Source organism: Lissotriton helveticus, chromosome 2_1 (genome assembly GCF_964261635.1).
Source record: "Lissotriton helveticus chromosome 2_1, aLisHel1.1, whole genome shotgun sequence".
NCBI classification, from domain to species: domain Eukaryota; kingdom Metazoa; phylum Chordata; class Amphibia; order Caudata; family Salamandridae; genus Lissotriton; species Lissotriton helveticus.
This window is the reverse complement of record NC_136059.1, coordinates 387,970,074-388,042,162: the sequence shown is the minus strand read 5'-3', so window position 1 is coordinate 388,042,162 and position 72,089 is coordinate 387,970,074.

Sequence of the window (72,089 nt, the reverse complement as noted above, 5' to 3'; positions counted from 1 at the left end):
TAGCGCAGTCGCAATAACTGCTCTATTTTAAAGCCCTAATATATCTCATAATAAAGGCAAGGTGCAATTGCAACAATCTTGCATTTAATTGCTCTTTTTATATGTACCATATATCACCATGTTTCAGATGAACCTGTTCAAAATAGTTTGCTTCGTACCTAATTCTCGAGGGTCTAGGAAGTAAGACGTAGCAGAAAGGGTCTGACAGAGCATGACATGTAATTGCTGAGTCATTACAAGGTTATTCACTAATTTATGTTAGTGTAAGTTTCCAAAAAGCAACCATGGAAGTGCACGTATCACATACTCCAAACAATGGGAGCAACTGTACAACTCCATCACAAAATAACTTATAATCAATTTGTGCAGCAGCATCCCACATGAATTGACTACTCTAAAAACATTACCCCGAAGCCCAGCAGAAGCCACTAACCAGTGTAATATCAGTTAATACACAATATAACTGCACACTGTAAAGGCACTACCGTACTGGATCGTTGCTGGTAGTGGGAATAAAAGGGGAAATAGCATAACGGTATGGGAGCGTTGCAGGCGTGCGTGGTGAGGGAAGAGAAGTGCGGGATCGTCGTGCTGAGCGAGATAGCAAAAGAAGGGGGACAGGACAAGAGGACACTGGAGATCAATGAGTGTACATTAAAGTACAACTTACCGATGTTGGTTTCCACAACTACAGTTACCCACACACTGCCACTCAACAGAAATAGGAACGTGCATTAGCACGCAGACGCAGTACTTCTTCCTTGGAATTTGAATTCAGGAAGAGAACTAACAAATCTAACCAATCGTGGAGCTTCTCTCAAGCATGTTTCAGCATGAGTAGCTCCATGATTGTCCAGAGCAGATTGAGGCAGTGCTCCTTTTCAGACTAGAAGCCTATTTCTACAGTCCGTCCGCTGTTAATACAGCTAGCACTTACTGCAGTGGGAATGAGCATGTCTGGCTTGCCGGTGCAAGTCTGTCAGCCAATCTGACATGAGCACTTTAGACAACTGTGACCTGTCAAAATGGTTACGTCCCCACCCACACCCACATACTTGAGCAAGACGTGCACTATAAAATGGTAATGCCCATTGCCATTTTTTGTTTTCTGCAGCCGCTCTACTCACAGGAGGCGGAGCGACGCTCCTCTGCCCACACCCCTGCTTCATGGTTGTCACTTATCACCAAGCATTACCCACCATTTTGGGAAATCCTAAAGCCAAGATGCCTCCTCGCATTGAGAGGTGGGGGGTGCAACTGTAGGAGTATGATTATACCGAAAACCCTGCTGACCATTTCTCATGTGTACCAATACCGTGTCATGACACCACTTATAAATAGGCTGATGTGCATGTTAACTTCATCAGCAAATTCAGAACCTAAGCTGCCACATCATGAAATATATCGTTACTGCCACGAGCACTAACAGAGATTTGCTAACACTCAAAGACAATATTGCACATCAATTTTGGAGAAAGCATACTCAACCTCTTCATGATGATCTTGAATACCAGATATTCAAAAATGTGCAGAAAGAACTTTCAGTTTCGCCAGAAGGCAATATATTACGAAGGTTGAGAATAATTATACCTGAGAGCCTGAGACAATAAGTTATTGAACTAACACATAAGGGACATCATGGAGTTCTTGCTACCAAATGAGTTGCACGTGGCTGAGTGTGGTTCCCTTGACTTAATGAAAGAGTTGAAAAGGAATTAAGGGCATGTCATTTGTGTAACAGTTTGTCAGCCAAAACAACCCTGCATCCATTAAACATGTCTACCGAAAGCATGCAGGGTGAAGATTGCAATTGATTTCTTTAGACTCCTTGACAATGGTCATCATCTGCTAGTAATAATTGATGAATATTCCTGTTTTTCCCTTGTGAAAGATCTATCATCAACCACGTACGATAAAGTCATTGAGAGATTAGAAAGTATTTTCACAACTTGGGGTGTTCCTTCAATTTTAAAATCCGATAATGACTACCTTTCAATAGTCAAGAATTTAACGGTTTTCTCACTCACCTAAGTGTCAAGCATCAGAAAACCATACCTCTCTCTGGCCCCAGGTGAATGGTGTTGTTGAACTATTTATGAGTCACCTCATGAAGACCGTAAAGCACTGTGCTGGAACGACTTGAACTCAAATCAGTTCTTCACTCTATATGCATATAGGTCAACTACCCAATCTGTAATAGGTGAACGCCCTGCTACCTTAATGTGTGTTACAGCCATAGGAACCAAAGTGCTACAACGGACCACTGAAAGATCTATTGACATTGTTAAACTTCACCCTACTGATTTGTCTCACAAACACAAAATGAAAACCTATGTGGGTAGATGTCACTGTGCTCGGAGTACTGTGTACAAACGAGGAGACCAAGTCATTGTCAGTCAGTAATGTGTCATGGTTACGGGCTGCTAGCCTGACCTCCGCACACATGCATATTGTCACTGCCGCTGCTCAAGGGGAAATCGGGATAGCAGTCTATGCCTCGGAACTGAAAGCTGACGTCACCATGCCTCATCACTTCCGGGCAATGCGCTTAACAGACAGGGATTCAGCTGCCTCGGTGCTTTGGATTAACGCTGATGCCATCGCTGAAGAAACGCTGAGTCTGAGACCGTCCTCCATCAGGTATCGTGATTTAAGTAGCAGTTCCTTTAACTGGTGCCGGTTTTGACTCCCTAACTGGAGCGCTGTACTCCTGAAATCTGCTGCCTGCCAAGTACTGTTGTCCTTGTAAGCTGTGCTTACGAGACTGCCTTCACGTGCAGGCATTTTCCTTGTCAATGCTGTTATTTCATGCCACCTACGCACAGGAGTGTGTTAGGTGTAGTGCATCTTGTTTCTTCTTTATTATTTGCGCAGGGGTGCTGGTTTTTCATTTTGGTTCTCATGTGCAGGAGCACTGACTGTTCTAGACTGTCGTTACGTGCAGGCGTCCTACTTGCCTGTTCATCCCAGTAGAAGCCTCGTTCCTTTGTCCCTTGCCACTTACGCACAGGAGTGTGTTAGGTGGGCTACTGTGCAGTACTTCTTTATTATTTGCGCAGGAGCGCTGGTTTTACATTTTGGTTCTCACAGGCAGGAGCAAATTCCCCTGCCGATTAAGTGCACTGAAGTACTCATTGTTTCCTGATACTGGCGCAGGTGTGAGGGTTGGCTGTTTGCCACTGATGATTTCACGGGTCTTACATAAGAGGTAATCGCATAGTCAATAGGGTTTGACAGTCCTTACACAAGTTCCCCCACAATAATGGCATGTTCTGGTGGCTATCCCTAAAATTGGAGCGAGCTGGGCATGAGATGCTGAGGACAGTGTCATATCTAGAAGTTGTAGTCCTATATATGTTGACATGTTACCTTTGCAGAGGGCTGCTGTGGTGAGATTCTATTGTAAGGCATTACAGATGCTCCCTTGGGGGTGCGTGCCTGGAGGCATGACTTACTTTATAGTTTCAGATGTGTTGATGTCCACTGTAGGTCCTTGACACAGGATCACGTGCTCATATCCATTGTAGACTTGTGACACAGGATGACGACTTCCACTTCAGACTTGTGACACAGAATGATGCGCTGATGTACTCTGAAAGCTTGTGATCTAAGATCCACTAGATGCCATTGTCATGAAGTCCAATGGTGACTGAAGCTGCTCTGAAGATACGACTGAGGCCACACAGATTCCTGAATACCTGGCAACCGGGTGCGGGCAGGGAATGCCTTTATATTCCCGGTCCAATTAAAAAAGATGCCAAATGGGTGACTTATTTCTGATTATATAATTGCCAGGTTCATACTATGATCTGTTCTGGGTGACTCATTTCCTAATTGTATAATCATCAGGTCCAGTCTAGGTGTCTTATTTCCTGATTGTATTATCACCAGGCTCATACTTTGAGTGTTCTGAATGGCGCAATTCCTGACTGTATAATCATCAGGCCCAGTATGGGTTACTAATTTCCAGATTGGATAATCATCAGGCGCAGACCATATCAAAATGGTGTCAAAACAACAACTACACACAAACTATTTGGAATGGAGCACACATTCAATCAGAGGCACACATGGAAAGCACACAGTTATGCCAGACAAATACATATAGGTTATAAATGTGCGTTTATGTATAGTGCATCCTCAAATATCGCTCAGCACCTGTGCAGGGCTGCACACCGCGACAAGTGTCATATATGGTGATGTATGTCCCCGTGATAGCAAGTCTGATGCTCCTTTTAATGCTGACCCACTGAGGGTTGTGACTAGCAAAGAAAACATGATGACTGATCAACGTCCTTGGAAGTCCTTCACAAGAGATTCTTCTTAGTTCAAACACCTGCCTCAAAGTTTATTGACCTCAGACATTCAGAGTGAGACTCTTCCATCTGGGAGTCCGGAGAGCCCAAAGACTGCACTGGTGTCTGTGTCACTTGTGCTTACTGCGGATACCTCACCTATGTCTCCTCTACCTCACGCAATGAGATCTTGAAGACTGCTTTGAGCACCTCGATGACTCATTGAGGAGTTATAATGCATATTTTATTTAGCATGGGGAAAGATGAAGTGTCATGTATGTTAGAGATAGTGGGACTCCTCCGGTCCCTGGTGGACAATGTAGAATAGTGATGTAAGTAATTGGGTGTGGTCAAGAAAAGTCATGATTCAGTACGGGCAGTTAACGATTCTTCTCTGAAGAATAAAGACACGTCATACCGAGCTTTATGTGTGGTGTGATCATTTTACATGTTCCCGAGCTGGGGAGGACGCTAAAAGCACTAGATGGGGGAAATGTTTTCGGATGTACTGCATAACCACCCCCGTTTTAATTTTACAACCTAACCCATTGCCGATCCACGAGAAGACCGCCAGTGACGGGGCCATCTAGTGCGTAAATATACTCCCCTTGTTCTATGGGCAGAGGGGGGCCCACTCGAGTCTCCCCCTCCGGCACCCACCAAGGTGGAATTGTGTGATTGTGTGACTTACTAAACTAAACTCTAACAACCTGAATAAAAAAAACACACTAGTTACCATCCTAAATGCCAGAAGGATGGTATTCCTTTTAGTCAATTTTTGCGTATTAGATGCAATTGTAGTGACAGAAAAGATTTTGTATTTCATGAATTGACTTTACAGCAGAAGTTACTACAACAAGGTTACCCTAAAAGGTTGGTGAAAGACTCCTATGAGAAGGCAAAATATTACAATCGAGAAAGCCTCTTTGAGAATAAAGAAAAGACTAACAAGGTAGAACAGGGAATAGTTATGGTAACAAATTTTAATAGTATGAGTAATAAATTAAAGAATTTGATTAATAGGATTTTGTTCCTTCTAAACAGACCAGGGACAATTCCTCTCTGTAAACCAACGTACTCATATAGAAGAAACAAAACTATTCGTAAGCATCTGCTGAAAACGGTTAGAGAACCAAAGCTGACTAGTCAAACAAATATTCAGGATGGCACTAAACTAAAAGGCAATTTTCTGTGTAGTACATGCACACGTTGTAAGACAATAATTAAAGAACATAAAGTTGAACTAATTGGCATTTCGCACTGGATGAAAGAAATGGTCGACTTGTTTGCCCATGTCAGAAGGGATGTATAGATGAAACAAGTTGAGAAATGCGACTGCGTTTAACTGAACATAGATCAGCAATGAAAAATAAAAATAAAAATGCCCCTCTGGTAGATCATTGGATTGAGAAGAACCACATGGAGGAAGATCTCAAGTGGTTTATTTGGGAAAAAAATGAAAGTATGGGCACGAGGTGGAGACACTGACAAAAGAAGGAAACAAAGAGAACAGTTCTTTATGTCCAAATTTAAGACATACTACCAGGGCCTAAACAACAGAGGGGAGTGGGAAAGACTCATTAGATGACTGGATCTAAGAAGTATAGAAGATTTGAGAACTTGAATTAAGGATAACCATATAGATGTTTTTGCCCACGTTTTCATCTCTATTCATCTCTCTTCTTAACCACATGCGCGCCGTGGGTTTTCCCGCTGCGCGCTGAAGTTTTTAAAACCCCGCGGTTCATGACGAGCTCAGCTCTTCATGAGTGTAGGACAGGTAAACCTCATGATGAGCTGAGCTCGTCATGAGCGCAGAAGGGGTTCATATATTAGGCATTTAAGAGATGCACAATAACAATACATGTATATAGTTCCTGTCTTAACATAATAATAATGAGTTTATCGTTTAATCAGGCTATACAATACCTAGAACGGGTCTATAACATGAGAATTATAATTAGGATTGGTCTGAGTAAGGCAAGGGTAGTGAAAAGAGGCATATACAATATAAGCATACATTGAGTGTAGGCTCTTGTATCTATAATGTGAATTTCAAGTGATAACTGTAAACGTTAGGTCCGTTGTTCCATTCAGAAATTGTATATAACCGGACCAATAGAGTGGTCGGTCATATTTAATGATTCAGACATGAAAAACAAAAAAATAATTATGTACAAATATTGATAACACCATGCGGTGGTACCGCGTATAAGTAAAGTTAGTCCTTATATCGGTAACATACAATTATTCAAGGTACACAAATTGTAATAAAGAACAATGTTATCTTGTGTGATTGCCGGCACAATAAAGTTCATACAAATAGAAGTAAACCCGTGAAAACTTCAAAACTTCAAAAACTTCTAAAACGACTAAAATGACTGCACTATCGTCATCGTGCGCGACGACGTATCAGTAAAGTATTTAAGTGCGATTATAATGGCGGACCGTCTTTCTACCTCAAAATAGAACCCCCATATCAGAGACGCTTTGCGTCACATAAGGTAAGGAGACTGCAATGCCTTTAATAGTTGATGAGTGGCTGGGACCAAGAGGGATACGCAGTAAGAATATCGTGGGTAAAATGGGACCCAGGGGGACCTCGGCGCGAGCCGGTGTTTCCCTGGGAGGGTTCGCACGATGGAACAATCCACTTAGCGCTAATGGTTAAGGGATAGGAAGGGGCGGATATTAGAAGAGGGGTTGGTGTTAGCCATGGGGTGGGAATTATGTCACTTGGGAGGTCGTTGGGAGAGCCTGCTGCGTTGTTTGTGGTGACGGAGAAAATTCCTGTCAGAGGAGGCGTTTCCAACTGGTCTCCATGGAGGGTGACGTAAGGAACGCCGTCAGAGCACTGGTGGAGGCGGGGTGAGGTGACCTGCTCCATCCTGGTGCTCCCATGGAGATTGAGGCGGGCTCCAAGCGCCCGAGGCAGTCGGCTGCTTTGGGGGTGAGTCAGTCGGTGGCGGCGTGTCTGCCTTCGTTGAGCCACGCACCGCCGCCGTCTTTTGATGTCAGCAGCTTGCCAGCGGTAACGCGCAGAGCACGCCCCTCCGGGCAGAGCACTCGCGCGAAGCAGGCAAAACCTCGCTACTCTTCTTTGCCTGCCCCGACACAGAAGCGGCTGGGGGCCTTAGTTTCCCATCGTTTGGGGCGGTCCAGTAAGCGGGCAGCAGGAGAGGCAGTGGTGGCTTCCATAGTGTACCGGCTCCCCTCACTCGAGTTAGTAGTGTGGTAGGGGGAGCCATGTGGGGGACATGCAGCATGTTAATGATACAGAGGCTGTTTCCCTACAAAAAGCTGCACATTTTTACGGGCAATTTTCATCAGAACTGCTTTAATTTTCAAAAAGATTCATCTGTTATAGACATAGCCCCTCCTGCCTTGATGTTGGACGCTGTGCTTCTCTGGTGGACTACTCTACGGACAGTGAAGGGGAGGAGGGGGGCCATTTTGAGGTGGCAGAGGGTTTGTCTACATACCATGCTGAGGCTGATTTTCACATGGGGGGCCACAAGGTGTGCGGCTAGGTTTGAGTCTGTATTGACTCCCAGGCCCAGAGGCACCCCAGGTCCAAAGCTTCTTTAGAGCATACTCAAGTGGCTTTCACTGCGGAAATGGTTTTTCCAAACGCTGTTGCGGAGGGTGACGTTATTTTGGGGCAGGATGTGGAGGTATGGCCTATAAGGGAACATGTTCAGGAGCATGTAGAAGATCGTGGACCTTGTGCAGACATTGTTTCTATTTTCCCAGACTCTCGCCCCCCACCCTGTCACCCTCAGGTTGACTTTGATTCTTCGTTTGGGCTTCAACGTGGACAATGGGTATAGGTTGAGCATTCAGATATTTCGGCGGCAGAGGCTGCAGGTTCCATCCGGAATCCTGGTTTGGGTAAGTTTTTAGCGACTTCTGGCAGGAGCGGTAAGAAGTTTGTAGCTGACCCATCACCTAGGTCAGGGACTAGTGGCTCCAGTTCAGCTTATGCGAAGCAAAGTGCGGCTTTTGGTAGGTCTTTTTCGTCATGAGGCGGAACCAGTGCGGATTTTGAGTCATCGGCCGGGCTCTCTCAGCGGAGACCTGTGACCTCTTGGACAGATTATGATGGTGGGGTTGGGGATGGTGAAATACCGAGCACGAGTACTAATATTCGGAATTTATCCATGGTTCATGGTGATCCAGTTTATGGGAATGATAATGAATATGTAGAGGTTTTTATGGATGGTTTGGTCAATAATGCGACTCCTTCGGTTTCTGCTCAGGAGTTGGATAGTGTGGGTCGGGGTACAATCAATTCTTCTAGTCTTTTACAGAGATCAAGAGCGGATTTCTCGTCGGATCAAGATCAGCGCGGCGGACATCGTGGTCGCGATGATCCTCAGGAATTTCAGAAGCATTCTGCTCAGCTAGCGTCAGGTAAGCCTAATTGGTGGGCTGCTTGGTCACGACCTTTGGCGAGCGACAATACTGTCATCTCGGGGGGAGTCGGTGTTGGGATCACGAATCAACCAACGGGGGTAGAGTCTGTTACTGATTTGACACCTTTTTCACGTAATGTTACAAGGGTAAATAATTTGTTTAAATCCAGTCAAACGTCTGCTACGAACGTCCCTATTACTAGTCAGGTTTCAGGTCCTAGCAATATTCGGGCAAAACATCCTTATATGGGTTTGGCTATGCCTCTGGGTATGCATATCTCTGAGAAAACTAAACAAAAGATTTGGAAACATGAATTTGTCGGTGTGTTCAAATTGCTGCATAGAGATATTCAAGCCAGAGAGGGTTCCAAGGAGGAAGAATGGAAATTATCTAGACGCCCCAGAGTACCCAAGAATATTGAAAATTGGGCTGCTGCCTTTCTAATTTATGCTAGCGTGTACTGCGAGAAACATCCGGAAAGGGCAGTGGCCATGTTTAGATATATAGATATTATTCGTAGAGCACACTTACAATTTGGCGGTTACGCTTGGCTCAATTATGATGAGGAATTTCAGGCCAGAGTCAGCATTTTTAATGACAAACCTTGGGGGGGAGGTGGACCAAGAACTTTGGTTACAGTGGATGTCCTCTAATCAGACGCCGGCAACGATACATACTGCCAGCGGTTTGCCCATAACTTATCAGCCCTTTCTGCAGCGTCCCGCCCAAATGGGGGTGGGTGTATTTTACGCTTGGTACATTTGGCTGGAACTGGTGCAGAGCTTGCGAAATGTGATGTGCAGTCTGCCTTTCGTTTGTTGCTTATTCACCCATCAGACTTTGAGCTCTTAGGCATGTTTTTTGATGGTGTATTTTATGTTGATAGAGTGCTACCTATGGGATGTTCGATTTCATGTGCCCTTTTTGAAACCGTTAGCACTTTTTTACAGTGGTGTTTAGTGCAGAAAAGTGGGCACACTTCTGTTTGTCATTATCTTGATGATTTCATGTTCATTGAACAGGCAAAGTCGAATCAATGTCGCAGAGTTTTAGGTTGTTTCCAGGATATGGCGAAAGATTTTGGTGTGCCATTAGCTCCTGAAAAGACAGAGGGTCCATCTACCAAGCTTTCATTTTTGGGTATTGAGATCCACACTGAAGTTATGATGGCCCGTTTACCAGCTGCTAAGGTGGAGGAAATCAGTTTTTTTTACTGGAAGTTCTGGGCAAACAGAAAATCGAACTCAGACAGGTGCAACGTTTGCTGGGTTATTTGAATTTCACTTATATGGTTGTTAGGGCTGACAGAACATTTTGCAGGAGATTGGGCATGGTAATGTCAGGAGCTTCCCTTCCTCACCATAGGATAGGACTTACTAAAGCTGTCAAAGATGATCTTTTGATTTGGCTACAGTTTCTGGAAGAATTTAATGGTGTTTCCATCTTTTTTGTTGAAGATAATACAATATGGCAGATCCAAATATTTTCAGATGCGTCTGGGGCTCATGGTTTTGGCCTCTTTTGGGAAGGACGCTGGTGTGCAGAGCGATGGCCTCAGCAGTGGATTCAACAAGGGCGCAGTATTGCTTTCCTTGAGTTCTTTCCTCTCATTGTGGCTTTACAGGTTTGGGGTGAGGATTTCAGAGACAGGTGTGTTTTATTTCATATCGACAATATGTCAGTGGTGGATCTGGTCAATAAACAACGAGCGAGAGATGTAAGTGTTTTGCATCTGTTGAGATATTTCATGTTGCAGAGTCTCAGATTAAATATTGTCTTTAGAGCTAGACACATTCCTGGTGTTAATATTACAATCGCAGATGCTTTATCTCACTTTAATTGGTAGAAATTTCTCTCTTTGGCGCCAGGGGCGGACAGCTGCAAAACTGCGATTCCTCAAGACATCTGGGTACTGGGGAATTGAGGATCATCAAGCTGGTTGAACAATCTTTTGCTCCTTCCACCAGACGCAGTTATCTCCAGGCTTGGTCTGAGTTTTTAAGTTATGCTACATCCCAGAATCTGTCCGGTTTATCTGTTGGTAACAAAGAGTTCATCTTACAGTTTGTTTTGTCCTTGATGGACAAGGGTTTATCACATACTACCTTGCGGGCAAACTTCTGGTATTTCTTTTTATGGTCAGTTGTTTTTTGGGCTAGACTTAGGGGGTGAGGTTTTGTTACGTCGTATGTTAAAAAGTTTCAGTAGAGAGAGGGCTCATTCCTTGCTTTTGCGTGAGCCAATTACTTTTACTCTTTTGCAGCAGTTTTTGGTACAGTTGCCACGTTGTTGTTATAATGGGTGGGAGGTTGTACGTTTTAGGCTTTGTATGATATGGCTGTTTTTTGGGGCATGTAGAGTGTCCGAATTACTGGGTTTACGGGGGCAATTAGGCATACAGACTAGTGACATTTATTTTCAACAGGGGTCTTTGAGGATTTAGTTGCGTAAGTCGAAAACTGATCAAATGGGTAAGGGGGTATGGATTCATTTGAGTGGGAGTGGTGTTCCGGGTTGTTAACCTCTGGGCGAATGGGAGTCTTTCCTGCATTCTCCTGATTTTCGCCATGGGGAGATATTCTGTTATAACAATGGGGACAGTATTACCTGTTTTCAGTTGTTAGCTGTGTTGAGGAAGGCTTTGTCTTTGGTGGGAAAAAACCCCTTGTTGTTTGGGACCCACTCTTTCAGAATTGGAGCTGCTACTGCGGCGTCCAGGTTGGGTTGAGGGTGGGAAGATATCCAAAGAATCGGTAGATGGAAATCAGATTGTTGCTCTCGTTAAGTCCGGAAATGACTGCATATGTTATTTTGGTAAGCATGCATGCCTAATTTAGTTTTTTCTTGCCTTAGGTCGAGTTAATTCTCTGCCAAGGAAAATGCGGACCTGGATTATAGGGCATTCATTTGTCAAATGGTCAGCTACATTTGCAGAGCAGCAGATTTGTGGCAGAGCTCTAGGCCTTCACAGCAAGGGTCATGAAGTATTTTGGAAGGGAGTTGGTGGGATGAAATGGGGGATTTATTTCCTTTGCTTTCAAAGTTGTCACGGGAGAGGGGTTTTCCAGATTTATTGATTATTCATTTAGGTGAAAACGATCTTGTTCAGTTATCTGGTTTAACGCTTATAAAACGGATGAAATTGGATCTAGCAGTCATAAAGGACAACTGGGCGAATAATCGGTGGTTTGGACAGAATTTATTTATCGTCACCACTGGAGGGGGGCTCGCAGCCATACTGCTATGGAGAAAGCGCGCAGAAAACTCAATCGGGTGATGAAAATGTTTTGTCCTGCTATGGGTATCAAAGTATTGTCTCACAAACACATTACTGGTATTGAACATCATCTATTTCGAGAAGATGGGGTACATCTTTCTCAGATGGGTCAAGCATACTATTTGATGGAATTGAGAGATTTGCTGGCGGGTTTTTAGGGCGAAAACTTATGGTGTGATAGCAATCTTAAATAGCTTTAATTTTTCACATTTTGGGTGGGGCCAGGAAAAAACTTTGGTTTACCTGGGTGGCGCTTTTTGGGGGGTCTGGATAGTCTAGAGCGGGCTTATCCTTTCCCTCTGGGGTGGGGGGAGGGTAGACGGAAAGATGGTTATGGAAATATAATGAGGAGAGAAAGAAAAATGTTGGAATTGTACAGTATTGGGGGTTTTATTGATAAGTATTGTTGGGAATGTTGTTGAATATGTATTCATGATGAAATTGTTGGGGGAAAAATGTTGTCAATGTGTTTCTTTCTCTCGTAACAAGTTTTTCTTAAAGGATTATCTGTTTTGCCTGTCTTAATAAAGTGACCTTTTTTGCTAAGTATATTAAGGTGTGGATTGTTCTTATTGTGCGAGGGGACCCGGGGGACCTTGGCGCAAGCTGGTGTTCCCCTGGGAGGGTTTGCGCGGTGGAACAATCCACTTAGCGCTATTGGTTAAGGGATAGGAAGGGGCGGGATTAGGGAAGGGGTTGGTGTTAGCCCTGGGGCGGGAATTACGTCACTTGGGAGGGCGTTGGGAGAGTCTCCTGCGTTGTTTGTCCTACCCATCCTTCCCCTTTTTTCATTTAATTTTTTGTTTATTTTGTTTATTATATATATATATATATATATATATATATATATATATATATATATTACCTACTGGCGGTCGCCAGTAGGTATATATAGTTAGGATTTTTTCTCTATGGGATTTTTGAAAATTCTATGTCTAATAACTTTGCCGTTTGTGGACGGAATTGGCTGAAATTTTCAGGAAAATGGCACATTTTGTTTCTGAGCAGCCTTTGAAAATTTGGGGGGGGTTCGTCAAGGGGGGGCCGAGAAAAAAGGGGGGTCCCAAAACGCGTTTTTCCCATGTTAATTTCCATAGGGCGGTTGGCCTCACTTTTAGCCCGAACGGCTGAATGGATTTGCACGAAACTTGGCAAAATTGTAGGGACTGGTAGCCCGATGTGCCTTTTGTAGGTCTCAATATATGTGCTCCAGTGGATTTTGAGAAATTAACGTTTAAAAAAAGATATATATCTGTAAGCGCGGACCGGGCAGCGGCCTAGGACGCGTACTTTTCGCGCAACGGAGCTTTGTGAAGCGAAGCTGATTGGTTCTCCGGCGTCTGTCAACATTCCAAACAGTCCGTAGTGGCCGCAAACAGTCCGTAGTGGCCGCCATCTTGTCTCTCGGTAGGATCGAGAGACAAGAGGAGGCCAAAGCGAAGGGGCAAATGACCATAAGGGGGAATAGTAGATCCTCGCTGACCCCCTAGGTTTGATGTGGAGGTTTTAAAAGGGCCCCGCGGGGCAAAAAAAAAAAATTATAATAATAATCTTACGGCTGAATGGATTTGCACGAAACTTGGCAAAATTGTAGGGACTGGTAGCCCGATGTGCCTTTGCTAGGTCTCAATATATGTGCTTCAGTGGATTTTGAGAAATTAACGTTCAAAAAAAGATATATATCTGTAACAGCGCACCGCTTCGCGTACTTTTCGCGTTACGGAGCTTTGCGAAGCGAAGCTGATTGGCTCTCCGGTGTCTGTAAACATTCCAAACAGTCCGTAGCGGCCGCCATCTTGTCTCTCGGTAGGATCGAGAGACAAGAGGAGGCCAAAGCGAAGGGGCAAATGACCATAAGGGGGCATAGTAGATCCTCGCTGATCCCCTAGGTTTGATGTGGAGGTTTTAAAAGGGCCCCGCGGGGCAAAAAAAATAAATAATAATAATAATCGAACGGCTGAATGGATTTGCACGAAACTTGGTAAAATATTAGGGACTGGTAGCCCGATGTGCCTTTGCTAGGTCTCAATATATGTGCTTCAGTGCATTTTGAGAAATTAACGTTCAAAAACAAGATATATATCTGTAACAGCGCTCCGCTTCGCGGAGATAAAATTATATCTGTATTACCTAGCTGTTGCTAACACCAGTTAGCGACGGCTAGTAGGAGATAGCGACCATCTTGGGCCCCACTTTGCATGTGAGTGATATTTATCACTAATGACATGCAAAGTGGGCATGCCAAGATGTTAGCGACTGGAAACAGTCGCTAACATCGCTATCTCCTATTATCAACTTTTGGAAATATTCGAGATAAGCGCGAATATCTCCAAAAAGTAACAGCTGCCCTGAGCAGTTCTTAGCCATGTTATCCTATGGGAGGTGGATAACATGGCTAAGAGGATTAGCTCGGTAATGCATGAATATCGCTGAGTTTTCAGCGATATTAATGCATTGCGGTCGGTTTTTATCGTATTTGCGATAAACTTTGATAATAGCAAGGTTTATCTGCGATAATTTCTGACGGTAAAAAAATCTTTGCAATGCATCGTTAGGGATAAATATCGCTTAACTTTGGTAATATGCCCCAACGTCTGTTAACGTTCGATTCGAAGGAAATCAGGAAGTGTTGAAAAACATTGTCTGCGCCATCTTGTCTTTTTTCAAATGCCACACTTTTGTCGTGCACGGCAGCCATTTTAGATGCCTTGACCAGACCCACTCTGTGCACGCTGTCGATCCTTAGCATGGCTCCCCACCCTCGCAAGCATCTCCCCCAGGCAGTGGTCACCCCCGCTCTCTGTCTTATGCATGGGTAATAAACCTCCCCCCATCTGCGCTGCTCTTTCCTGAGAATCACACCCTGTGCCCGCCCGACACCTCCCTTTCGCCCTATTCACTACGGCACCCTCTGACACTCCTTTTCCTCTGTGTCCGATTGTCCAGGCTGGTCCTAGGGTATCAGCTAGCCCTGCAGATGTAGTTTATGGCCACAGCTGTAAAGATTCACCCCTCTTCAAAGGAGTTATAGTAGATCAAGGCCCACACTCGATGAGATCCGTCACAGCAGAAGCGTTGCTATTATCTGAAAACCATCCTGTATTGTGATTGGGGAGGGGACCGAGCGTGAAGCGGAAGATTCCAGGGATGACTCTTTGTACATCAAAGTTTTTACAATTATGTGTCACATTAAAAATATATAGCACTCCGACAAAGTAGTAAGATTATAAAACTTTAATAATTTATAAATATATACAAGAAAACAAAAATAGTAATAACATATAAACATTTTTAGGGAAAAACAACGAAGTAGCGGTCGGCTGTGCGAATAGTCCCAACGCAGCACAACGTCCAGATTTCCGGCGTGGGGCGGGTCATCAGTAGCAAACTGTTGTGCGAATAGTTCCAAGGCAGCAGAACGCGCTGAAATCTAGATGACACGAAAGTGATGTCTAGTAAGTTGCCACCCAGCAAATAACGGCGTGGGGCGTCGCGGGGGGTGGGTCTTCAGTAGCAAACTGTTGTGCGAATAGTTCCAAGGCAGCAGAACGATGGCACCAAGGTGATGTCCAGTAAGTTGCCGCACTGGTTTTGGTATCCTACAATGCTGCTCCGAATAACGGCGTGGGGCGCCCCGGGGGAGGCGGCGTGAACGGGCCTCTCCAGGTGGAGTGTCATCTGTTGTAGTGGGGCGCCCCTTTACCGTTTCAGTTGCCATTCCGTCCGTTTTTGGTCCACTGTGTCAAAAGCCGCAATTCAGCTGAGTTGCGCCCACTCTTGCGGTGCAGCGATAGGCGGCTGTCACAGGACTCTCAAAATGGCGGCAGGCTCTTTCCTTTTTGGGCCTGGTCCACTGAAATGGCCCTGGGACACCTTGGAAATCGGACGCTTGTCTGCTAGGTCTTGGACCCCATTCTCAAAAGCGTCCCCTCCGCCTTGAGAATTCATCAAAAGTTTTGGGGGCCCCGACTCCTGCAGGCTTCTGGTGGGGAGCGGCTGCCATGATTGCTCGCGGAATGACTACGACGGAGCTACGAGATGGTGGTGCTCTCATGCTGACGCCAGCTTCAGTCTGAAACATCCAGAAACAAGGTGGGGCTTTCATCGTTTGGAAAAAAAAAAAGTTTTCATCCAATGAAAAGTGTTGTTTTTAGGTCATATGATCAAGCCTTCCATCATTAGGAAACCAAAAGTAAAATGAACCAATGAAAAGTTTTATAAACAAGTCACATGACCTGTTATGCGGCATAGGGTATAAAATGCGGAGAAAATACGTTGGCACGTGAGGCGGCGTCAGTAGCGGACCGATGTGCGAATAGGCCGAAGGCAACACAGCGCGCCAAGATCCGGATGGCACCGAGGTGGTGTCCAGCAAGTTGCAGCACTGGTGTGGCCATCCTACAATGTTGAAAGTCGGCGTGGGGCGCCCCGTTGGCCTGTGAGTTTGCGTCAGTAGCGGACCGATGTGCGAATAGGCCGAAGGCAGCACAACGCGCCAAGATCCGGATGGCACCGAGGTGGTGTCTAGTAAGTTGCCGCACTGGTGTGGCCATCCTACAATGCTGAAAGTCGGCGTGGGGCGCCCTGTTGGCCTGTGAGATGGTGTCAGTAGCGGACTGATGTGCGAATGGGGCCAAAGGCAGCGCAACAATATTTTCTGACTGACACCACAAGGCGCTGAGATGCCAAGATCCGGATGGCACCGAGGTGATGTCTAAGTTGCGGACTGATGTGCGAATGGGGCCAAAGGTAGCGTAACAATATTTTCTGTATGGAAGATACCACTAGGCGTTGAGATGCCAAGATTCGGATGGCACCGAGGTGATGTCTAGCAAGTTGCTGCACTGGTGTGGTCATCCTACAATGCTGAAACTCGGCGTGGGTCGCCCCATTAGCCTGTGAGATGGCGTCAGTAGCGGACCGATGTGCGAATAGGCCGAAGGCAGCACAACGCGCCAAGATCCGGATGTCACAGTGGTGGTTTCATAGTTGAGAGGCACTTCATCTGCAGTGGGGCGCCGAGATCCGGATGGCACCGAGGTGATGTCTAGCAAGTTGCTGTACTGGTGTGGTCATCCTACAATGCTGAAAGTCGGCGTGGGGCGCCCCATTAGCCTGTGAGATGGCGTCAGTAGCGGACTGATGTGCGAATGGGGCCAAAGGCAGCACAACGCGCCAAGATCCGGATGGCACCGAGGTGGTGTCCAGCAACTTGCCGCACTGGTGTGGCCATCCTACAATGCTGCGCCGAAAGTCGGCGTGGGGCGCCCCGTTGGCCTGTGAGTTCGCGTCAGTCAGTGGGGGCTGTTTGAGGATCTGACTGCATTGGAAAGCAATGTGATGCTGTGCGTCGCCCCCAAGATGGAGGTTCCTCGGCTGCAGTGGGGCGCCCCTTGGTGTTTCACTCGCTATGCAGCTGAGTTGCGTGCGCACTTGTGGCGAATAGGCCGAAGGCAGCACAACGCGCCGAGATCTGGATGGCACCGAGGTGGTGTCCAGCAATTTGCCGCACTGGTGTGGCCATCCTACAATGCTGCGCCGAAAGTCGGCGTGGGGTGCCCCGCTGGCCTGTGAGGTGGCGTCAGTAGCGGACCGATGTGTGAATAGGCCGGAACCAGCACAAGGCGCCAAGATCCGGATGGCACCGAGGTGGTGTCATAGTTGAGAGTTCTGAGCAGCGCTTGTAACACTGTCTGAAGCTTATTTGCACCTGCTGCAGCTTCACTATTGCCCTGGTGTGGCCTAAGATCGCCCATGACATAGGCGGCCACCTCCCGGGGTCCGGCGGAACTTTTTTCCTTTTCCTTTGTGCATCTTGTCCCACAATCCGTTTGACCTGAAGACACGACCAGGTCCCTGAATGTGTGCAGGGGGACGCTATTGATTGAATCAAAATGGCGGCTTCACACAAAGCTGACTCAAGCGTTGCTGCTGATGCTATACAGAGAAAAACTGGTTTTCAGTTTGTACATTCTTCAGGATTTTTCCATCCAAGGCTGGTTGAGAGTTTGTATAACAATGGCTTCAGATTTTCAACATACTACTCTTCAACATTCTTCCTAAATGTAACAATGTGAGACTCACTAGGAGAACGGTGTAGTGAGGGCCACAAACGGCTGTTTGTCTTTCCTTTCAAAATGCTGCCAACAATATTTTCGGAATGGAAGACAACACAAGGCGCTGAGATTCGGTTGGCACCGAGGTGGTGTCCAGCAAGTTGCCGCACTGGTGTGGCCATCCTACAATGCTGCGCCGAAAGTCGGCGTGGGGTGCCCGAAGGGGGGGGGGGAGGCGGCGCAAACGAGCCTCTCCCGCTTCTCCATGTGGAGGCAGTTCATCTGCAGTGGGGCGCCGAGATCCGGATGGCACCGAGGTGGTGTCTAGCAAGTTGCCGCACTGGTGTGGCCATCCTACAATGCTGCGCCGAAAGACGGCGTGGGGTGCCCGAAGGAAGTGTCCTTATCCAGGGCATTATCGCTGTATCATGTCCTCCACTAAAATGGCCCTGGGACACATTAGAACTCGGACGCTCGATTTTTTTTTCCTTTCCTGTACATGCAAAAAAAGGTAAATGCCCGGTACGTTACACGCTTCATCTGCCACGATGAACTCTCCAGAGGAACCGAAAAAAAATATAGTTGTGGTAACTATACCATGCATCGTCATATGGAGAGGTGGCACCAATTAATTATAGTGCTGCATAAAAGAGAGATTTGGAGGAGAACCCCTGACCTGCTAGTACATTCATCAAAGAAGTGGCACTGAGAGCTTCAGAGGCAAGGGAAACGGTCCCAAATTTTTAGAAGAACTTTGGAAAGATTAAAATGACATGTTTAGATTGTGGCAAATTAATTTCATGTGGACAGATGAGTGTTACTCTAATAAATACAGCATATGAACATCATCATAGTCGATGGTTGGTAGAGACATTTTGACTATATCCTGGACCTGCCCGTCCTCGCCCAAAATGGCGCCGGAATAAATGGGACTCGTAACTCCTTGTTGTGTACTGGTTGCAGAACCTTGAAATCACGAGATACGTATGCAGTTTTGAAGCACATGGCGGGCGGGGACGAGAATTGATTGAATATTTCGACATCCCTATTGATATTAAGTTCTGATGTGTTATTGATTACTGTACTGTTGAAAGTTCGAATTAACGTCACCCATGGTACTTGCCCGCAAATGTATATCTAGATAATTTTATTGTAACTGGCCCTGTCGTATTTTAATTATAAAATGTACGTCCACCGATTCCGTAACTGTTAGACACCTTAGTTCTTGCAACCTAATGGCCCGCCCGTTACGTTCCTCTACAGTGTAAATGTCTACTCATCACATACGATTACAGTTTGCTCCGTGGCCGGCCCACGTGGTTATAGGCTCGTATTTGTATAATGAAATTTTCACAATAAAGGTTTTTAAAAGAAAACATGGTAGTAGTATATACATTGGTAAAGTTTGTAATAATAGTCACTGTTTTAGAATCATTAAAAGGCAAGTGAAATAAAGCAGACCAATTACATGAAGGGTAAAAGGTATAATACGAAGGAACGCAGTAAAGATAAATGGTCAAGGGCTGTTGTGTTTTCTATTCCTGCAACATAAAGTGATCGATAAGAATCTCATATTCAGGCGTATCGGCGACTAAGACAGCAGGTCGACCCTCTTTTGCTCAACGGCTCCATCATGGGACGAAGAAACGCTCTTTTTCTCGAAAAAAGAATATATTTTACTTGCAGGACAGTTGTAAAATTTCCGGGAAAGTACATTAGTCTGGAACATTATAACATATATTTAAGAAAAAATAATGTTCGGAAGTAATGAAAAGCGTAATTTTTAGGTCATATGACCAAGCCTTTCATCATTACAATAAGAAAAGTAAAATGAACCAATGAAAAGTTTTATTAACAAGTCACATGACTTGTTATGCTTACGTTACGCGCTGCGCGCCCCGGATGACTTCCGGATGCGCTAACGCGGCGCGTCATATGACGCATTACGCGACAACGCAGGTCCAGAATATAGTCAAAATGTCTCCACCAACCAGCGGTCGGAACACAACCCCTTTCAGCAGGCTAAATAGTTCTGTTAAATGACAACAGAAGGGACAGGCAACAAGAACCATCAGTCAAAGAGGGGAGGGCTAGTTCTTCTCTACCGGGTTACATTGGGGCGCTACCGGAACTGATCGAATTGGTAGTCTACAGTGTTTCTGGATGTTTCAGACTGAAGCTGGGGTTAGCATGAGAGCAGCATCATTTCGTAGCTCCGTCGTGGCCATTCCGCAACCAATCATGGCAGCCGCTCTTTATCGTTATTTTGGGCGGGGTGGGTGGCGGAGCCGAGCTGTTTTGCAGCCATCATTGTGTGGAGTTCAGTTCATCTCACTAGTTTTGTATTTGTCATGAGGGGTTGTTCCTAATGTTTCTATTTTAGCGAGGTCAAAAAGAGATCCCATTAGTGGCCTACTGATTTTGCTCGATTCCTTTTCTTTTTTTTACACGATTTTTCGTTATCTGCAAAGACTAAACAGAGTATTGCGACTCTGTGTTTGTTTGTAAATAGAGAATGAGAACTAATTCTAAAACAGTAAATACTTGGATAACAATCAATCAAATGGAGAGAGAAGCAGGCACGACGGATTACAACGGGGGCAAAGGCCTGCGTTAACTACCTTTCACTATCTGCAAAGAGAGAGTACTCCTAATAGAAATGAGGGGGGGGGCACCATTCAAAGCAGATCAGTGTGCATAAACACGAAAATGTTTTCACTTACCACGTACTTGACATTCGACAGCTTATGATATTTGCTATTAAAAAACCATTGAAATTCACTGAAAAAACCATAGGTTATAGACCATATATAGTTAGGAATTAGCATTTACAAAACCTTGAAAATTCACTGAAAAAACCATAGGTTATAGACCATATATAGTTAGGAATTAGCATTTAAAAAACCTTATTTTACTCACACAAAACAATTGAAATTCCATATATAGTTAGTTGCACTAACTATATATTGCGCACCCGCAATCCACTGCTGATCATGTCACATATTACATCATTCATGACATGGTCAGTGACATCACTGATGACATCACTGATGACATCTCAAATGACATCACTGTTGGGAATGTTGTTGAATATATATTCATGATGAAATTGTTGGGGGAAAAATTTTGTCAATGTGTTCCTTTCTCTCGTAACAAGTTTTGCTTAAAGGATTATCTGTTTTGCCTGTCTTAATAAAGTGACCTTTTTTGCTAAGTATATTAATATGTGGATTGTTCTTATTGCGCGATTGAGGGTTATAGGTGAGTGATAAGGGGTGGATTTACCACTCTAGAGCTGATAGCCATCGAATGTCTAATTTGAACCGCGAACTCGTTTTGTGCTGTGGCTTATTGAAAAGTAAGAAGCTGTCCTTTTGAAATGTATACCGCATACCAGAGCTGAAAGTTATTTAATTTTTAATACGAACCGCGAACTCGTTTTGTGCCGCGGCTTGTTGAAAAGCAAGCAGGTGTCCTTTTAAATGCAAGCTGAAAACTAGACTTTGTCTTATGTGGACCGGTATAAGATTAGAAAGGGACATGTTGGTTATAAACCGCAATTAAACTCTAACTTTCTACCTCGGTGTGTTGACTAAAGGTTAGCAGTAAATAAATATGAACCGTGATTTAAAGGTGTAACGGGTTCTCTTCTTTTTTGATAATAGCAACTATTGAGTGTTAGCTTATAAAAGGAAGAAGGGTCATTTTAAGAATAAATCAATTGGCACTCTTCAATGCGCTATGGTCTATGCCAAATATGATAGATATTCTGTTCAATATAGAATTTATCAGTTTACCACTCATACCTAATATGAGCTCTAATAATTCTGTTAAGATTAGGAGTGAAACACAAAGGCTTGAGAGGACATCTATCGTCATAGCCTGTTTTAAAACGAGTTGTGGGATTGGTATTATGAGTAAAGCCCCAGCATGTAAACACCAAATTGGCATCTAAATCTAGCAGTAGGTGCGGTTCTATCTATCAATATAATAGAGTATGGCTCAATAAGGAGCACAATTATCAGATGCATGGACAATGTAAATTAGGGTATAATAAAGAAAGAAAGAAAAACAAATCATAAACTAAAAATACCCTTTTGGTTGTTGTCTAATCTTAAATTCAGGATTGTACATTTGACCCAATTGAAAAAAAGGCGGCAGCCCTTCCAATTCGTGATACCGAAGAGGCTCCTGATAGAGCTCGGGTTCACCTGCCCAGAATTTTACCATACACACCTGGGCCCATAAACACTTACACACTTTGAACAGGTAAACCTATGCTTTAAAACCAGTAAATATTACTTTTAGGACCTTCCTCCTTGACTTACCAATCCTTGTCACCGGTACCTAGAGTCCTAGGGGATCAAGGGAGTAAGAATAATAGGCAGTATGTATTCATTTGCATTCGTAAAATAACCACAGACTCGGGAAAGATTTAAAAGCTTTATCTAAAAAATGTTTGAAATGTAAATGTCCATACTAAATTAATCAGGGCTTGGTCAAACAAAAATAATATCAAACGCAAGATGATGTGAGAGTATCATGAAATGTTCTTTAAGCATTGAAATATAGGAAGGGTAAGAGGAGGGAAACAGCACAATGACATACCCTTACGACTTCTATATTTACCAAGAATGGTGTGAAGACCAACCCTGGCCACGGGCTGGGATAAAAGATAGGACCCCCGATAATGCAGGTGGCAACAGGATAGAACAGGTGCAGACCATAATCAGGATAAGTACGGACCAATTTGGATCAGGACAGGACCACCGCAGGTCAAGACCGGCACCCACAGCTAAAGTGTAACGCCTGTGTCACACCCCTCACTACAGCTAACAGTCGGACCCCGTTTGGGTTAGCGAATCTTCTTCCCAGGAACCCTGATTGGGTTATTGAACTCCTTCCCAGAACCCCGATTGGGTTATCGAATTTTCTGACAGAGTGCTCCGCCAGCACCTCTGCTCTCAATCGCCTATTGAGTGCGTTGGGTCAGTGACAGGTCAGCTATTCGAACAAGTAGGACAATCTAACTAGCTACGCCTACCTTAGATATATCATTTTCCAGGGCAGTATACCACCCCCCAATGTTGCAAATGTGTGAATTCCCACAATTTGATTGGTCAAAAGACGAGGAGAGGTCATCACACCATACCAGTTATGAGGTCATGCTCTTCAATATTCAGATTTATATTCCCACCCAATATTTTATTTTCCCATGCACTTTTATTCCACCCGGCAGTGAATATATCAATATCAATAACATTGTATTATAAATTTGTACAATCCAGCTTCCTCTTGTGGGGTTGAAAGGTCAGCTTCCCAGGCGCATCTTCTAGCAAGTCAAGACTTGGCCTGGTTTCAATGTCAGTACTTTAGGGATTTGAGCTTCTCTGCACAGGCACTGTTCCTCCAAAGATGGAGTTCAGAAGTACATTTCAGGCCCAAAATACGATACATGTAAAAGTAGAAAAGAAACAGTTTTAGAACAAGAACTAAATGAATGCACTGTATACCACTTATCTCTACTCTATTCCCTTTACTTTATTTTAACTACAGCATTAGGAATTAAGCAGAATGAACAACTTAGTAAAAGCAATAGTGCAATCGTTAGCATGTGAAAACACAGAGCAGCCATCTTTGTTCTAGTGCGCAGAAGCAAGAAATTCCCACGAAGCAGAGAGAATACGTCATGTCACGTGAGTATGACAGACGCATGCGCAGAAAAGTTCCCGCGTTGCAACAGCCATTTTAGGACCCTCGAGTTACGGTTAGTAGAAAGCACATTAATAAGCTTCCCCTAGATACTAGAATTGTTGTGTTTTGCATTGTTAATAAGACGAAACATGTTTATTAGTACATTACAGTTTATTTCAAGAAGGCTGAGTCCAAGCAAGGCGCTTTACGTGCGAAACGTTGCTCCATCACTCCCAAATATAGAAAAGGCAGTGAATATACACGGTTTGGTCCAAATCTAAGGATTCAACCTTAACAAAGGGTAAGTGAATTAACTAAATAGATTTAAATAGGTAATAGAAGAGACACATGAATCCTCTCTAAATGTAATACATTATTTTATTGAATAGGGTGAAGGGAGGAGATACTGACCATTACCTCATTAAAAGCATAAGGAAGCAAAGATTTACAGTCTCTGGAAGTATGGACTAATAATCAGGGCCGGACTGGCTACCAGGCATTTTTGTGTGCTGCAAAGCTGGGGGCTAATTACTCTGCTGTGGGGGCTGATTTCGTTGATAGGGACCTGCGTGCCTTTTGAAATAAAAAAAGGACCTGCGAGCCTTTTGAAATAAAAAAAGCAAAACGAACTTTGTTCAGCACACAGAGGTCCCCATCAACGAAATCAGCCCCCAGCTCGGCAGCACACCAAAATGCCCGGTAGCCAGTCCGGCCCTGCTAATAATCATTGACTGCAATTAATACCATATGCACTAGACACTTTAGTACAGTACTGTTAATTGTATTATTGACAGATGAAAATTCCAGGAGATTCCCTGCCCTGACGGAGGACTACAGAGGGATCAGTATATACAAAATAGATCCTCTGCCTCGCCGTTACTTCACAGTGATTCCCTGATAAGGGTAAGCGTTGAGTAAGATTGGGGCTATAATTCTAGTCAACGCCCGTTTTAGTACAATAGAACATAGTGGATAAGCAAATAGCTCTAATAGTAACTCCTATTGTTCTATATTAGAAGGATTTTAGCCATAGGTTTTTTGTAGCCTTGAGCTAGATAATTATTATTTATGATATGCACTGAACCAAAGAAAATTTAGTTGTGAGCACATGTATTTCATTGCATCTAATTGTGTGTATTATTTATTTTTAGATTAATTAGTCTGGTACAAAGAAAAATATTTAATTTTATGTTGAGAGTCCTGAAGAAGGTGTTTACAAACCACAAGATACACCCAAACTCTTCGACACAAGAACACAGTAATCTGGTTTTAATAAAGAATAAAATGTTTTTAATATTGTGAAATGTATTGAGATGTGTATAAGATTCACTTGGACAAGGACAATAATTGTTGAAAAGAATCATCAGAATATAAACATCATTGTCTAAATACTTGTGATTGTTTTAAAAACGAATATGTACAAGGATATGTTACCAAATGTGTTTCTGATAGGTACATTATTGTCTAAAATTTGTATGTGGCTGCAAAACAATAAAATAAGAATATAAGGTGTATTTACTTGTTGCTATATTGTTAAATCTAATATTTTTCCGTTTTTTCACTGTAGATTTAGGATAGTCTCAATTTTGGTAATAGTGAATAACACAAAAGGGAAACTTTAATATTTTTTACTGTGCTGTATCACCCGGTCCCTTTTGGTTTAACCTGGGGAACTCTCGATTTTTCTGCCACGTGCCATCCCACCATTACATACATCTGGCGAAAAGACACAGGACGGTAATTATATGGGGACTACCCCCGCTGAGATGTGGCCTTGCTTTCGCCACCTGCGGTGACCAGTAGAGGCTTCTTTACCCAGTGCCGGAACCCCAATTACTCGCAGTTTCTTCTTTTGTAAAGGACTTGCCTTTATTATGGGATTATCCCCACCTATAGCTATGATAATCTATCGCATGCGTATAGAATGAAAACCTGGCCCTCCCGAGCGCACATTGGACACCCCTAGAAGCATCGTTCACTTGGTGAATAGCGCGCAGCTGAAATCCCAAAGCCGCAGGGGGCAGGAAAACCTGCTCGACCACACACAAATGCCTGCTTATATTACAGCGCAAAATCATTTATTCAAAGCTGTAAATTGATTCCTTTTGAAATACCAACTGCAGTTCCGCAGGCCTCGGATCGTCTCTGAGTGCGCATAGACCCAATTTGAGGTAACACGAATCAAGCTACATTTTCCAGGGATGTTTTTCGCATGAATAATTGGTGCTCACTGCACATTTGAGATACAGACTGCAGAACAGCCAGAGGCCACATTTTAAGAAGTGTAATTACTAAATGGAATTGTTTCCAATGAGAGACTTTAGGTGGGAGGAAGGGGAGACAGACTTGTGCCTATTAGAAATGTGCAAGTCCAACAGAAATGCAATCATGGGGAGCGGCAGTGCCGCTGAAACTGATGGCAAGTTATTTCCTTTGGGGCTGTGTCGAAAGTCCACTCGGTTAATAAGTGTGAACATTCAACTTAGACTTGCCTCTGTCTTGAAATTAAGTATTACATAAATCTGCTTTTCATTTTAGATTAAAGGTGCACAAATGTGAACGCGAAGATAAAATATGCATTAGTATTAGGGCTACAGGGCAATCTATGAAAAATAGGATTGTCCTCGAATGTCTGTAAATGATAAAAACTGTGACTCTGTTAGCCCTTCTTTACTGAGAATCCAGATAGGATTCAAAGCTTCAAGACTTTCTTTTTTAGGTCTGGCCCTGTCTCCAAGCCTTTTGTAATAAGGCAAATGACGAATAATTAATAAATATAGATAACGGGCCATCACTGGGTCCGTCTTCTGCCTTCGATTTATTCAAGTGTGATTATCATTCACTTTTTGGATCAGCCTACAGTTATCCTACCGAGATCCCGATTACTTCCCTGTGCAACTCTGCTCCGCGCAATTACGAATGGGCTGGTCCCGGAAAATCCAGCCAGTAATATCGCCTTGGAAATTCCCCAGCTGGGTACAGCTTTTGGCTGTGTACTGTGACGACACAGAGGCAGAGTCAGCCAAACTTATTGCAGGCGGTAGCCAAAACCAGTGCCCAAATCTCTGTAGGTGTGGCCCACCCCTATTGACACCAAAGCCACATTGGGGCATATTACCAAGCAATAGCGATAGTTATCGCTATTGCTTGGTTAGAGATAAAAATGTATCGCCGACCTGGGCGATTTTTATCGCAGATAAACCTTGGTATTACCAAGGTTTATCGCAAATGCGATAAAAATCGGCCGCAAAGCATGAATATCGCTGAAAAGTCAGCAATATTCAGGCATTACCGAGCTAATGCTCTTAGCCATGTTATCCACCTCCAATTGGATAACATGGCTAAGAACAGCTCAGGGCAGGTGTTAGCTTTTGGAGATATTTGCGTTTAGGGCGAATATCTCCAAAAGTTGGTAATAGGAGATAGCGATGTTAGCGACTGTTTCCAGTCGCTAACATCTTGGCACGCCCACTTTGCATGTCATTAGTGATAAATTTCTCTGACATGCAAAGTGGGGCCCTAGATGGTCGCTATCTCCTACTAGCTGTCGCTAACTGGTGTTAGGGACAGCTAGGTAATAGGGAGATAATTTTATCTCTGCTTTCTTGGCTTTTAAAGCCAAAAAAGCGGAGATAAACCCCCTTGATAATATGCCCCATTGCTTTTTAAATGTATATGTTTATTTTTTTGCGGGCATGGGAGTACTCCAAGGGTACCCGCTGCAGACGTTTCACCCTCCCAGTACCATTGTAATGTGCAAGCTTTCCCATGTTATGCTTGCAAAGGGTTGAAGCTTGTGCTACGGATCCTGTGGGAGCACTGCGGTACCTCATGGAAGGGCCGATCTGCACCCGTAGGAGTACCACAGTACCAGTGGCACAAATTCTTTTCTATTTTGGCCACTGTGTTCTCCCAACAAGTGCCAGTTAGGGTGTCCTTACCCTGCCCGCCCCCTCCCACTTACAGGCATTATTTTGTAACTTCAAGGCACGGGGACCGAGTCCCAGAGTCCTAAAATTGCAGCTGCAATATTTTTCTCTGGATGGAAGGGTCAATGAGAGAAAAAGCTTGCCCTGCCAATCTGAGGGCCCTAGTTTTAAATTTTCCATACCCCGGGACATCTAGATATACCTACGTTGTGAACCCCATTCATGGCCACCCCAAACTCCTCTTTAAATACACATTTCTGAAAAACGGATTTACACCAATTAATGAAGAGCACATTTTACGAGTAAAGTTCTAACTTTCTGCTAAATTTAAGGTAATTCCGAAGAGCTGTTTTTTCTGCATCGGAAAGCAATGGGCCTGATTTAGAGTTTGATGAACAAATTATATACTGTCACCATGGGGGAGTACTTTACTCCCCCAACGAAAGGGTACTCTGCCCGTCAAATTTAGATATGTGCGCCTGCCCAGCGTACATCTCTACCATTTCCACAAACTGCTTTCGTGGTAATTCCTATAAATACATTGAAAGGTTTACGGACCCCTCCGTCAACATGACGGAGCCATAAGTCAAACTTCCCCAAAAATGTTTATTTTCAAAAACAAAATTCCAAAGTGGGATTTTGTTTTTTTAAAATGAAAAAGAACAATGAACCCCTCGCCATGGGATTTCTCTTGCCCCTTATTGCCAGGTTTTACCTGGTGGTGATGGAAAGTGAAAACTTGCCATTCGTCTGCCCACTCTAAATAAGTGGGAGGGCAAATGGAAAAACCTCAGAGGGCCATTACTCTTTTCGGTTGTCATATTTTTATGTCGGCGGTGGAGATGGAATAGTCTCCACCGTTGACATACTGAAGATCCGCCCAACTCTAAAGTAGAAAGGTGGACATTCAGTTTGGCGAAGAGGGTACTCTTTTGCAGTTGTAAAGAAGTAACCTCTTTGCTAAACTCTAAATTGAGCCAACGTTTCCTATGGGAATTAACATGGGAAATCAATGTTTTGTGCCCCCTTTTTCTTGGCCCCTCTCTTGACATATCACACTGATACTTTACAAGCAGAAGGTGAGGTGGATGAACTCTTTATTTGGAAAGTTTCATGCACATCCATCAAATGGCGCCAGAGTCACTAGCAAAACAAAAGATACTCTTCCTATGGAACCTCTGAACAGCTATACCTACATAGTAGAGACTGCCACTGTGCTATATATATATATATATATATATATATATATATATATATATATATATATATATATTTACTGGAAATTTTAGTGATATAAAACCAATGAAATTCCACGTTATAGTTAGTTGGACTCACTATAACTTGCGCGTGTAATGCACTGCTGATGACGTCACATATTACATCACTCATGACATGGTCAGTGACATCACTCATGACATCACTGATGACACCATCCTTGTGACAGAGTGACAGACCTCCTTTCACTGTAATGTAACCCTTGAAACAAATATTCAAAAATAGAAAGTAAAATTTACAAAAAAATGGAGATAGCCATACCACTTACAACAACCAATTCAATAATTCCACCATCTATATACACATGCACTCATTCACCAACAGTTCAATATAGTCACTCATTCATATACTGACTCATCATATGTAGTGATACACCTATACATCCTGTTACACACCGACAGTCATCCAAAAGTTACTCACACACATACTCACACATGCAAATTAACTATTCAACATCCATTTATTTGCATATACAGCTATACACACATTACCACTTTACTTCTAAGGAAACTTACACATACATACTCTCTTAAACAATCACTTATACAAACACATACTTATTTAAACAGGAACTCTTGCAATCCCTCACTCTCACATATACTCACTTATATACATCAATATTCACATATACTAGATTAAAACATATGTAGTTACTGATAAAGACACTAGTGAGACAGTGATTCACTCACTAACATACACATATACACACTCATCCACCCATACAGTCCTGCACATATGCTGTATTCAAAACACATACAAACAGAGAGTCAGTCATTCATGTATCTATGTGCTAAGTAACACCCCCACCAAACATATAGACACTCATATTGATATTAAAAAAAAACATCTAATAACCCATATACCTACACATGTAGCTACTCACCAACCCATGCAGCCACTTATACACAAAGTGAAACATTAATACATATGTTTAAATATTTAAACATTACTCACTAATATTTATTTTTCAGAAAGACACACATTCACTGGATGGTGTCATCAGTGATGTCATGAGTGATGTCACTGACCATGTCATGAGTGATGTAATATGTGACGTCATCAGCAGTGCATTACACGCGCAAGTTATAGTGAGTCCAACTAACTATAACGTGGAATTTCATTGGTTTTATATCACTAAAATTTCCAGCTAACTACAACTGGTGTCAAACCTATGGTTTTTTCAGTGAATTTCATAGGTTTTGTAAATGCTACTTCCTAACAATAACGTGTGTAAAACCTATGGTTTTTTCAGTGAATTTCATTGGTTTTTAAAATGCTAATTCAGAAATATCTCGTGTATACAACCTATACTTTTGTCAATAAAGTTCTGGCAATATTTTTTTCGGAAACAAGCCGTTTTCTTCACTGTTCAAGTTGCATAGAGACTCCTTGTAAAGCGATACAGAATTAGAAAGTCTGTACCTTGCCTTTTTTTCAACGCATTAAAATTTGCCTATAAATAAAAATTGCCTTTCTAAACTTTCGTGCACAACCCGGTGTGCGCACTCTCGGCAAAAGTTCTCAATAAAATGGATAGCGCATTTCCAGGCTTTCGTGCGCGACCAACTGCGCGCACCCGCCTATATATTTCGTGAAAACTTTGCAATCTGAACTTATTCAATTTCTTCATAGACCCATCAAATAACTTATACTACGTCAAAGACACTAAACTTAGGCTTCTTTTTTATTATTATGAGAATTTACATTAAATGGAGCCGAATGTCTTTTTAAACTTTCGTGCGTGACCGAATGTACACACCTTGGTATTTTTAAAAAAAATATAAAAGGTTTTATACTTTAACAATTGTATGCTTGAATCGAGCTCAGAAGATATATTAAATCCGGATGTGTTTGGATTTACTCCTTTACACGTTTTGAAACTTAGCTGAATTAGACCGCTACTTCCAAATGGCGTACGTGACCAGATACTGTCACCGCGTACACGTCCTGAGACGCGCATGTGAAGTCATGTGACTCCAAAACAACACTTCCAATTGGTTCTTAGTAGTTTCTATTCTGCAATTTACACGGAGGACTCAACCCACTTCCCTCACTATCTTTTGTACTCTCAAAAGAGAACAACGTTCAACATCTTTCGGAAGACTTTCTTTTCACGCGATAATGTGAAATACTGAGATTGTTACAGGATTTTCTATCAGATATGTGTTCCCATTGCTGTAGAAGCACTAACACCGTGGAAAATTCCACCGATAGCAGTAATATTTTTAACGCCGAGCACCGGCGATTTTTATCACTTAGAAGCCTTCCTATTATGAAGGTTTATCTCCTAAGTCTCTGATTCTCAAACTGTGCAACGCGGCTCCCCTGTGTGCCGTAATGAAGTGCTAGGGGCGCCGCCCACACTCTAGTGTGACTAACCATCTATAAATTCCACAGACATCTCTACCCTGTTATCTACAATTGTGAACATCAAAAGGAGCTGCGCTACGCCCCTGTGAGAGGCCTCACTCCCACTGCTGCAACGGCTTGGCAGTCCTCCAGATGCACAGGAACAGCCCCTCCGATCCATTGAAGTTCTGTGTCGGTCTCAATACCACTTACGAAATGAAAATAAGCACTGAAGAATATTCAAGTATGTAGTACTCCTCCTGCTACAGCATACAAAATGCATTCTATTACCTATAAAAAAGTCAAACACCCACGCTACAATCATATAGAATACTTCCTCTAAAGAAGCCTGTGAATAACTTTAAAACATCAGGTTAACCTTTTTTTACTCTCATCATTGTCAAAAATTTTAAATGAAACGGTTTACATTTTTACTTTTTATTTCCAGTAAATTTTAAAAATAAATGTTTATAGTTCCATAGGCTCAACCAGGTCAGCTTCCCACCCTATGTCATACAAATCTGACAAATCGGCATCCTCATCATGTTCTTCATCATCCTCAGGATTTAAATCATCTAAGGGATCTACTTCCACTGACGTTTCAATGACAAGTTCAACGATAAGATCGACATCAACGGATTGCTCATTATCACTCATGGTTGATGTTGTCGTTATCTTTAAAGAAAGAGAACAACAATGAGATGTTGCAGAGTAAGAGACAAATCTCAGAGACTATAATAGTAAAATTGTTTAACAAGAGTAACATTTTGCAGCTATTATTTAGCCATGTCCAGCGATGCTGAGGAGGTGAGGCCTATGTCCAAGTTTTCAGTGAACAGGACTCATCTCTTCTTAACCTTGGATAAGCCTCACCGACTCTGTGTCCCCTGCTCATACTTAAATGTAAAGAGTCAGATTTATGTTACCTGGCGCATCCCCAGAGATGCACCAGTTAATGTGCACCACTGCTCTGCCACCCATGATGTGCCGCATTTACAATGTGGAGCACCATTGAGTAAAAACAGCACAGATGCGTCACGCATCTGTGCCGCAAAAGCAGCACATTGCAGGAATCACGTCGTAAGCGCGACATGTCTACTGCAATGCACAGGCGCAAGCCACACATTGCATGGTGCATCACTCCTTATGCCTGTTTCAAACAGGCGTAAGGATTTGATTCAGCAATGCTATAAAGCTGACTCAGTGAAATCTTCTAAATTTCACTGTGTTAGTTTTACAGGGCTTTCATACATGCACCTCTCGCCATTTTGTCGGTTTTGGCGCGTTTTTTTTCCCTTACACAATAGCATAACAGAAACGTGATAGTGCTTCGCATGCAGAGAGCTGATTGATAAAGACATAATGTCTAACCACTAGCATTTTTATATATCGTTCCTAAACTGAAAGGCCAGAGACCTTCTTCCATTTATTAAAATATAATATACTTCCTCATAAGAGTGTATAATTAATTTTGCAAAACCATATTCATTTTTCATCAACTATACCGTTTGTATTCTATGTACTACTGACTATACCGATTACTTTGTTTTTTGCAATGTCTCTACTCGTATTAGATTAGAAACTTGCCTTGAAAACTGTGCATTTCTGAATAAACATTTCAAATATACACGTTCTCTCTTTTAATCCATAATCTCAACTAAAATGATTGTATACTGAAACAGTATTCATGTGTTCCACTTAACTTCAGCTGTACTAACTTAATATTTTCTTTTGTCGACCTGATTTACTCATACTAGAACCCACAGGCCTATAACAGCCCGTGAACCCTTTCTTAGTAGGTCGCGCACCATGCAGACAGTTGTACCTCTGTAAAAAAATAATTTATTACTCTTCTCAAGCACCGTCGCAGTTCTGCTTCACTCAGTGTTAATCACTGCTCCCACGCTTCTACAGACCAGACGCTATGTCGTATTTCACTCCTTATCACGCTTTAATCTCCACAATAACAAACACTTCTCCGCCAGCCACCAGAGAACAGAGTGCAGATGCAGAGGCACTAAGTAGTGAAATACAACATACCCTCTGCTCTATGGAAGCAACCGAGCGGTAATTCTGAAAGAAAACATTCACTAGCGCTTCAAAAAAGCATTTCAATTATATAAATAGTTTTTTGAAAACGTTCCAATTACTTTGATGCGACTATCTGTGTGTGCCTCCACAGCAAAGTTCCTCAGCCCGGACTGAAGGCAGACATAGACAGACACACACACAATAAGATAACACAGGGCAACGGAGACGGAAAACAGAAGAGAGATGAAGATGCAGTCAAACAGCAGGAGTGAGAGAGATATTTTTATACTCCGTTTGGTACCTCAATTTACGAACACATTTACTGCACAAATCTGTGTACAACCTCATGGTCAGAACTTTTCATTTTATTTTACTCGACCACCTCCCCCTCTCACCCCACCAGTACAAGCCGCGGCCACAAACTACAATGTAATTTTGTCGTCTGTCAGAAAGTTTAAGAATTCATTAAGCATTACCACTTTTTGAAGACGATATCACATGTAATATACCATTTCTCTCTCTATCTGCATTATCTGTCTCTCTGCTAATATCATTTTTTCACTTCATAAACAACTTCTCTCATTATATATAAAGGCTTCAAAATCACACAAATAATTACTCTTTATATTAAACATATTTTATACTTCATATATCACATTTAAATTAAAAATAGTTTTAGAAATACAACACATTATGACAGCCAAAAATGACTTTAGTTTTAAACTATGAGGAAAATCAATCATTGTTTGTGAGTAAACCATATTTTACGGTACATGACAAAACAAAGAGTTACAGACTTACCTTTACCAATGCTTTGTACGATGTACAACAGTGACAGTCACAAAATAGATATTCGTTTGACGGAATCTCAATTATGCTGCTATCACTGCAACCAAAATTCAATGGCACAGATATACAGTCAATACAGACTCATATATGTCTCTTCAGCCAATCATATTTCCTCCCGCAAAATTTTGTATTCAAATTTACATTTCAGTTGGTTGTCCCTCACAATATTTTCAATGTCACATAAAACTCACCCATCACCCACTGCCATCTCTGGCTGTTTCCATGGTAACACGTCATTCTGCACCTGGCTGAAGGCACAGGTCAAAAGTTCATATCTCAACGTTCTACAGCAAACTAACAACACTGTTTTCCCTCCAGAAACACCTGCCTATCCACAGCTCTGTTACATGTCATTTTTTTCACACCCAATACTACTTTTTCTTTTACATAACATTAACATGCAACGTAGTCTTCAATCTTCACGTATTAGAATCAACCAATCATTTTTCGTTTTTCAACCACACCAAGCTTCATCCATTTTTTTATCCTGACTTTCAGCTTCTAACTGCCATTCCACTTCCAGAACCCATCGGAGTACGAGTGCATCTGCCTTGAAAATGAAGGTTTGGCTTTTAGGACACAGCTATATTCACTGGAGTGGAAAATATGCAGCAAGCAGACGAATTTCCAACCTTGATTTACCAAATGTGCAGATAACGTGGATTGGGCAAAGAGGATTAAGATGTCACCAATTAATACCATTGGTGAAAACTTTTATGCATTTCCCAGAAACAGACCTTATAATTGTGCACTGTGGTGGGAACGAGCTTGGCACATTGACTGAGGTAGGTCTGGAAATGCTTCTAAAAAACACCTTTCGACAATTGATGACACTTTTTCCTCGAACTGCCTTGGTATATTCCAATATATGCCAAAGACAGAAATGGAATTGGTCCAATCAACATTGTGCACAAATTGAGAAAGCAAGGAGACATGTTAATAAATCTGTTTCTGCTTTCCTCAGAGATTATAGCATGGGTTCTATTTACCACAACAACTTGCGTTACCACATGCAAGACATCTATAGGACAGATGGTGTTCATTTCATGGATGAGGGAAACAGAATCTTCCTCTGCAACATCAGACTCTGCATCGGTACTTACTTATAAATGCAGAAAAAACTCAATTAACACAAGGGCTCTTTTCAGAGCCACCTTATATCAAAGCACTCAAACTTCTGATTTATCTCCATTTTCACACTCTTGTAAATAGGTGTGCGCGCCAGGGTGCGTGCACCCCGCAACTTTAAAAAAAATATATATATATATATTTTCACGTTTAAGGTCCTTACTGCACACCCTGAGAGAACCTACGCAGCAAAACAATCTCTACCTTCTCCCCTTTCCATGTTCCAACGCTTTGAAATGACAATATATTTACTCGCAGTGACAAAATGGCGGTCAACACATCCTGATTTCCTTCGAATCGAACGTTAACAGACGTCACGCAGCAAATAAAAAATTCCGCTCACGCGCAGCCGCTTGAGTGCGCGCACCCGTGCGCGCTTAAAGATATATAATTGAGTTTAAGTTTAATTTTCTCAGCAACTACTGAACAGATTTACACCATTCCAAAAAAAGCGTAATCTGCGAGCCGGACTCTACAGTTTCCCCAAATTTCTTATAAATCCATTCAGCCGTTCGACCTGTAGCCGTGTCTAAACGTCCTATGGAAAATAACATGGAGAAAACACGTTTTGGGACCCCCCTTTTATCTCAGCCCCCACTTCACCAATCCCCCCCAAACTTTCAGGGAAGGAGCGCAGCGGACCGAGCCATCTTCTTTGAGAAATTCGCAAAGATTCATCCACCACGGCCAAAGTTAATCCAAATCGAATGTTGAGGATTTCCTATGGAAACTAGGTCCTAACTATAACTACCTACTGGCGACCGCCAGTAGGTAATATATATATATATATATATATATACATATATCTCATAAAGTTCAGTAGGCGCTCTCTCAGGGTACAGTACACTCAACACCAAGTAGTTGCCGGAAAATGTTTAATCTCACAACGCGTTTCGGCTGTCCAGCAGCCTTGGTCACATGTGCTACAACCACCACTAGGGTGTCCGTAGAAATTGCATGATAAACTGAGAAAAGAGACACAAGAGGATCAACAAAAATGTCGGCCATATTGGAATGATTGAGAATTTAGTCAGAGTATGGCTACATTGCCAGGGATGGTGAATACACAGTCATGGGTGGAAAACCAAATGGTTGCCCCAGATAGACCATTCCAATATGGCCGACATGTTTGTTGATCCTCTTGTGTCTCTTTTCTCTGTTTTTCATGCATTTGAAAGGACACCCTAGTAGTGGTGGTAGCACATGTGACTAAGGCTGCTGGGCAGTCGAAACGCGTTGTGTTATTAAACAGTTCCCGGAAACAACTTGGTGTTCAGTGTAAACCTGACACGCTGAAAAGACTAATGAAGAAAATGAAGGAGCGTCTTAAGAACCATGGGGATGACATTAAAGCCCGCAAACAACGGAAACTGAACCGCGACTACGGTGATTATGAGAATGGGAGGAGTCTCACCTTTAGCAAAAAGTATGATCACCTGTACAAAAACAAACCATTGATATGTGACCCATCGGTGGTAACAGCAGAAAGCTCTTTGTCAGAGCAATCAACTGTCAGTAACATTAATTCTGAACCATCGGGAGGCAGTGCCTCGGAAAGCGAGCGGAGCACCAGACCGGTGACTTTTTGGACGAGTACCGGTTGCTGCGCCGGGGAAGGCAAACAACAAGAGACACCCGAGCCCCATAACACAGGGGACAGAGAGGACGGGGCAGAGGAAGAGGCCAAAGAGGAGCAGAAAAAGAAGACTATGAATCCAGCAAAGATGGCGGAAGAGGCAGAGGACGGGGGCACATGGGAACCAGCACCGTAGGCTCAAAAAAGTTGCATTAGTGGATCCAAAAATGGTTAATAAGACTATTATCAATTGATCAAAGAGACCCTTGAGTGACATTGAGAAAGAAAGTCTCTGTTTAGGTCTTTCTTTCTGCCCTACTTCCACCTTTAATTACATTGATACCAGAATGTATCTCTATAAATATATTCGAAATCTTAAACTTAGAAATTGCACAAATTAAGGACAGCAGGCCCCAACAGAACAGAGGGATCTATGACACAGGCCAGTGAGATTGATCTTGACATTGTGGACGTGCACACCCTAGTTACGCTGTTACAACTACAGCAGGAGCCCAATCACATGGGGACTAATATCACTAAGACATCTTTACTAGATGAGTTAGGCATCACTCATGATGCAGTGGCCAGTTCTAGTTTTAAACCATGGTCCACTTTCTTTCCCAATCTTTCGCACGACAATATAGACACATTCCACAAGATTGTCACCAATTCTCTCATGGAATACCGCTACACATAACACCATAGGAACAGGACACCCTGCAATTTCACCTTTGTGCAAAGGCATGCCCTCATTTCCTTAGCTGAGGACAAGGAGGTTGTTATACTTCTTGCAGACAAGGGTGGTAATGTGGTTCTGTTAGACAGAGACATGTACATAACTGAGGCACGGAAGCAACTCAATGATACTAGGTTTTACACTCCCATCTCCAGGGATGATTCCAACAGGAGTATTACCACGATTTGGGATAAACTTAGTGAATGGAAGGACAAGGGGATTCTTGAGTGGGAGGAGTATTGTTTTGTTAAAAAGGACCACCAAAGACTCCCAGCCCTTTATCTTCTTCCAAAGGTACACAAGGATCCCCTTACTCCACCAGGGTGCCCCATAGTGTCTTCAAGAGGCAATGCCTTGGATCATGTGTCTAAATACATGGATCATTTTCTCAGGACCACGTGACTAAGCTTATCTCGTACATCAGGGACACCAAGGACTTTTTGAGTAAACTACAGGGCATTGAATGGGAGGAAGATTTCCTTCTAATAACTTTTGATGTCAACTCCTTGTACACTATTATTGACCACAGACAGGGCCTAGAAGCATGTCATTATTTCTTATGCAAAAGACAGGCCAGATTCAGGGACCACACTATAATGATTTTGGACATGATTGAACACTGTCTCAGCAATAACATCTTTCTGTTTGATTGTGTCATCTACAGGCAGACCACTGGGACAACCATGGGTTCTTGTTTTGCTCACAGTTTTGCCAATCTGTTCATGGGCCTGTGGGTGAAGGAGGTCTTTGGCTGTTCCAGGCTTTCTCCGGATGTTGAGTGGGTCATAGTATGGCTTAGGTACATCGATGACCTGTTCATCATCTGGAGGGGCTTGGAAGTCCAAGCCATCAAGTTTATCAAGAAACTCAATACCAACAACCGCAATATACTCCTGACCAGTAAGATTAGAAGTACCACAGTGGAATACTTGGACGTCCGGATAGAGATTAGACAGAACGGAATACACACTGAACTTTTCCTTAAAAGCACGGCTGGCAACAGCTTGTTACATTCCCTTAGTTGCCATCTAGAGGCCCTTACATAGAGCATCCCTTTTGGGGAGCTACTGAGGGCCAAGGAGAACTGTAACACAGAGGAAGCATACCAACACAAGCGCAGAATCATGATAGACAGATTCAGGGAGAGAGGATACCCCATCTGGCTTCTCAACGAGGCCAGTGACAGAGCAGATGGCATTAGCAGACAGGAGACACTCTCTGACAAGGTGAACACAGAGAGAGAACATATTAACGACAGCACCAGGATCATTCCGATGTAGCCAGCGACGTCAAGAGGATCCTGGTTAGGAATTGGAACATACTCAAGTGTGATAACATCCTTGGCAACAACATTGAGGACAGACCCCATATCACATACAGGAGAGGACATAGCATTAGGGAGTTGCTTGCGCACAGTAACATCACTGAGCCATCAGTTATGAACACACACAATCTCTAGGGCTTTTTCCTGTGTGTGCAGGCGTGCAAAAACGATCTGATAAGCAAAGAGGTAGCACGGGGGACTACGGGTAGAGTTATTTCCCAATTCCTAATGTGTAGTACCACTTTTGTTATCTACATAATTGAATGCCCGTATACATTTTGGTACATAGGGATGGCCAAAAAGACAATACTGGAGCACATGAGGGCCATTACCAATAGGGGCCCTCGGTATCCAGTTGACCGACATTTTCAAGACAGGCATTTCTCTGATACAGCACAACTTGCATATTTTGCCATCAAACAGATCACGAATGAACCCAGAGGGGGAAATAGAGTTGTCAAGCTCAGGAAGAAGGAGTCAAAATACACAATTGACTTCCGAACTAAAATCCCAGGTAGTTTGAACCATGATGAGGAACTAGCTGTTCACATTAGAGAGGAATAGCTTTCGCCCTGGAATCGTTCCCCCTTCATATGCATTAGAAATCAAACTGTTCATTTTGAATGTTATTTCGTGTATAACCCATATCCCATTGTTTTAAGTCTTAATTTGTGGCCCTTACATTTTTCTTTTGTGTATCTTCTTTGCAGGAGGAAAGGACGGAACACATTTTCACGTCACTCACCTGCACACCCTTTTCTTCGTTGTCACTCCTGGGATGTCATCACAGGTAAGATAAATTATGCATGATTTTGATTGTCTGTTTGAGGATCCTTTTTGCACTATGCCAAAACAAAAGTCAGACCACACCCGGGCATGTGCCCGATACCAGCTGTGTTGCTATTCGAGTACTTCTTTTCACTCAGTCAGTCTGCTATTTAGGCTCGGACTGATCTACTATGTAGGGGCTGACTATTTAACTACACAGTGAGATTTGTACAGGCACTATGCCTTCATCCACATTGGTCCGCCTGTGTAACATTGTCCAGGCATTGTTATCATGTCATCACTGCCCTTAACTACCAACCCTTCAGCTTGTTGACACGCCCCATTTAACTGGTCTATTTTTGTGTAATGTCATTATTCTCAGTCTATCTAGGGCAACCATTTTGTCTTCCACTCAAGACTGTGTTTGCACCATCCAGAGGCAATGTACCTATACTCTGACTACTTTCTGAACCATTCCAATATGGCTGACATGTTTGTTGATCCTCTTGCGTCTCTTTTCTTGGTTTATCATGCAACATTAAGGACACCCTAGTGATGGTTGTAGCACATGTGACAAAGGCTGCAGAGCAGCCAAAACGTGATGTGTGATTAAACAGCTTCCGGCAACGACTTGGTGTTGAGTGTACTGTAATATTTTATTTATTTATTTTATTTGAAAGGTTTTATAAAGCGTGAACATGACCCTTGTGGGTATCAGAACGCTGTACAAAGAGGCAGAAGCCTGCATGAACTCAGAACAGTTGAGGTCAACATTGTAAAACAACAAGGAGTAAACAAACGAAGTCAGATAGCGGGTAGAAGGCCCTACTAGTCCAGTTTCTCATATAGTGCAAAATGTTTCCAGTAACATTCAGTGAAACAGTCATATAGTGGGTCGTCACAGCATAGTAGAATAAGTTACAAATCTGTAATCGGTCCAAGAAGTATTTTTTTATTATAGTTCCGAAAGGGCCCTAGAGTAAAATAACAGTTCACCATCCGATCAAAAAGACGTAGCGAACGATACGTTGGTTTAAATGTCAAATCTGTCAACAAGGGGACTAGAGAAAGAGTACAATATGATGCAGTTAATGTCCACACAGGAAATACCATTTGGCCTGTTTCTTGAAATAGGCAGTGGAGGGATTGGTTCTCATCTCCGTAGGCAGAGCGTTCCAAATTCTAGGTGCAAGGCCGGAGAAAGCACGTTTGTACGTACTTTTCATTTTGAATTTAGGAGGTTTCAAGAGTAGTGTGGATGTACTTCTTAAGTTCCGACCGGATCCAGAAAGAACAAGCTTGTTCGCCAGATAGGCCGGAGTGTTGAAATGCAGGGCTTTATGTGTGAGGCAAGCTATTTTGAAACGGATCCTGGCTTCAATAGACACCCAGTTGAGCTGCAAAAGGTCAGGTGTGATGCGATTGTGTTTTTTGGAGCCTGTGATGAGCCTGGCTGATGCATTGAGCGTGGCTCTGAGAGTTGCCAAGCTTGCTTTAGGAAGTCCAGCAAGGGTCACCAGGCCATATTCCAGTTGTGATATCACCAGGGATTGTTCTGCAGGCTGTAAGTCGTCTGGCGGAATGAAAGGCTTGAGTTTCTTAATTGTGTTATGATGAAAGTTGGCACCCCTAATGGTGGTGCTGATGTGAGTTTGTATATTAAGGTATTTGTCCAAGGTAATGCCGAATGATTTAGAGGAATCAACCATGTGAGGGGTGCAGTTAAGGGCTGTGAGTTGTCTTAGCCATTCGCTGATCAGTGCAGAGTGGTTGTGTGGGGCAATCAGCAGGAATTCAGTTTTGAGGGTATTCAACAAAAGATGGTTCTGGGCTAACCATTGTTGAGTTTGCGAGAGAGTCTCATTTAAGGTTTTAATGTCCTCCAGAGAGGAGATCTTCAGGTACAGTTGAGTGTCGTCCAGGTATATGTGGTAATGAATTTGAGAATTGTTCAGAATGATGGTGAGAGGCTCCATATAGGGGTTAAAGAGCGTGGGCGAGAGTGCAGATCCATGCGGAACTCCAATCCTGACCAGAGTACTAGATGCGAGGGACTGGTTGAGTGTAATCCTTTGAGTGCGATTATGTAAGAAAGAGGCAAACCACTTTAGGACTGACCCAGAGAGACCCATCCGAAGTTGAAGAAGATTAAGCAAGTTTTCATGTTTGATTGTATCGAATGCAGAAGACAGGTCCAGAAGGATCAGAAGACAGGACATTTTTATCTAGGGATTTCAAAGCGACATCCACAATGTAAGAGCAGTTTCGGTACTATGCCCTGCTCTGAAAACAGATTGATAAAGGTCAAGTAGTTGAAATTTCTCTATATGGTTGCATAGCTGCTTGTGGACGCATTTCTCGAGGAGTTTGGCTAGTGTCATGATGTTGGTGATCGGTCGGAAATTGTTAGGATCAGATAGATCCGAGTTGGGCTTCTTAGGGATGGGAGTTACTTGCCCAATTTTGAGACTATCAGGGATGCTCCCTTGCAGAAGCGATTCATGAATGATCCTCGACCAAAGCGAAAGAATTGCCGAGTTGAGGTCTTTAAAAAATGTTGCTGGCAGAGGATCATTGAAGTGGTTGGCCGGTTTAAGAGTTGTCATAGCGTGTAGTAGTTCTGTGCAATCTGGCAGGATAAAGGAATTCCAAGAGGCATCATTTTTGGGAGAGCGGCCCAAAGGTAGGGAGAGTTCAGAGGGAACCCCAAGCTCCCCCGATGAAGTGGTGTAAATTAGAGGTGGCACCCTGGGAGTGTTAGGTTGCAACTACTGTTCAATTTTCTTCGTTTTTTCAGAGAAGTGCACTGTAAAGTCCTCCCCGCTAGGAAGCAGAGTAAAGGAAGCCAGGTTGGGGTTGGACGTATGATTACAGTGCTGTTTGATGATTTCAAATAGTATCTTGGGTCTATTTTTATCACCGTCCATCTGCTCCCTGAAATGGTCCGTTTAGCAAAGCGGATTTTTGTTGTTGTATACACTTCTTATTTTCCTAAGTTGATAGAGGCTAGTAGTGGAAGGCTCATTTCACTGAAGCCTCCCTGAAAACCTAAGTTTACAGCGTTTGTCATTCAGGGTCCCATTAAAACAAGGTTTGAATTGTTTGAGAGGGATCCTTCTAAGTTGTTTCGGTGCAATGGTGTCAAAGATATTTGCGACAGTGCTAATGTAGTGCTCAGAAAGATCATCAAGATTGGTCATGTCAGGGTGCGGCTGAAGTCTATTCATAGTGATGAAGTATGTCCCTTTTGAGAGTGGTCTTTTCCAGAATGTGGAAGGCGTTTGATGATGATCCGACCAGTCACAAGGTAGGATGTTATCCAGTTGGATGATATTGTCTCTATCAATAATGAGGTCAAGGGTTGCTCCATGATTTGCTCCAAGAAGAGCAAATTGTCACGCAGTGGATTGTAAATCGTGTGAAGCACACAGACCACCTTGAGAGCGCGCCTACTGGACTTTGTGGTATGTAATGATAGCCGGTATGTTCTGCCGGCATGTGCGCCACTTCCCATGGGTCCTGAGGTTACAGAAGGAGCAACGATATATAAATATATATATATATATATATATATATATATATATATAAAAATTCACTGAAAAAACCATAGGTTATAGACCATATATAGTTAGGAATTAGCATTTAAAAAACCTTATTTTACTCACACAAAACCATTGAAATTCCATATATAGTTAGTTGCACTAACTATATATCGCGCACCCGCAATCCACTGCTGATGATGTCACATATTACATCATTCATGACATGGTCAGTGACATCACTGATGACATCACTGATGACATCTCACTTGACATCAATGATCACATCACTGATGATATCATTCATGTGATAATACAATGCATCTCCTCACACTCTAATATAACCTCCGTTACACCCAGTGTTAAATAGAGAGTATCATTTTTGAAACCATTGACACACCAATACTAGTTACTACATACACACTCACTGATTCCTATGTCTACACACACATTCACTCATACAATCATTCATACATACAATCACTCATCTTTACAACACTATCATATGCACTCATACACCTATACAGACACTCACACTCTGCCACTCATCCATGGAGTTACTCACACACCTAGTCAGTCCTGAAAAGAATCAATCACACTTCCATTTTCTCATCTATACAGTTAAACACAGAACACCTTACATTTTTGAAACATATACTAACACATAGTTACTCTCTTATAGAATCACTGATACAAGTACACATTGATCTGCACAGAGTCACACACCTCCCAGCCAGCCATACACACACTCAGTCTCCCATACAAATACTTGTGCAACCAATCAATAACCCATATAGCTACTTATATAGCTACTGATCAACACATGCAGCAGCTTGCACAACAACAGACATACTGATGCACACTTTTAGACAGTTTAGTCACTAACCCGTGCATTCAGTAAGACGCATTTAATCACTCACTCATACAGTCAATCACGCACCTACTAAAACCTTCATTCAGACACTTATACATCCACTCATTCTTCAATATGTAAAACATATTTAAACTTTACAGAAACACATAATCACTGGATGTTGTCATCAGTGATGTCATCAGTGATGTCACTGACCATGTCATGAATGATGTAATATGTGACATCATCAGCAGTGGATTGCGGGTGCGCGATATATAGTTAGTGCAACTAACTATATATGGAATTTCAATGGTTTTGTGTGAGTAAAATAAGGTTTTTTAAATGCTAATTCCTAACTATATATGGTCTATAACCTATGGTTTTTTCAGTGAATTTTCAAGGTTTTGTAAATGCTAATTCCTAACTATATATGGTCTATAACCTATGGTTTTTTCAGTGAATTTCATTGGTTTTTTAACAGCTAATATCTGTAGCTGTAAAATGTATTCTTCTTTAAATCCAAAAATATATTTTATATGTTTATTAATAACTTTTTTTTTAAATATTTTTTTTTCTTCGTTCCCGCTTCGCGAATCGGGAAGCTTCCCGTTAGCTGACCTTGATGCCGCGAAATAGACCGCGAGCCGGTAAACGTTTCTTTACCGCAAGTGCCGCGTTAGAAAACAACATCGTGACGCCTCCCGTCCGCATGACGTTCCACGTTGTCGCGTGATACGTCATATGACGTGCTACGTTAGCGAACTGGTACGCGAAGCGAGTGCCAAAGCGCAGGTTTCTGGAAGCAAACCGGGAGGCCCTGCAAAGCGCTTAACGTAAACACAGCAAGTCATGTGACTTGGTAATAACACTTTTCATTGGTTCATTTCACTTTTGGTTTCCTAATGATGTAAGACTAGGTCATATAATCTAAAATGAACACTTTTGATTGGTTGAGAACTCTTGTTTTTCCCAAATGATGAAAATCCCTCCTTCTTTCCTCACTCTGACTTTCATCATTGTGAGAGAAAGACCCTTTGTGATCACTGAGCAATGGCTTCTTTAGTAGCTTCAGCTGGTGCTTCCCCACCACCTCCACCACATCCAAGGAAGAGTGGACCACCTGCTCAAGTTGTAATTCAACAAGAAGAAGAAGAAGAGGAACAGGAGGACGAGCACGAAGAGAGGCAGTTTTTGCCTGAGCAGCCCAAGACGTCTCACCGGAAAGAAAACTTCATTTGGCAATTTTTTAAAATTCCCAAAGGTCAGAAAAAAGTAAATGCAAGATACGTTACTTGCCTTATATGTCAAGATAGACTGTCCAGAGGGACCGACAAAAAATACAGTTTCGGAAACTACACAATGCATCGCCATATGACTAGGTGGCATCCTAACAACTACAGTGCTGCACAGTTTCGGAACGACCTAGATAATCTCCCTATTATGGCCAGAAGATCTGTTGTACCGGAAGTAACGGGACCAGAGGGCAGGGAGATGGTGCCAAATATACAAATGAGATTTGGTGAAGTAAAACACACCTGCGTATTTTGCGATGGATTCATTTCCTACGGAGAAAGAAGCATCACTCTGATCAACAGAGCTATTGACTATCATATGCAAGTTTGTCCGAAACGCCCAAAATAATAAATACTTCTTTTTTTTGTTTTGTTGCTCCTGTTGAGCCCTTTACAATGAATCGTTTTCATTGCCCCCTCCAAGAAAAACCCAAAAAAATATAAAACTGTTCCGAAAAATTCAAAAACATAAAAAAAATGTTCAGAAAAATAAAAAAAAAAGTTCTTTTCAGAACTACCTCCCCGTTATTAAAAAATTGGTACAATATTTGGAACTGTGCCAACCTCTATTTCTCTTAGTTCGCTTCCTAGTTCGCTCGCTGGTACGCGAACTGGAAGCGAACCAAAAACAGTAAGTATAAGGGAAGGAAACACACACTTATGTTAAAAGAAAGACAGCTATAGGGGAGTAAACTAGAGATACTATTACCCATAATCCACTACTGATGATGTCACATATTACATCATTCATGACATGCTCAGTGACATCATCAGCAGAGGATTGCGGGTTTTTTGGCAACATGCCTTATCCACGGTTTAATAACGCTGCCTTTTGCTTTATATAAGTTTTCAAATTGTATGAAATATATACCAATAGGTCTTTATGAACCTTTAGGTAGTGCTTTTGTTCATGAGGTCTGGTCGCTTCCATACACATACAGATGTTTCAAAGATGATCAAGAAGTTTATCTGAATGGAGAGGAATGCACTGAGACGCCAGATCATTCACTAATGTGTAGGCACATACAGTTACACGATTCATGCAACAAACACCGACCAAATATGGCTTGCGTGTTGCAAGGCACGCCAGTTCCTGCTATCATCCCCACGTTCAAGTTGTTGGAAAATGGTAGTTATTTGATGCTCAATAATGAAGATTGTTCTGAGTTAATTAAAAGTATTCCTTTTATCGTAACAGTAAGTGAACGGGTTATTTGCTGCAGAAATGTTCTATTTCCTCCCACACATGAACATAGGGAGTTTTCAATCTGGCCACAAATACCAACCTTGGGACACGTTTCAACGGCATGACAAGAATAAGAGCTCTTTTGTCTCAGAGAGAGGTGGCCTTGAGTTCGGCCCGTGAAACTTTCGTACTTCACATAGCGAACACCCGTACACAGGTTTGCCTTTCAATTTCAGCAACATGTTTCCGACTATCTTTAACGCATCCTCCACAAAATCCCTGGCACACTTTTTTAAAGTTGTTACCAGTGGTCTCGTGACTTCATTTGAGAAAATCTTTGGAGTCATCCCTGCTCCCTTTCATTCCATTTTCTCCACTCTGGTTCGTGGATTGCATTTTTACTTGCATTACCAGCGGACGCTCTTGTGCTTTTTTACATTTTTAAATATGGATGTCCCTCCTATGCAACCTCCGACCCTGCAGCTGCTGACACTGTTCCGCAATCGCATGCTAGAATATTATGGCACAATGCCGTTGGCGATATTAAGCACGGCATATGGATTATCTTTTCGGTTCTCCTACTTCACCTGTGTCCAGCCTGTATTTCACTGCCTGACCTGTGATTTCGATTGGGCCATTGATTTGTGTCTCTGCGGACCGGTTTCTCCTGACGTCGACTTTAATCAGCTGATGACTCCTATCATTACTCACGAGTTGATTTGTCCTGGCGAAAGGATTATGGCTGTGGCATTGATGCATGGACTACTTGGTCCCTGGAATTTACTGGCGGCAGCACAGTCTTTCTTGGAACACAGCTTTCTTGAAAACCCACCGAGCTGTCCTCTGATGGTGATAGAGGATCCGGTGCTGGGAGAGCACGTATGTTCTTTTCCGCTTTTAAATTGGATGGCTGAACTGTTTTCGGATGAAGACGGTGACTTCCTGTTGGAGGCTGTTGCAGCTTATTTTGCATACACAGTTATGTCATAGACCTTTTTCATGTTTCATATGCTGAGTACTAGAATTTCATTGACAATTCATTGACTTAATTGTCAAGTTTTTATTATTTACCTTGCCTATTGGCTTAAGACTCGATAAAGTACTTGGCTGTTTTATTTTTCTTTAGCATTGAATTTTCCTAGTTTTTAATGCTTTACCTTGCGGACCGTCCACATATAAACTTGCAATCTGCTCTCATGAGATGGCACTTCTATTATCTTATTCAGTTCGTTTCCGGATCATGAGGAGGTGTCATCTAGGTCCTGGATATCTTTACACCGTGTTAAGTTAGCATGGGCTCATTACCGGTTTAAACGCCATTTTTCCTTTTTTGCAACTTCTGCACACGACATTTAGTTGTTGCTTTAGCTTTCCACCTAGTAGTTCATCGTGGTTTACATGAGAATAATATGTTATTGGTCTACTATCTGCTTTACTTGTTAAACTATATCTGTACAGCGAGTGCTAAAGTTTCAAGAACAACACGATACAGAATTGTTATGAGGTCTGATCTCCACGACTTCATACTCATAACATAAGTGCAACTTCTGCCAATTCTGGGCATGAGGCGGGTTTTATATTGCTTTGCCGAACACACATACACAACAGTTGATGCGGTTCACATGAAGAGAGAGCTGGTGTATGCTGATGTGATTCCTTCAAATCTAAGACACTAAAGTATGGGCACGCCCTAAACCAACACAAAGAGACCTTCTTAGCAAATAATATAATATGTGTATTAGGGAGGGTGAGATATAAGCAGCCGCGGGCCGTGGAGGGAGTTACGGTGAGGCAGGGAGGCGGGGAGGGGGAGAAGCAGGGTGGAGCCCTCTCTACCTTGCCCCTCCCCCTCCCCGCCTCCCTGCCCCACCGTAACTCCCTCCACGGCCCGCGGCTGCTTATAAGTGTTGCTAACTCTTATTCATTTACAGCATGTTAACATACTGTCACCATTCGCTTTTTATGTACTAGTAACTATGCTGGTAATTTTGCTACTGATAATATGTGTACTTTTATTATCTAAGGTACTACGCCTGAGAAGACGGCATTAGTAAATAAACATTTCAAATACACATGTGTTCTTCTTAACTCCATGTTCTGGTTTCTAAGAAATATATAACGACCGACTGTTCATGAGTTCCACGTATCCTGAGGTACTATAAGTTCATATTCTGGATTGTCTAAACATTGAGAGTTTGTTATATCCAATGTGACACTGTACCTAGCTTGCTAAATAGTTTTTGATTACTAACGTGAGTTTTGGGACACCCTAATTCGCCGAGGTTCCAATCCTCTGTCCACAGTTCTGTGTGAGAACAGAAACCCTGCGACAGGGGCACCCCCGACCCTTGCTGGACCTTCATCACACTTGCGATACAACTCCAGCAATGCGCCACCTTTACGGCACAGATACATCACGCATCTGTGCTGTTTTTGCCCCGTGATGCGCCGCATTGTAAATGCAGCACACCATAGGTGACGGAACAGCGGCACAGAATGACTAACACATCCCTGGTGATGCGCCAGTCATCATAAATCTATCCCTATGCTTCTTATCTTGTTAGAGATGAACCGCCATATGTATCATCAAAGTTATTTGCATTTCCTAAATAGCGAACTTTAAGGAATAAATATCGATTCTTTACCATTCCTAGTTTGCGATGAGCTATTTGCTAATTAGCCGAATGTAGCCCAATGAAGCCCAATGTAGCCCAATGTAGCCCAAAGATGGCCGCCAGACACACAAAAAAACAAATGTAGCCCAAATATCAGCCAGATGTAGCCCAACTATAGCCCAGTGACAGAATGACCAATCAGCTTCGCAAACCTCCGTTACGCGAAGCGGAGCGCTGTTACAGATATATATCTTTTTTTGAACGTTAATTTCTCAAAATCCACTGGAGCACATATATTGAGACCTAGCAAAGGCACATCGGGCTACCAGTCCCTAATATTTTGCCAAGTTTCGTGCAAATCCATTCAGCCGTTCAATTATTATTTTTATTATTTTTTTTTGCCCCGCGGGGCCCTTTTAAAACCTCCACATCAAACCTAGGGGGTCAGCGAGGATCTACTATGCCCCCTTATAGTTATTTCCCCCTTTGTTTTGACCTCCTCTTGTCTCTCGATCCTACCGAGAGACAAGATGGCGGCCGCTACGGACTGTTTGGAATGTTGACAGACGCCGGAGAACCAATCAGCTTCGCTTCACAAAGCTCCGTTGCGCGAAAAGTCCGCGAACCAGAGCGCTAACCGGTCCGCTGTTACAGATATATATCTTTTTTAAAACGTTAATTTCTCAAAATCCACTGGAGCACATATATTGAGACCTACAAAAGGCACATCGGGCTACCAGTCCCTACAATTTTGCCAAGTTTCGTGCAAATCCATTCAGCCGTTCGGGCTAAAAGTGAGGCCAACCGCCCTATGGAAAACTCAATGTTAAAAACACGTTTTGGGACCCCCCTTTTTTCTCGGCCCCCACTGGACGAACCCCCCCCAAATTTTCAAGGGCTGCTCAGAAACAAAATGTGCCATTTTCCTGAAAATTTCAGCCAATTCCGTCCACAAACGCCAAAGTTATTAGACATAGAATTTTCAAAAAACCCATAGAGAAAAAATCCTAACTATATATACCTACTGGCGACCGCCAGTAGGTAATATATATATATATATATATATATATATATATACATATACATATATATATATACTTCGGAGCTTGAATATATATATATATATATATATATATATATGCACACACTCCTGGTTTATAATTCCAATTTTTGAAAAAAACAGAGTCGGAGCCCAAATGTAGAACAGTGCTGTCAGATTTAATTAGCAGAAAAAACACACCCAACGCGTTTCGAGATCAGCCGATCTCTTGCTCACGGGTGGAGCTTATCAGTACCATCCTTCTTTTAAAGTAATATGCTCAGGTTAAAGATGTACCTCGTGATCATAGACATAAAGAATACATTTAAGTTAATGCAGTGTTCCATACTCTTTCAATCCCAAAAACGATATATAAACATTCCATTCATGTTCATAAATCAGGAAATTTGGGCTGAATTGTGGAAGGAGCTATAATGGTGGATGGAAATTGCGGCATTGCCCACTGGGGCGGAATTGTTAACTATGACCAATAGTTTGTCTGTGTGATTCAACACAATAATAACAATACGTTGCCTGAATTTAATATCTGCAGGACTGCATGAGAAATTTATGGCAACTATAGCGTATTGTCGAACATTTAATTTGCCTTGAGCATCTAACTACTTATGAATTGTGACTTCCACTGTATATACATATATTTTCCTTTCGTGAGCAAGAGATCGGCTGATCTCGAAACGCGTTGGGTGTGTTTTTTCTGCTAATTAAATCTGACAGCACTGTTCTACATTTGGGCACCGACTCTGGTTTTTTCAAAAATTGGAATTATAAACCAGGAGTGTGTGCAGATTGTGGGGTTGGCGAACCCCGTCGTGAGCCCGCCGTTTTAAGTGGCCGGAGCACGCCATTCCGATGTGTGTTTATATATATATATATATATATATATATATATATATATATATATATTACCTACTGGCGGTCGCCAGTAGGTATATATAGTTAGGATTTTTTCTCTATGGGTTTTTTGAAAATTCTATGTCTAATAACTTTGGCGTTTGTGGACGGAATTGGCTGAAATTTTCAGGAAAATGGCACATTTTGTTTCTGAGCAGCCCTTGAAAATTTGGGGGGGGTTCGTCCAGTGGGGGCCGAGAAAAAAGGGGGGTCCCAAAACGTGTTTTTAACATTGAGTTTTCCATAGGGCGGTTGGCCTCACTTTTAGCCCGAACGGCTGAATGGATTTGCACGAAACTTGGCAAAATTGTAGGGACTGGTAGCCCGATGTGCCTTTTGTAGGTCTCAATATATGTGCTCCAGTGGATTTTGAGAAATTAACGTTTTAAAAAAGATATATATCTGTAACAGCGGACCGGTTAGCGCTCTGGTTCGCGGACTTTTCGCGCAACGGAGCTTTGTGAAGCGAAGCTGATTGGTTCTCCGGCGTCTGTCAACATTCCAAACAGTCCGTAGCGGCCGCCATCTTGTCTCTCGGTAGGATCGAGAGACAAGAGGAGGTCAAAACAAAGGGGGAAATAACTATAAGGGGGCATAGTAGATCCTCGCTGACCCCCTAGGTTTGATGTGGAGGTTTTAAAAGGGCCCCGCGGGGCAAAAAAAAATAATAAAAATAATAATTGAACGGCTGAATGGATTTGCACGAAACTTGGCAAAATATTAGGGACTGGTAGCCCGATGTGCCTTTGCTAGGTCTCAATATATGTGCTCCAGTGGATTTTGAGAAATTAACGTTCAAAAAAAGATATATATCTGTAACAGCGCTCCGCTTCGCGTAACGGAGGTTTGCGAAGCTGATTGGTCATTCTGTCACTGGGCTATAGTTGGGCTACATCTGGCTGATATTTGGGCTACATTTGTTTTTTTGTGTGTCTGGCGGCCATCTTTGGGCTACATTGGGCTACATTGGGCTTCATTGGGCTACATTCGGCTAATTAGCAAATAGCTCATCGCAAACTAGGAATGGTAAAGAATCGATATTTATTCCTTAAAGTTCGCTATTTAGGAAATGCAAATAACTTTGATGATACATATGGCGGTTCATCTCTAACAAGATAAGAAGCATAGGGATAGATTTATGATGACTGGCGCATCACCAGGGATGTGTTAGTCATTCTGTGCCGCTGTTCCGTCACCTATGGTGTGCTGCATTTACAATGCGGCGCATCACGGGGCAAAAACAGCACAGATGCGTGATGTATCTGTGCCGTAAAGGTGGCGCATTGCTGGAGTTGTATCGCAAGTGTGATGAAGGTCCAGCAAGGGTCGGGGGTGCCCCTGTCGCAGGGTTTCTGTTCTCACACAGAACTGTGGACAGAGGATTGGAACCTCGGCGAATTAGGGTGTCCCAAAACTCACGTTAGTAATCAAAAACTATTTAGCAAGCTAGGTACAGTGTCACATTGGATATAACAAACTCTCAATGTTTAGACAATCCAGAATATGAACTTATAGTACCTCAGGATACGTGGAACTCATGAACAGTCGGTCGTTATATATTTCTTAGAAACCAGAACATGGAGTTAAGAAGAACACATGTGTATTTGAAATGTTTATTTACTAATGCCGTCTTCTCAGGCGTAGTACCTTAGATAATAAAAGTACACATATTATCAGTAGCAAAATTACCAGCATAGTTACTAGTACATAAAAAGTGAATGGTGATAGTATGTTAACATGCTGTAAATGAATAAGAGTTAGCAACACTTATAAGCAGCCGCGGGCCGTGGAGGGAGTTACGGTGAGGCAGGGAGGCGGGGAGGGGGAGAAGCAGGGTGGAGAATACAAGTACACATATTATCAGTAGCAAAATTACCAGCATAGTTACTAGTACATAAAAAGCGAATGGTGACAGTATGTTAACATGCTGTAAATGAATAAGAGTTAGCAACACTTATAAGCAGCCGCGGGCCGTGGAGGGAGTTACGGTGGGGCAGGGAGGCGGGGAGGGGGAGGGGCAAGGTAGAGAGGGCTCCACCCTGCTTCTCCCCCTCCCCGCCTCCCTGCCTCACCGTAACTCCCTCCACGGCCCGCGGCTGCTTATATCTCACCCTCCCTAATACACATATTATATTATTTGCTAAGAAGGTCTCTTTGTGTTGGTTTAGGGCGTGCCCATACTTTAGTGTCTTAGATTTGAAGGAATCACATCAGCATACACCAGCTCTCTCTTCATGTGAACCGCATCAACTGTTGTGTATGTGTGTTCGGCAAAGCAATATAAAACCCGACTCATGCCCAGAATTGGCAGAAGTTGCACTTATGTTATGAGTATGAAGTCGTGGAGATCAGACCTCATAACAATTCTGTATCGTGTTGTTCTTGAAACTTTAGCACTCGCTGTACAGATATAGTTTAACAAGTAAAGCAGATAGTAGACCAATAACATATTATTCTCATGTAAACCACGATGAACTACTAGGTGGAAAGCTAAAGCAACAACTAAATGTCGTGTGCAGAAGTTGCAAAAAAGGAAAAATGGCGTTTAAACCGGTAATGAGCCCATGCTAACTTAACACGGTGTAAAGATATCCAGGACCTAGATGACACCTCCTCATGATCCGGAAACGAACTGAATAAGATAATAGAAGTGCCATCTCATGAGAGCAGATTGCAAGTTTATATGTGGACGGTCCGCAAGGTAAAGCATTAAAAACTAGGAAAATTCAATGCTAAAGAAAAATAAAACAGCCAAGTACTTTATCGAGTCTTAAGCCAATAGGCAAGGTAAATAATAAAAACTTGACAATTAAGTCAATGAATTGTCAATGAAATTCTAGTACTCAGCATATGAAACATGAAAAAGGTCTATGACATAACTGTGTATGCAAAATAAGCTGCAACAGCCTCCAACAGGAAGTCACCGTCTTCATCCGAAAACAGTTCAGCCATCCAATTTAAAAGCGGAAAAGAACATACGTGCTCTCCCAGCACCGGATCCTCTATCACCATCAGAGGACAGCTCGGTGGGTTTTCAAGAAAGCTGTGTTCCAAGAAAGACTGTGCTGCCGCCAGTAAATTCCAGGGACCAAGTAGTCCATGCATCAATGCCACAGCCATAATCCTTTCGCCAGGACAAATCAACTCGTGAGTAATGATAGGAGTCATCAGCTGATTAAAGTCGACGTCAGGAGAAACCGGTCCGCAGAGACACAAATCAATGGCCCAATCGAAATCACAGGTCAGGCAGTGAAATACAGGCTGGACACAGGTGAAGTAGGAGAACCGAAAAGATAATCCATATGCCGTGCTTAATATCGCCAACGGCATTGTGCCATAATATTCTAGCATGCGATTGCGGAACAGTGTCAGCAGCTGCAGGGTCGGAGGTTGCATAGGAGGGACATCCATATTTAAAAATGTAAAAAAGCACAAGAGCGTCCGCTGGTAATGCAAGTAAAAATGCAATCCACGAACCAGAGTGGAGAAAATGGAATGAAAGGGAGCAGGGATGACTCCAAAGATTTTCTCAAATGAAGTCACGAGACCACTGGTAACAACTTTAAAAAAGTGTGCCAGGGATTTTGTGGAGGATGCGTTAAAGATAGTCGGAAACATGTTGCTGAAATTGAAAGGCAAACCTGTGTACGGGTGTTCGCTATGTGAAGTACGAAAGTTTCACGGGCCGAACTCAAGGCCACCTCTCTCTGAGACAAAAGAGCTCTTATTCTTGTCATGCCGTTGAAACGTGTCCCAAGGTTGGTATTTGTGGCCAGATTGAAAACTCCCTATGTTCATGTGTGGGAGGAAATAGAACATTTCTGCAGCAAATAACCCGTTCACTTACTGTTACGATAAAAGGAATACTTTTAATTAACTCAGAACAATCTTCATTATTGAGCATCAAATAACTACCATTTTCCAACAACTTGAACGTGGGGATGATAGCAGGAACTGGCGTGCCTTGCAACACGCAAGCCATATTTGGTCGGTGTTTGTTGCATGAATCGTGTAACTGTATGTGCCTACACATTAGTGAATGATCTGGCGTCTCAGTGCATTCCTCTCCATTCAGATAAACTTCTTGATCATCTTTGAAACATCTGTATGTGTATGGAAGCGACCAGACCTCATGAACAAAAGCACTACCTAAAGGTTCATAAAGACCTATTGGTATATATTTCATACAATTTGAAAACTTATATAAAGCAAAAGGCAGCGTTATTAAACCGTGGATAAGGCATGTTGCCAAAAAACCCGCAATCCTCTGCTGATGATGTCACTGAGCATGTCATGAATGATGTAATATGTGACATCATCAGTAGTGGATTATGGGTAATAGTATCTCTAGTTTACTCCCCTATAGCTGTCTTTCTTTTAACATAAGTGTGTGTTTCCTTCCCTTATACTTACTGTTTTTGGTTCGCTTCCAGTTCGCGTACCAGCGAGCGAACTAGGAAGCGAACTAAGAGAAATAGAGGTTGGCACAGTTCCAAATATTGTACCAATTTTTTAATAACGGGGAGGTAGTTCTGAAAAGAACTTTTTTTTTTATTTTTCTGAACATTTTTTTAATGTTTTTGAATTTTTCGGAACAGTTTTATATTTTTTTGGGTTTTTCTTGGAGGGGGCAATGAAAACGATTCATTGTAAAGGGCTCAACAGGAGCAACAAAACAAAAAAAAGAAGTATTTATTATTTTGGGCGTTTCGGACAAACTTGCATATGATAGTCAATAGCTCTGTTGATCAGAGTGATGCTTCTTTCTCCGTAGGAAATGAATCCATCGCAAAATACGCAGGTGTGTTTTACTTCACCAAATCTCATTTGTATATTTGGCACCATCTCCCTGCCCTCTGGTCCCGTTACTTCCGGTACAACAGATCTTCTGGCCATAATAGGGAGATTATCTAGGTCGTTCCGAAACTGTGCAGCACTGTAGTTGTTAGGATGCCACCTAGTCATATGGCGATGCATTGTGTAGTTTCCGAAACTGTATTTTTTGTCGGTCCCTCTGGACAGTCTATCTTGACATATAAGGCAAGTAACGTATCTTGCATTTACTTTTTTCTGACCTTTGGGAATTTTAAAAAATTGCCAAATGAAGTTTTCTTTCCGGTGAGACGTCTTGGGCTGCTCAGGCAAAAACTGCCTCTCTTCGTGCTCGTCCTCCTGTTCCTCTTCTTCTTCTTCTTGTTGAATTACAACTTGAGCAGGTGGTCCACTCTTCCTTGGATGTGGTGGAGGTGGTGGGGAAGCACCAGCTGAAGCTACTAAAGAAGCCATTGCTCAGTGATCACAAAGGGTCTTTCTCTCACAATGATGAAAGTCAGAGTGAGGAAAGAAGGAGGGATTTTCATCATTTGGGAAAAACAAGAGTTCTCAACCAATCAAAAGTGTTCATTTTAGATTATATGACCTAGTCTTACATCATTAGGAAACCAAAAGTGAAATGAACCAATGAAAAGTGTTATTACCAAGTCACATGACTTGCTGTGTTTACGTTAAGCGCTTTGCAGGGCCTCCCGGTTTGCTTCCAGAAACCTGCGCTTTGGCACTCGCTTCGCGTACCAGTTCGCTAACGTAGCACGTCATATGACGTATCACGCGACAACGTGGAACGTCATGCGGACGGGAGGCGTCACGATGTTGTTTTCTAACGCGGCACTTGCGGTAAAGAAACGTTTACCGGCTCGCGGTCTATTTCGCGGCATCAAGGTCAGCTAACGGGAAGCTTCCCGATTCGCGAAGCGGGAACGAAGAAAAAAAAATATTTTAAAAAAAAATTATTCATAAACATATAAAATATATTTTTGGATTTAAAGAAGAATACATTTTACAGCTACAGATATTAGCTGTTAAAAAAACAATGAAATTCACAGAAAAAACCATAGGTTATAGACCATATATAGTTAGGAATTAGCATTTACAAAACCTTGAAAATTCACTGAAAAAACCATAGGTTATAGACCATATATAGTTAGGAATTAGCATTTAGAAAACCTTATTTTACTCACACAAAACCATTGAAATTCCATATATAGTTAGTTGCACTAACTATATATCGCGCACCCGCAATCCACTGCTGATGATGTCACATATTACATCATTCATGACATGGTCAGTGACATCACTGATGACATCACTGATGACAACATCCAGTGATTATGTGTTTCTGTAAAGTTTAAATATGTTTTACATATTGAAGAATGAGTGGATGTATAAGTGTCTGAATGAAGGTTTTAGTAGGTGCGTGATTGACTGTATGAGTGAGTGATTAAATGCGTCTTACTGAATGCACGGGTTAGTGACTAAACTGTCTTAATTTGTGCATCATTATGTCTGTTGTGATGTAAACTGCTGCATGTGTTGATCATTAGCTATACGAGAGGCTATATGTGTTATTAATTGGTTGCCCAAGTATTTCTATGGGAGATTGAGTTTGTGTGGGGGTGGCTGGAAGGTGTGTGACTCTGTGCATAGATGTGTGAGCAGTTTATTCACTAGGTGTATGAGTTCAAGAGTGCATGTGGAAACAGCTACATGGGCAGTTGACTGTGTGCATGAGTGTATTGATGAGTGAATGGATATCTCAATGCTACATGTCATAGTAAGTACATATGTCAAACACAGTACATGTGAGAGTTGGCATATATAAATAACTGTGCATGAGAGCCACTGAGTGAGTGGTTGTATCGATCATTGTGAACTTGTATCAGGGATTGTATAAGAGAGTAAATATGTGTTAGTATATGTTTCAATAAGTAAGGTGTGTATAACTGTATAGTTGAAGAAATGGAGGTGAGATTGTTTGTTTGCATGACTGACTGGGTGTGTGAGTAACTCCATGGATGAGTGGCAGTGTGTGAGTGTCTGTATACACTGAGTGTATCTAAGGTTATATTAGAGTCTGAAGAAGTTTATCGTATTAGCACAAGAATGATGCCAAATGAGACGTCATCAGTGATGTCATCAGTGATGTCATTTGAGATGTCATCAGTGATGTCATCAGTGATGTCACTGACCATGTCATGAATGATGTAATATGTGACATCATCAGCAGTGGATTGCGGGTGCGCGATATATAGTTAGTGCAACTAACTATATATGGAATTTCAATGGTTTTGTGTGAGTAAAATAAGGTTTTCTAAATGCTAATTCCTAACTATATATGGTCTATAACCTATGGTTTTTTCAGTGAATATATATATATATATACATATATATATATATATCATACCCTTGCAGGCTTAGAGTGCTGAATACATTATGCAAAAAAGAAGAGAACTCTGGGTAGTTCCTAAGTTTTGGTGGAGATGAGCTCCTGTATAGTGCACTCTCCAGCACCAGCGACATTCTGAATTTGCTCACCTCAAATGTCTGCTTTTCTATCAATGTTTTTAAGCATAGGATTAGCACAGTACCATCCACGCGAGATAGAAAGGAACACACTATTTTGCCATTTCTACAGAAAAGTCTTTAAGCAAGGATTAGCACTTTGCCATCCATGCTGAGCTGTAAAATGACAAAAGCCATTTACCACTCCAGGCACAGGGGGGCATATTATCAAGGGCCTTATCGCCACTTTAGCGGGAATTTTTCTCGCTAAAGCGGCGATAATTTAATCGCCCTATTACCTAGCTGTCGCTAACACCAGTTAGCGACAGCTAATAGGCGATAGCAGGCATTTAGGGGCCCACTTTGTATGTCAGCGATATTTATCGCTAATGACATGCAAAGTGGGCGTGCCAAGATGTTAGCGACTGAAAACAGTCGCTAACATCGCTATTCCCTATTACCAACTTTTGGAAATAATCGCACTAAGCGCGATTATCTACAGTGGCTTAACGCTACCTTGTAAATAAGGCCCCCTTTCCCGCTATGCTTAGCATAAAAGAGGTGGGCAGTGGGTGTTGCAGTGGGCGTTCCATCACAACACCCATTTGTTTCGATGCTACCCCCTATTTACAATGCCAGCCTAAATAGGAGGCAGTGCCAAAATAAAGAGGAGGGGAAACCTGGTCTTAACTTGGCGAAACGAGGAGAAATGCTTTATTTCTCCTCGTTTTTGCTTTTTCCATGTGTGCTGCCTTGTGCAACACACAAGGAAAAAGCAAAACGCCTTGGATTGTTTATATTCAGGAAGATGACCTTTCCTGCACATAAACATTCTTTAAAAAAATTACATTTTGTAACTTTTATGTGTGCTGAATTAAGCAGCACACATAGAAGTGACAAAATGGCATTTCAAGATTGCTTATGTGCAGGAAAGGGGACCTTCCTGTACATAAACAATCTTAGCCTGCACGCAGACACCCTTGCACTATGGCACAAGGGTGCCTGCGTTGGCGTTACAGTTCTAGGTGTAGCACCAGCACAGGGGCAAGTGCAGGGCTGCACCATATTCTTGTAAATATGGTGCAACCCTACGCTTCTGAAGAGGCGGAGCGTGTCGTTAGGCCAAGGAGGCTAAGGACACGCTCCTCCTCATCTGTTGTAAATATCCCCTCCTGGTCTGAATGTAATAACACATAACAAATATTCAGACGCAGATTACCATGGAAACTTCCTAACTCATATTTGATATTTCTGGAACCAAAGTTCTAGAAGGTATGAAGTTATGGTAATTACACACAGTTTTAAACTGAAATAATTTGTATAATTTGTGTGTCTATGTCACCATGCAGCCTAGCATGTATGACAATCACTTTAGGATTTAAATGTTTAGGCAATAACTTGTTTCTTAATTTTCAGTGTTCATGTAGAGAATCAAAACATGGTGGTTGGCTGATAACGATGTGGAGCATCCGCTGTTAGGAAATGATAGTTTGGCATGCACAGTATTGTTTGTTTTTTTAAATCCAACTGATTCTTTCCCCTAAGTTCAAGGATGACAATCATTTTGTTGATATGTTGCAAGAGCTGAACACATTTGGGTTTTTATAAGTGGCATAAGAATCTGCTCATTGAAATAGTATGACCTGAGAACACTAAACAAAACAACTGTACAAGTATTCAAAATGTTTATATATAATGGTTGTTACTAATTAAGGCAAATGTGCTTTATTGAAATCTACATGATACTTTAAATACGTTTATGACAATAGAACTATTTTCTCTGGGTTGCAGGTAGGCAGGGATACACTACAGTATTAATGAATTACACTGCAGCATATTGTGTGGCCAAACTCCTCTGTAGAGACATTGTTCTATACATACTTTCTCATGGATAGCCCAGTCCTTTAATATACCCAAACTTTATTATTTGGCAAGCCTGTACTAAACAAACTCTTTGTCTTAAGGACAGCAACTAATGCAAATGACAGTTCCTCACCATAACCAAGCATAGTGCTCAGTTTATAAAAGAATAACTGCATCACCTCAAGTAATAATAAATAAAAAAGTATATGTTCATAACATTATATTTTTCTATTTTTCATTCCAAAAAAAATGTACAAGTGACAACATCAATAAAACACAAGGAAACAGATCATGTGTATGTGATTTTCCAAAACTGAGCTACATAAAATAAAGTGTAGAAGAAAACATACATGAATGGTATAACATAATTACATCAAAATATACACGCTCTCTGACTGTGTTTTCCTTGCTTTTGAAAATATATACATACTTTAAGAAAAATAAAAAATAACTGTACACACTCACACACACTCACAAATGTAGGCCCAAATTATGTTACTCAACGCAGTGAAGCAACCAAAGTTGAGAGTGGGAAAACATCATGGGCACAAAGCTATGGCACTCTCCTCTTCTCTTCCTAGCACCAAAGCACAAACAGGCTGACAAGCGGCAAACACACACACACGTTTGCACCATAGTGCAAGGCTGTCTGCGTCAGTCCAGCGTAGGTTTTGTACTGGATGGTACATTTCCGGTACAAAATACTATGATTAGACTAACTTTAAAACTTTTCCCACTTCAGATGTGAGCTGTACAGTACAGCACACCTGCAAAGTTGGAAAAATTAGGAGAAATCAAAACATTTTTCCTTTTTTTGTTCCAAAAATGCGCAGTTTTATTTTCCTTCATCTTTTTTATAAAAAAATGCCATTTTACAATAATGCACATGTAATTTAGTGTCGCTGTCATCAAGCAAAGTTTCCTGTTCTCTATAAACATACAAGTGGAATACAATTATTTCCCTGACATGTACTAAGGAATTAGCCATACACAGCAGAAATTTATCAACTTTGGAAAGCACATAAATTGGTTATAAATGTAACCAAAGCAGCGTGTCAGATAAAGATGTTATTAGCAAAAAAACTCTGTCTGCAGAAACATTCAATTCTTAAAGGATTATAAAAGACCACAATTATTAGGCCTTCGATCAAACAATTATTCAAAAGTGCTTACACTTTAAAAACGTGTTTGAGAAAAGATTACTAATAAGTCTAGGACAATTTACCCGGTTGTAGCAATAAATAAGCTATACTGCACTTTGCTGTAAGTTTAAAGGACTGTAAAGTCACTCATCTTTAACATTTTTCCTTTTTAACACTTGCTTTTAAGTGTCCTTTTTAGTAGTACAAAACCCTGTCTACTTTTATTAGTAAATAGGGTTTGCCACAAACCATGGTAGGTTGCGTGGAAACACCCATGTACAACCCATAGACTCTGCTTTGGCGCAAAGTAATGCAAAGCAGCGCTATGCACTGTCTTGTAACTTGTATTGTTGCTTTACATTCTTTCCCTTAGATACCTGTTTCCTGCTGCTCAGCCAGTATGAATGTGATGTGTGTGTGTAATGTTGGAATGCCTGATAAGGTAGTGGAATGCTAGAGTGCCTGGTGGAGTGGAGAGAGAGTCAGGTGGAGTGTGTGGGCGTCGCAGCAAGGATGCGGCTCTTGGTGGGGCTCAACTAATTAACTACTGAACCTATTACTCTACTTACCAACCTGTAACCAAGGCTAATAAACCTCTTACCTACAACCTACTTCATGACTATCTCTGGACTTCTTTTGGATTACATCACACTGCTTACGTTACTTTGAGAGAAATTCCATTTCAAAACAAGTGGAAAGTAAATAAAAATAAACTGCACTTTTGTGACACAAACCCAGCACACATTTCCACAACTCACTCAAAACTAACAGATAGACACACATATCCTAACACACACTCTCTCACACACACACACACACATTTTGACACACATGCACTCTGATATATATATATATATATATATATACAAAAGCACACAAGGACAGACAGACATCCTCTCTCTCACAATCTCTCAAGCACATGCAAAAATAAACAATTCACACATATGTAAACTCACACAAACACTTTCACTCGTATGTACAACTAGCACATAAACAAACATATCCTTACAAAATCTCACGTATACACAATCAAACACAGAAATCCTAGGATAGATCTGCTGTTCTCAACATTCTAATTTCTTAATCCAGAGCCTCTGCCTCTCTCTTTCCCCTGTCTTTCCAGGATATGTGTGTTGGGCAGCTGGAAGACCGAGCAGAGGTTGTGCAGCAGGGCACACAGAAAGCCTTCCCCTGCCTTCTTCCATTGCTCAGAGTGTCAGTAGAGCTTTGCAAGAAGGGAGGGGGTAATTTTTCTTAGATCTCGTGTCCCTCAGCTCTACTAAAAAATGAGAATTTGGCACAGCTGAAGAATGGATTTATTGTTGCCCACTTTCACTGCTCTTTATGTGTGTGGTAGTAGCTGCCAAGCACACACAGCATTAGCTTTTAGCGAAGGCTAAAGTCAGCCTCTGCTTCTACCTAGAATCAACTAAACGTATTTTTCTCATTCAGTTAAACTAGGGAGACTCAGGAGCTGAGCACCATTCCCACCTGTTCTTCTGAGGCTCCAGTAATATTGGGAGCTATGTAAGAAAGGAGGAGTGAAGACTCCTGTGTGCCCTGCCCAATCCATATATTTTGGAGAGGCAAATTAAAGATAGAGACATTGATTAGAACAATATAATGTTGAGAGCAATGGACCTGTATCCGGTTATAGAGGCAGCTATTGCTCCATTGTCTTCAATAGCATTCTCAACATTCGAATGTTCTAATTTGAATTTAGGCCAATATGTGCATTTTAGAAACAATGCCAATAAAGCCCAGATTTTTTTGTAAATTAAAGATAAAAGTATTATTGTATTTTAGCAGCGTATTTCCACATAGAAACTAAATGTACCTTTCATTGATTAAACCAGACTGCTGTGACAGTTTCTTGTAATGTAATGTAATGTAAAAAGGGACTTGCTAAAGCGCACTGTGGCCAAGCGGCTTCCTGGCGCTGAAAATCTGATGCCTAGCTCTGCAAATGATCCGACGGGGCTAGTCAGGGAAGGCCTGGGCAAAAAGAAAGGTTTTCAGGGCTTTACGAAAAGAAGAGTAAGTAGGAATGGAGCGAATAGGAAGAGGGAGACTGTTCCAGAACTGGGGGCAAGAACCGAGAAACGGGTGCCCCCAGTTCTGGATTTGCGGAAACGGGGGACTTGGAGTAAGGAAAGGGATGAAGAACGGAGGGTGCGGACCGGGGTATAGGGAACAATCAAAGTGCCAATAAAGAGGGGGGCAGAATGGGTGTGAGCCCAAAAAGTTAGGCAGGCCAATTTAAAAAGAGATCTAAAATGCACAGGGAGCCAGTGTAGGGACTTGAGTACGGGCGTGATGTGGGAGGCTTTAGGGAGGTGAAGGATGAGACGGGCTGCCTGATTTTGAATGGCCTGTAGTCGTCGCCTTTCGACGACTGGTATGCCCACATAGAGGCCGTTCCCATAATCAAGGCGGGAGGTGATAAGGGCCATGACTATGGATTTGAGGGCATCCGTGGAGAAATACCGGGATACTTTCCGGATAAGACGGAGGGATAAAAAACAAGAGGAAACAACAGAACTAACCTGGGCATGCATAGTGAGATCATTGCTGACCTTGATGCCCAGGGTACGGACGGAAGAAACCGGTGAGGGGGGAGAACCAAAGGAAAGGGGCCAGTGAATCGGGGACCAGGGATTGGAAGGACCACCCGTGAGGACGAGCTCTGTTTTATCCGGATTGAGCTTAAGATGGTTAGAGCTCATCCATTCCGAGATAAATACTAGAGTGGAGCTGAGAGAAGGGGAGGAGTCCGAGGAAGTGGAAAGGTCAAAGACGAGCTGGAGGTCATCCGCGTAGTTATACACGGAGACCCCCTGCTCGCGGAGAGAAAGAATAAGATGATAGATATAGAGATTGAAAAGGAGGGGAGAAAGGGAAGAACCTTGGGGCACCACACACACGACTGGACGGGGGGGAGGAGAATCCTGAAAGATGGACGGATTGTGACCTGTCTTGAAGGAAGGACGCCAGCCAGGAAAGTGCTGTTCCCCTAATGCCGGCTGCGCTGACACGGTCGAGAAGGATGGTATGGTCGACCATGTCAAACGCAGCCGACAAGTCGAGCAGCACCAGGGCTTGGGGAAGGTTGGCGTCTACTTTCTCCTTTAATTCGTCCAACACAGCAATGATCACGGACTCCGTAGAGTGACCCGGGCGAAAACCCGCCTGATGGGGGGCCAGGAGGCAGTTCTCCTCGATGTACGAGGACAGGCACGATGTGACGTGGCTTTCCAAGATCTTCCCCAGGTAGGGAAGAAGAGAGATAGGCCGGAAGTTGATAGGGAGGGAGGGGTCCAGGCCAGGTTTTTTAATGATTGGAAAAACGATGGCGGTTTTAAAAGAAACAGGGACAGAACCAAGAGTCAACGGTGCGTTAAGCAATGTGAGCGGGGGGACAGGACAACTGGTGAAAAGGGCTTTAAGAATCCGGGCTGGAGCACAGTCAGCCGGAGAGCCCGACTTGACCTTGGAAAGCAGATGGAGAAAGCAGTCAATGGAAATAGGGGGGAAGTGATCCAGAGAAGAAGAAGGCAGAGGAAGGAAAGGGGTGGCACAGGGTTGGGAGATTAGGGGGATGTTAGCTTTGATGTTGACAATCTTGTCAATAAAGTAATCGTTAAGTGCAAAACAGAGGGATTGAGTGGGGGCAAGGCTGGTGCTAGTGCGATCAGAGGTGGCGAGTTGCTGGACAAGAGAAAAGATTTCACGAGGTTTGTTTGTAGAGAGAGCAACTCTCTCCGTGAAATAATTTGTCTTTGCCAGCAAAATAGCCTTTTTGTAACTGTTGAGCAGAAGCTTATATTTAGAACGGAGTAGAGGACAGTAATTTCGCCTCCAGTGGCGTTCCGAGCGCCTGAGATTAAGTTTAAGAACTTTAAGCTCACTCGAAAACCATCTATGTGCGTCATGTGGACGGACGATTTTGACTTTCTTAAGTGGGGCGACCTGATCGCAAGAGGAAGAGAGCCAAGTATTGATGGCATTAGTTTGAGATTCGAGAGAGAGGTCTACCAGGTCAGGTGCTGAGGAGGTCAGTGAGGTCGAGAGGAGAGTGAGATCGGTCTGGTTCCAGCTACGGGCTAGCACGTTTTTGAGTAAGGGGGGTTTGGCGGTAGAGGCAGAAAGAATACTAAAGGAAATAGTAGAGTGATCGGACCAGATGCACGGAGAGATGGATGGAGGGGAAACTTCGCGGCGCAGTGACCATATTTGGTCCAAGGTGTGGCCCTTCACGTGGGTGGGGAGTGGGGACTGCAATGTGAGACGTGAAATTTAAGGATAGAAGGGTAGCAGAAAAATCTTTGGATGCGGCGTTTTCCCTGGGGTCATCAGGCCAGTAATTAAAGTCTCCAAGGAGGATGACTGATGAATTATTGACCGCCAGGGTAGCCAAAAGCTCCTGCAAGGAGGCTACAAATTGAGGCATAGGTAGGGGGGGACGGTACATAAGAACAAAAGTAAGAGGGTCTGTAAGGTTGAGGGACCGAGCCACGAGGTAGTCCACGTTGGGTATGGAAGAGTGATCAAGAAGCTGGAATTTGAAGGTAGAGCGAACAATCAATGCCACTTCGCCTCCGGCTTTACCGGCCGGGCGATCCGCTCGGAGGGTGTAGTAAGTGTCGGGAAGGATAGCCAAGAGATCGGGGAGCGAATCGGCGGAGAACCAAGTTTCGGTGAGGAATAGGTAATCAGGAGAGTCCGAGCTTAGAAGATTGAAAAGCTCGAGTTGATGTTTGACTGCTGAACGAGTGTTGAGCAGGCAAGCTGAGGCGGCGGGAGGGGAAGGTGAAGGTGAGGATGCTACAAGAGGGATGGGGGGGAGGAAGTGAGGCTGTGAGAGGAGGGGAGTGAGCAGGAAAGGCAGTGCCCAAGAATTCCAAGGGTGTCGAAGCGTCACGCCAGCGAAGGGGAAAGCGGACTGGGAACCATGAGTGCGGAAAGTTGAGCAGGTGTATAAACCAAGGGACGGGCAGGGTCTGTGGCCCCTGGTCCCGGTCGGTCGCGGACGGGCGCAGACGGGCTTGCCTTAGGCGCGCCCGCTGCACCCGTCCGCTGCGCGTACGGGGGAGACACATGATTTATGGTGAGGTTGAGGGTGTGGCCTGATGGAGGTGGGCGTGGCTAAGGGGCGGCTCGCTGGTGACGGCAAGCGAGTGAAGCTTGACCCGCTGCAGCGATGACCTCGGCTGCGCGGGGGCCACAGGACAAAGCAGAGGTCCCTGAGGGGAGGACAAGTAAGTTTAAAGTTTAAAATAATGAGCAGCAAAGAAAAGCACAAAAGTTTAAAAACAAGGTTTCAGTGGTCTGAGCTCCCGCGGAAGGCAGGGGAGAGGCAGGCGATCCTGAGCTAGTAATCAGCTCCTCCTTAAATTATGGTATATAAAGATTCAAGACACACATTGTGTTTTCTATTTTTAACAAGTAAACCTGTTCTAAAAATGTGTTTTGTTTGACAATTTTTCATTTCCTTTTTTCCTAGGGCACAACAACGTCAACCAAAAAACAAAAAGGTGTAGCAATTTTGATTTAGATCGAAAATAAACTGCTTCTCTGTGTTCCTCAACTAAGTTCTCAAACAGAGAATCACTGAGGAATCTCGCAAAAATGTTGTTGCTGCAGTACATCACTATTTCATTGTACTTTTTATTGATGTAACGTAACTCTGGTCCATCAGGACACTCAAAGGCACTGGTGCTCCTACCACTAATGATGTTCTTGCGGCAGATGCTGATGGCTGCTCAGCATCTCTCTCCATCTCTGGTCTTGCAAGGCATGTTGGGTGCATGAATCTCATATGATGCCCCATTCTTGTTGTACTATGGAAGTATTTCCTCTGGGCTACTCGGGAATACTGTTTTTGATACAGTCTACAAACCACAAATCTGGATGACACCTTCCTCCCTCCAGGTGGCTGATCAAAAAACTACCACACTAAACACTGTTTTTTGGTGCTAAGGCTTCATCATTCTGGTGCTCCAGGTCTTCTTTCTCCAATTCCTCACCTGAAGCCACTGTGTTGCCCAGGACAAAAACTACCATTCACAAAAAAAGTAGAGAGAACCCAGGAAAAGGGCTCTCTCTTTCACGTAGGATAGCAGAAATGAAAGCAAAAAGGGTGTGAGCTAGGTGGAGACTTTGATTTCACCCAATAAAATGTCTTTATTCTGTCTGACAATGCTCTCTCGGGCTCTCACAGGAGGATAAAATATCTTTATTGTGTCTGACAATACTCTCTCAGGCGTTCACAGCAAAAAGGTGAAACTAAATAATTTTCTTTAGCTATATATTCAAATGAACGCATTATTTCTCTCAGTTACTTAACCTCAATACTCGAAATTAAACAAAAGGAACCTATTCACTTATAATACAGTTTTGTGTAAATTTCAGCGCTCTCACAAAGCATTTATGAAAGCAAAAACAGGAAGTACAACCTACGCGGAGTTACCACGAAGTATTCCATTAGATAGTAGACTTCTGTGAAACGATTGTGAGATCGTAAAATAATACACATAGGGCTAGATGTAGGTGGCTAAATACCGGTTGGTAAAGCCGAAATTCGGTAAATTTCTGCGTTACCGACCGGTATTTAGCCCTGTGCGATGTAGGTATTACCGATTGCCATCGGTAATAACGAATTGGTAAATTAAAGGGAAACAGTTACAGATTCCTTATTTACCGATCGGTCAACACCGAAACCTCAAAATACCGAATCGGTAAATAACGAATCGGTAAAAATTCGGTAATGCGATGTAGCAAAATTCGGTAATACCGAATTTGTCCAAATTCGATATTAAAGAATCCGTAATTACCACTGACCCAGAGCAGGTGGTAATCTGGTGCAGTACAGAAAAACAGCCCCAAAAAGCAACATTGTGAACACAATGGCAGCCCTCTACGTCATAGCAAGGCGGCTACATTAGTGAGCAGCAGGACCGAGGGTTTGGAGACGGGTAGAGCGTGTGTACAGGCTCCGTGTCACACTGTTCCAAATGAGTGAGCAAGAAATCCATGACAGGTACAGGCTACACCCACACACCATCCTTGACCTGATACAGGACCTGCAACCATACCTGGAACATCAAACACCAAGGGCGCACGCAATACCCACCCATGTACAGGTACTCTGTGGCCTGCACCTCCTGGCATCAGGGAGTTACCAGAGTGTGATAGCCGCAGCAGGTGGTGTGCCACAGAGCTGCCTGTCCCATTTCTTCAACTCCTTTCTGGACGCCATGATGCAGAGAATGCATCACTACATACGCTTCCCCAGCACACAGGTGGAGCTGCAGCAGAACAAGCTGGATTTCTAAAAAAAAAGGAACAGTTCCCACATGTAATAGGCTGCATCGATTGGACCCACATACCAATCTGCCCACCTGCAGCTACAGAATACATATACCACAACCTCAAATCCACTCACTTTATCAACGTGTAGGAGATATGTGATGCCAACATTGTGGCCAAATTCCCAGGAATTACCCATGACTCCTACATACACAGGAACAGTGGGATCTATACACATCTGGCTGCTGGTGAATTCGGAGAAGGATACCTACTAGGTAAATCAATGTGACACACCCTGATGGGTTATCCACTGGCAGGGCTGGCCGGCGGGGCGGGGAGGAGGGGGGACTGAGATGGTTTTCTCTGGTCCCTCCTTTCATTGACTCACAGTTCTTCCAGTCAGGCCGAGCGTCCGGTTACCCACCTGGCCTCACTGTGTTAAATTAACCTTATATGAACAAACCCTTGGGGTTCCTGTATTTGTTCCTCCTTTACAGGTATTCTACCTCCTCGAACAGCCCCACGGGAACAGACTGTGGGGCCCTTCAGGGTTGTTTTTTAGGGTAAGCTCAAAACCAGTCATTAATTAATGGTGTGATAACCTCTTCTGTCTAGCGTTATTGGTTTTAACCCTGTATTCCACTGCCATAATTTTCATGAGTGGACATGTTACAATAACTATGCCCACTATTGTGTAATTGGAGGTACATACCTCGTGGATGATTGATGCATGGGTTATGGAGCACTTTTTTGGATCCTAGGTTTTGTAGAAATTGCCTCCACTTAATGCTAAAGTGGCTCTCCTCTACATATTTCTTCTAGGTTCCCCTTTAGAGTAGGACCTGCTGGCTTGCTCCCTGATTGACCCAGTGAGGTTGTATCTTTTACTTCTAATTTGTATTAATACTTTCCCTGTGTAGTACATAACAATCGAGGTCCTGAAGAATTGCCAGACAGGCATGAAACATGTCGACCTTTTAGAGGGTTGAGTCAGTCCACTGTCAATTAAGCAGTTCCTTTCTCCCCTCCCACCCTTTTAATAAGGGAGTCAGCCACCCGAATAAAAGTCCCTTGTGGACTGACTCACCTCCTTTTAAACCTCACGTTTCCCTCACGACTACACTATCACCAGACCCCTCACACGCACTCAAACCATTGGCTGGAACAAAAGATCTCCAACAAAGAGCGCCTACGGCGCCCGTCAGACATTGCAGCGCCAGTCTGACGAGGAGCAGGAGACCAATGATGAAGCATGACACCTAGGTATCTGGGTGTGTGAGGTCTCCTAGTTCCAACAAGGGAACACCCTGTTCCCTGACTTTGTTTTTGGTTTTGTCTCCACATTCCCATACCTCCTTCCTATCTCCGGGGAACTTAGTATTCTTTTTGCTTATAAGTTATCTGGACATATACTCTGGACCCCGTTAAACACTGTCCACCACTGGTTCCTTATTTTGTACCAAACACCCTGATGTATACCTTGGATTAACGTATTGGTGACCCAAATTAATGGCACTTTCTTTCCCATTTAGGTGATAGCGCATATGCCCTCCGGTCATTCATACTAACTCCATACCTCAACCCATCGACCCCAAGGGAGAGGAGATACAGTGTGGCACATAAAAGCATGCGCAACGTTGTGGAGCGTACCTTTGGACTGCTAAAAAGCAGGTTCCGTTGCCTCCACAAAAGTGGAGGTGCACGTCAGTACCGCCCCATAATCTGCTTCAAAATAATAGCAACATGTGCAATGCTGCATAACTTTCCCACAAAGAAAGGAACAGCAGTGGAACTAACTGACTCTGAGGACGAGGGTGAGGACAATCCACTGCCAGAACCCTGCGCAGCTGGTGTGGCAGCAGCACTGGATGGGAGACACAGACGGGCTGAGATAACACACAACTATTTCTGAGTGAGTAAGGAGACTTAGCCAGTACTGTATTTAAATGACGGTGTTTAATGACCAGTGCACACCACCAACATCTGAAACAGTCTTCATACACCCATGGGTTATATCACCCATTAATGTACTACCAAGGCTGGCTCTATGTTTTGTGCCCACGCGCTGCACTGCCACGTTCCTTGGGCACACTGTCTGCACTGCCAGTATGTTCCTGGGCACCGCTGTGGGGTTCGCTGCACCTCCTGGTCTCGGTGGGAGAGGGTGTAATGCTACTATGGCTAGTAGCCTCCTCACTGCCCCCCCCCCTCTGCTGTAGTGGCCACCTTCTCTGTTTGTAGCAGTTCAAGTGCTGAGGTCATTGTGACCATCCCCCTAGCCGCATCCTGACTACAGTGTGCCATCTCCTCCTGCTTGGTAATAGAGCGTCTGCACATTAAGGAGGTAGCAGTGGACAGGTGGTTCACCGCCTTGGCGTATGCATCTAGTCTCTGCCTCTCCCTACGCCTAGACAGGCAGTCCTCCTCAAACTTGCTGCAGAGCTGCCTCACAGCCAACGCCACATCACTCATGCCCTCAGACATGGTGTTGTTAATTGCACTGATGCCCTTTTCGAAGCGATGCATGTGTGCATTTATGTGTGACATCTCCCGCTGCACTGACCGCATCGCTCTCCATTGCAGGCGTTGGACCTTCAGCATATTGCCTTCCAGCCCAGCGAACACACTGTCACCTTGGCCCGGGATTGGAGGACTGGCTGCCCTTGGCCTGTGGCGTCTGGAGGATGTGTGGGCGCGCTCTGATGGGGACTCTGATCTTTCCCTGTTGCCGTCCTCAGCCACTATTGACTGTTGGCCCCCTGTGCTATCCTTCCCCAACACCTCCATCTGCTGGAGGGTGGCCACGGCATGCCTCCTGCCTGACAGTGGTGGTGGTGTTCATTGTGGTAGTGGTGATGGCGGCGTTGTCTGGAGCTGTGATGATGGTGGGGATGGAGACGTTGGTTGTGATGGTGGTGGGGTTGTGTGCCCTGCAGGTGACTGCTCCTCCTCCTGTTGTCTCTCCTCTGGCCTGGGTGCCTTCCCTCTGCTCCCCTCTGCTGCACTGCGAGATGTCTCGCCTGTAAAAACAGAATGTAGATATACTCACTTATCAGGCAGCATTTGCATTGCATTAAACATTATGCCTGCCAATCACACTAACTGTCCTCTGCTTGTTAATTGCTGTCACATGCCTTTGGGTTTGCTAGATTGACTGTTCTGAACATGTGTTACTTATGACTACATCTCCCATAATGCATTGCAGGTTATGGGTGAAACATGGACTGGAGTGGGAGTACCTATGCCTTTCTGGGGATTGGGGTTGGGGATGAGGGTGCACAGCATGCTGTGCATGAAGC